The sequence below is a fragment of the Coptis chinensis genome, chromosome 7 (genome assembly GCF_015680905.1).
Source record: "Coptis chinensis isolate HL-2020 chromosome 7, ASM1568090v1, whole genome shotgun sequence".
In the NCBI taxonomy this organism is placed as follows: domain Eukaryota; kingdom Viridiplantae; phylum Streptophyta; class Magnoliopsida; order Ranunculales; family Ranunculaceae; genus Coptis; species Coptis chinensis.
This window is the reverse complement of record NC_141462.1, coordinates 69,367,468-69,439,556: the sequence shown is the minus strand read 5'-3', so window position 1 is coordinate 69,439,556 and position 72,089 is coordinate 69,367,468. Positions and strand designations below refer to the sequence as shown.

Below are 72,089 nucleotides of genomic sequence, written 5' to 3'. Positions count from 1 at the left end.
ACTACATGGACATAGATGAGGTTTTTGATCCTTCCAAGGTCAAGGTATCGATCGAGAATGGACTATGTGAGGTTTCTAATAGAATAAACTTACCTAGTGCTCCTGAAAAGGGGGAAATCGGATTTAATTTCTCAAAGGTTGAAGCTCTGTTCCCAGCTGGGACACTGGACCAGAAAGCGGAACCTATATGTGAAAAGTTGCCACAGTGGGAAGAGCCATCTGAGGCTGCGAAGATTAGATACGCAATGGTTATCCGCGCAATAGCAAATAAATATCCATTAGAGAACATTCTACTTGTTACGCATAAGATCGGAGTCAAGGCAGCTGTTTCTGCATTCATGGAAAACATATTTGTTTACGAAGTTAATTGTTGCGGATATTCACACTTAAAAAGGCAGATCTCTTTTAATCCTAGTGAGAAGTCTATTGTTGCCGGAAAGTACGAGGTGACAACAAAAAGTGGGGAATCTGGTATCAAATTCTGCCCGTTCATGGACACGCCCCTAGATGAATGAAATATTGTGCCTTCTTGTATTTGTACCACAGAAAAGGATATGTTGTTGTTGATTGTGTTTCCAAAGTTGGGTAGATAGTTTTAGTTACTTCTTAATCTTATTGAAAATAGGAAATGTTAACAGAGTTTTGTTTTTAAATTTCACTTGATATCCTGATTTTGTATATTTACAACGACTTGTGTGTACTGTTGTTGAGAGTGCAGAATGTATCAGCAGTGAGCATCCTCAATTAGCTGGTACTGTTATTCATCTGCCAGTGCACACATTAAAAAATTAATAGGATCCACCAGAAAAGATTTAGAAGCGCAAAATCAGTCAGGGGAATAACTTCATCAATGTTCAGTAAGTTGTACACGTCACATGACGATACGCATCCTAAACAGAAGTAGATTCACTGTAGTTTATTAAGAACATGTTGATCAAAACGTTTACTGGGAATTCTATAATGTAGTCAAAGAAGGTGTTTTATACTTGTCTAGCAAATTTAGCTTAAATAATCTAAGTGTGAGTTACAGTGAGTTTTAAACTTCTACAAGTCCTGTATCTAAATATTGGTCTGAGCGTATCCAACGACTGTCATACTTATTTTGTTTTTGTTTTCTTTTGGCAATGGGGACGGTTTTAAGGGAGACTGGTAGTGATATAACCTAAACTAACTACGTTCTGATCCTGTGCCCTGTTTCTTACCTAGAATAGGAGAAAAAACCCTTCGGTGAGTTTTCCTATCCTTTCCTTTTCATGTTTCTTTCCACTTCAGGCAAAATCCTCCATTGTATATAGTGTGAGTTCTGTAGTGGAATTATACAAGTATGGTTAGCCCTGTTGTTGAAGCTTCAGTGGGTTCTGGAGATGCCACTGTTGAAAACCCCTTGTCGAGTGGAGCTCCCTCTTTTGTAACTCCCTTGATGCCTGGCATTCCAGCTACCCAACCTTTCTCTTGGAGTTCACTGTTTTTTCCAATTCTCGGTTGGTTCTCTAGATACTAGCCCGAACAGTTGAAATAAATGAGATTGATGGTATTTCGATGTTCCTTTGGATCTCATTATGAGAGGTGAAACAAAGGTGGAGAGAGTATCTAGTCGGTTTCTTTCTAGAGCAAAAATTAGCCTTTCCTTATGTGAAATCAGCTGACATTATGAGATGTCAGCTGACCAAGAATTGTTTGACTCCAAATTTGCAAGTGATGAAGATCGGCAAGCAGTTTTGGATGAAGGCCCAGTGTTTATGGGAGGAAGATGCCTTGTTATAGGACCTTGGACTCAAAATGTTGAGATCCAAATGAAATCGCTGAATACCATTCCCATTTGGGTTAATATGCACGGTGTACCCAAAGTGATGTGCACTGATGAAGGCTTAGGCTTTATTGCTAGTAAGGTGGGGAAACCTCATTGTCAGGACCGTCCAACAAAGGAACGAAGGCAACTGGATTATGCGCGTGTTTGTGTTGAGTATAAGGTAAATGAGACATTGCCTGACTCATTCAATATCCGACTGAGTCCAAACAATGTAAGGAAGATTTCTTATGAGTACCCTTGGATCCCTAAATGATGTGATTATCTTGCCACATTTTGGGCATTCAATAGAGAAATGCTTTCGAGAACAACACAACAAAACCATGGCCAGAGAGCAGCCAACATGAATAGAGCTTATTTCCGATCTTAATACAGGTTAGGGTCAACCAAAACCCAAAAAACTTTATTCAAAAAAAAAAACAAACATGAATAGAGCTGATGGTAATGGAAGGAACAAAAATAGGAGAACAGTGACGGGATTGGAACGAGGAAATAATACGTTAATATACGATGGCAATGGTCCTGGGGAAGATGTGACTAGAAGGATCTGGATTCCGAGGAACCTCAATCATGGAAACATTCAATCATCGGCAGGTGCTGGGACTAGCTGTGTAAGGGATGATCAGGGAAACTCACAAGTGAGTGACAATGGCAATGAAATAGTAGTCGCAGAAAATCAAGTCGATGGTCCAGGGACAGCAGGAGAACATCAAGGCATAGCTACAGACATTAATGATGATTCTAGTATGGTAGTCTATAGGGAAGGTAATGAAGAACTTATGGGATCTCGGTTTGCGATTCTAAATGAATTAGATGGTCTTGACTCTGGGAATGAATTAGTGATTTTTCAGGAGGTGGCTGACTTAGAGGAACCTTTTCAGATGGCTCTTCAGGTACCCGAGTTGGAAGAATTTAATATACAAGAGCATGGCAATGAAAGTGTGGAATCAGATGGAGTGGTCTTAATCCATGAAACCCGAACACTTTAACGACCACATTCTTGATATAGAAACAGTAGAAACTCATGAATCCTTGCCTAGCGGAAGAACCAACTACCCCCCGTCGCGAGAAATGCAAAAATTCACGTGGCAAAGAACTTCGAGACACAAATTGGGGAAGAACAAACATCAAAGCATGATGGTAGTCGAAAGTAGGAAAAGAGACGAAGACCTAAAGGGTCAAAAACAAAACAAATATTAAAAATGATAGCTCCTATCGTGTTTGGAATGTTCGAGTACGAATGACATCCTAGAGCTAAGGAGAGCAATAAGTCGAGAATGGAAAATAAACTTTTCATCATGGGTCTTTTAGAAACAAAGGTGAGACAACACAAATTCCGGACATTAAGTAGTTTGTGTTGCCCTAATTGGGAGTGGTTTGATAACTATAACCGTGATCCTTCCTATTAGAATATGGGTTAGTTGGGACCCAAATTTCATCGATATCAGCTCCTTAAAGTTTCGATCAACCGATTCAATCTGTAAGGTCTCCTTTTTGCCTAGTAGTGAACACTTTCTTTTTGACTACGGTTTATGCTAGGAATGCCAAAAGGAGAGAATAAATTTATGGAGAGACATAGTATCCATTTCCTCATCCATACAGTTGCCATGGTGTGTAGAAGGAGGCTTCAATAATATTAGATTTGCTCATGAAAGGTTGGGAGGAAGTCCTATGCATCCTAACGGTGAATGAATTTGTTGATTGCTTGCAACAAGTGAACTAGATGATCTTAAATACTTGGGATTTCAGTTCCCATGGAGTAATAAAGCAGGGGGAAGGAACAGAGTGATGACTAAAATTGATAGATGTCTTGTCAATAATGCGTGGCTTGGAGAATTTTCAACTTCCCAATTGGAATTTCTGCCACAAGCTGTTAGACCACTCTCCTATGCTGCTGTTTTTGACTGGGTGCTATGTCAAGAAAGCCTCGCCTTTTAGATTCAAGAATATTTGGGTAGCCAAAACTGAGTTCGAGAACATGTTACAATAGTCTTGGAACACAAATATCTACTCGAATCCGATGTATGTATTGATGGAAAAACTGAAGCTGCTCAAGAAAAGAATAAAGCCGTGGGCTAAGATTTTTTTTTTTTTAATTTACATGATCAAGTGGTAGTTGCCAGAAATGTTCTTCGTGAAGTTCAAGTGCTTCTGCAAGATTTCCCTCATGATCCATTCTTGTGGGAAAAAGAGAGAGTGGCACTAGATAAGTATACAAAATTGGTTAAAGATGAGGAAGTGGAGATTCAGCAGAAATGCAACGAGGAATGGATGATGGGTGGAGACAAATGTATAACTTTCTTTTTCAATCTCATTAAAGAAAGAAAAGCTAGAGGTGGGATATGGAGTATAATTGATGATCATGGAAATACAGTATCTGGTCATAGCCATGTTACAGAGATGTTTCTACAGTACTACAGGAGTCTCATTGGCACTCCGTCTGAGCCCATTAGTGACGATGATTTTTTCAATTCCTTGCAAGTCAAAGGGGTGATACAGAGTATTCAGGTGTTTCTAGAGGCGGATATTTCTGAGAACGAGATCAAAGAGGCCCTTTTTTCCATGAAGGACAGTTCTGCTCCTGGACCCAATGGATTCAATCCATTCTTTTTCAAGAGTTGTTGCGGGATTGTAGGTATGGATTTTATGAATGCTATTACAAATGTTTTTCATACTTGCAAGATGCCTAGAGGAGTTAATTCCACCTTTCTTTGTCTTATCTCAAAGATTAAGAATCTGTCTAAAGTTGAAGACTTTAGACCCATTGCTCTATGTAACATTGTTTATAAGTGTATCTCTAAAGCCATTACTAATATACTCAAGATATTGATTGATGATCTTATTTTTTCTAACCAATCATCTTTCATCCCTGGTAGAATGATTCAAGATAATATTTTACTCTCACATGAATTACTCCAAGGCTATGACAGGAAACATGGGACTCCGAGATGCTCCATTAAGCTTGACATCAAAAAAGCTTATGATATGGTGAGTTGGGAAACAGTTAAAGCCATGCTTATTGTAGGGGATTTTTTGAGCTTTCCCTGATCTTTCTCTGTGTCGTGTGATCTTGGAACCTTTAAATGAATGGAGAAGGGATGAGATGATTGTGAGTTCAGGGTTGAACCGTCTAACGGCTGCCTATGTATCTCCTTGTTTATTATGGAGAATCAAACCCTATTTTGCGTAGTTCCTAAGAGCGAATCCCTTTTGTTTATATAGGAAGAGCTACAAGAGTCCTAGGGTTTAGGGCTGTTGATAAACGTAAAATGTATAGTCTACCTACGAAATGAACGATGGGTTCAAAACGTAAGTAAACTAAACTTAATGATACTCTTAGTTTATCAAAGATTTATTTCTACTCTCAACCAATTGAGATATAGTGGAGTAGACAAGTTCGTTCCACTCCTAGTGCTCTAGCATGGATGTTTTCTAATCTAACTAGTCGTTTTTAAGTCTATGAGAGTTTTACGAAGGGAATTATACTACGATGCAACTACCCACAAGATGCAACTAGTCGGTTATCGGAATACTAAGGGAATGCTACGTTGATTCTATGATAAGGAGTTAGAGGGAGATTGATTCCACCTTAACTCAACTTAATCCACTAACGACGAATAAATCGTAAAGAATCCGAATTGAACTGCCGAAACAATTTGGTTATTCCTAATCCCTAATTATACATGGCATTTCTACCAATTCATAACTAGCATGTGAACAATTAAACCCATTCTCATGGTGAACTAATCATTTCTAGAGTGGAATAGAAAATACGACGACTCTACGATAATCGGAATCAAGCTTTCATCAAGGCTTCACAACCCCCTCTAATGGAGGTTTTTAGCCTTGAATCATTCCGTAATCATTTCCATTTATATTAAAACTAAACATAATATAAAGCATTGAAATTTATTTAATTAAACAATAATGAAATCTAATTTAATGACTAAATTGAACTAAGGACATAAATTGAAATTAGATCTAGAATTGGAATTGACAAAATCGAAATGGATAAAGAATACTACTTTATTGATCTAATCAAATGAAGAACAAGATTCAAGGTTTAATCTAATGAAATGAATTAGATATTGAAACTATACTTAATCAAAAACAATTAAATAAAACTAGATCTAGAAGCTATTTTAATGGCTACTTTCTATTTTAACTATTATTTTCTAACTTTCTATCTAAGCTAACTATTATTTTCTAACTCAAACCATTAATGAAGAGCTAAGCTTTTGTTTTATACATCCAGATCCAAAATTCGTGCATGGGCTTGGATCCGGGGTTTGGGCCGAGAATCGGGCCCCAAAACCCAATTCTTTCGGATCCAAAAGGCCTCTTCAGCTGCAGTTGACTTCCACAGACTTTTCGTCCACTTCTGCTCCTCTGATTGGGTCAAGGCTTAGACCATTGCAAAGCTCTTTCCGAGCCGGTCGTTTTGACATAAGGTATGCCCAATTCGGTTCACTGAGTCCAAAGATCGGCTTTGGAAGTTCTGGCGACTTTTGCTCCTTTATCTATCTCGCTAAAGTGGTACATTTCGCACATAATGGACTTTGAAGCCCTAAATGCATAAAAGCGTGTCGGTGTTAACTCTTACTTATTATTCACATAATTGGTCTGACGATTATGATTATTAAGGGGTTAAAACTACAGTTTTGGGCTCTTATCAAACCACCCCAAAAAGATTTTTTGCTTGTCCTCAAAGCAAATATGAGAAATTAGAATAAGTGACCAAAAATGGAGTTCTAACTACTCTCGTTTACTGAGTCGCGATTGCATTGACCATATGCAACAAGGCCTTAAACCACTAGGAATTCCCTAGTGGGACGAGTTATAACCTCGTGAGAGTTTTCGATGAAGGTACTCACAAACTTCATCTATACTTCAACGACTAAGAAATAAAACTATTGTTTCCTTATTCATGCTCAACTATCTATACATCTCTCTAGCGATTACATAAGAATAACCAAATCAAAACCCTAAGTTAATATATGCATAATAATCGATCATCTACAATAAACATATATACAATGATAGGTAGTACTTATGAAATGTTTAGCGGGTTTGTTTAGAGAACTTGGAATAAGCGTCCTTAAGTAGGTTCTCACAATAATAGTCAAGAAACAACACTCGATTTTTGCACTCAAGTTTAAGCTACTCCGATTAATGCAGTGGGCACACTTTACCTTACAATCTCAATGACAACAAAGAAGGCGGGGTCAATCAAACACATCTGCCACTTACTATCACACTAACCTATTCCTAATTGAGCTAGAGGTCTTTATTAGGTGTTACTGGGGATTAGGAGATGGTTTAAGAAGGAAGGAAATGGATATTCAAAGGACAAGTCCGAGATAATAGAGTCTTAAGTATTATGTAACTTAGAAAAACCTTGTTATTTTCTTTTGCTTCTATACTTTGTTTCCATCCTTAGCCATATTTTTCTTTTTTTCTTTTCTTTGGCTTTTGACTCCTTTTTATTCTTCTATTTTTTTTTTTTTTGGAGTTTTTTTTTATTTATTTCTATTTTTCTTTTCTTTGGATGGAAACTTCTTTTCTTTATTTTCTGAAGCAAGTAACAATTTTTGTTTACATACACGTTTTTTCTCTTCTTCTTTCTTCACTCATTCTATTCTCGGACTTATTCTAAATTGGGTAGGTTGATTTATTCTCTTTTTTTTTTTTTTTTGTTTTTTTGTTTTGTAACAGGGGTAAAGGAATTGTGGTGTATGGAAGGCTAAAGAAAACAGCTCGAGTGGTGACTAGCGGAAAATAATTCATAGGTTTGAATTTACGGCTATATCGATCCAAAGAGCGGCCTAAATTCTCACTTAGGATATGGTTTAGTGATCAAGCAAGTGGGCGTGTGATTTCTCTATCCGGATTTTACTTCTCCCTTGTGTCATTTCTCAAATGTTTATCATATAAGGCTTTAGGCTATATTCTCCACGGGATTTGTAGAATAAGTACTCTAGCCTAGATTTGAAAACTTCTTGCTAACAATCATAGATACTCACATAATATATTTATAGATAGATGCAAAGATTATTACCTACGATTAACCTAAGTTTCTAACAATTATTACGATGCAACAACTATGTGAGACTTCTAGATTGTTAAGAGCATGGAGAAAGAAAACAATACCAATATTCCTAAGTGTATAGCATAAACTTATTTATTTATATTTTTAAATTTTTGAAATTTTAACTTCGAAAACAAATGCATATTATATATATCTATATCCTAACAGGATGTCTTAATTACCGTGATTCTATGCCCCCCAAACAAGAAGCATGCTTTGTCCTCAAAGCATTGTAAAATAAAGGGTAGGAAAAATACCATTGAAGCGTGAAATTCAAAACATCTACAAAACAATGTTAGAGCGTACTAATATAGGAAATAAAAGCGACCAACTCTATAAGAGTTCCACCCATTATGGGGTTAACATAATTAAATTGCTTGGGACATAAGCGGACACTAACAAAACTAAAACTTACCTCCACTCCGTTGTTATTAGGTCATCTTAGGTCATCCTCTACTTCTATAAAGAAGTGAGGTTCCTTCAGCGTCTGCCATGCTATGATAATTTGCCGGGCTTCACGCCATTTATCATCTATGGTTGCTAACCTATTAAGTGCCACTTGGTCGATGGGGTGTAGGGTGCAACTGGGTGAGGTTGTATCCGCCACCCATGCCAAGTCATTGCGGAAAGATCGGATAATACTATTGGTGGAGGTCGCGCCGTGTCTACCTTAATCCAATCCGTGAAAGCGTGTACAAAAAAACGGGAAAGAAACATTGCATAATAATCGTGAAATTAGAGCGGGCATAAGAAGGTACTTATGCCTCATAGTATAGGCTCGTGCTAAACTAGACATCAAAGTCCCAGGAAGGTCATAGAACCGGCGTCCATTGGCTAAAGCAAGGAAAAGCGCTGCAAGTGGCGTCATTCCACGAAAGAAAAGCGCCATTCCCTAAAATGTTTAGCATTATCCAAAACATAACAGTTCCTATGTTCATGGACCGGGCTACCAAGAACAGCGTTATAGTCCCCTTGGTCCTCAATCTGAGAAAATGCCTGCCCCATAAGCCTCGTGCAAAGACTCATAGGTGTAGACATGCATATTATCGACCCAATAGCACCATGGGTCTTGTATCTCGGCGGGCATAGCAAGTCCAAACAAATGCTAGCAAGAACACGGTAATCTCCATTGGTTCATCGTCAATGTTGATGGAGAACACTTGTTCTCCATCCGGTCTCTCAAAGAAAATGCAGTTATTATAAAAATAAGATGCAAGTCTTTGGAGAATAAAGTTCACCCGGTCTTACCATAAGAGGTTCCCACCAACATATGTGATCACCTCGCTGAAACCAAGCACCGTAAGTAGTGCTTTGGAACAAATCTTGAAAAGGCTGTTCGGTATCAATATTGGAGATGTCATCTCAAAATTACGCTTTGGAATAGCTGCTGAATGATTCGGATACTACACGCGAAAACCGGAAAAATTTCTAGTCGAGAAGTCGTCGTGGCGGCTTTCAACTTAGGGGCGGGTATCTTTGTATTTTGAATTTCGGTAACTTAAGCGAATTGGTCGACTCGACTTGTGGTATCTTTTGTATTTGGAATTCCAGTAACTTTCGGTAGCGAGTCGCTCGACTTGAAGCGTGGCCTTCGACCAAATTTTTCTCGACAAATTTTAGAGCGCGGCGCTTTCGACTAGAAGCGGCGGCCGATTCTCAGGAGAAATTCTTGAAAATGAAGTCGAAAACGTGGGAATCGCGGGTTTGAAGGGGTGAGTGATGGAGTTTAGGTGTAATGTGAGTTGTGAGGATAGATTGTATCAAGTTTAAATAGGCTTAAAGTTGCTAGAATGGATCGGAAAGTTGCCAAAACTAATTTCGGCAGTTTAGGAAATCCTAAAATCTCCAAACTTCAGCGGAAACAACTCATCTCACGGATTCTAATTCAAACCCGGTATCTCTTATTTGGATTTTATGACTGAATGTACCTATTTAATCTAGATTTCATCCTACAATGATTCTCAATCACATATATGCCTATCTGACCATATTTTCACCTTACTCCGCATAGAAATTCTAACACTAGGGTTTTATAAAAATAAAGCGTGAAATGATCAAACCACCCCCAAACAAGTTTGGAAGGTGGGATTAATATGAAACAAGCACACAAACTGAAAATAACCCCTTATATTAAAATTTTCATTCGAGTATTATCACTACAAAATCCACATTCTTGAAATAAAAATTACATTCCAATAAAGACAACAAAAGTAAATAAAACAACAACTACTAAACATAAATAACTACCACTATCACTCCTCATCCTCTCTAAACACCTCGCCATCGGTGTGGCGGAGGAGGGCAACTTCAGTGGTGGCTCACGGGCTCCAGAAGGTCCGGCGGCGATGGATCGCCCGTCGGCGGCGCGCTCATGCCTAGTAGGCTGTGTCCTCGAGGCCGAGTCAATGCGAGGTGGGAAGCGTGCTAGCATATCCACTCTAAATCGGCTGGGCTTCCATCTCAGCCCTCGCTGCTCCCATCTCTCATCCTCCCTCCCTCACGGGTCGCGGAGCTCGAAGTTGTGGTGAATGGTGGCTGTCGAGTCCGGAGGTCTGCGCGAGAGAGTGTTGAGTGAGCACGATGCCCCATGTAGCATAGTCATGCGCTCGGCATCGACAACACCTCCGGAAGGCATCCAGTATCAAAGCAGTGCCATCCTCCTCATCCTCCTCCGACTCATCCTCATCTACCCTCTGCTCCTCCTCCTCAGCCTGTTCCCTATCCTCGGGCAATTTCGGACTTGTTGGACACACTCCCTATAGATCACGCGGGTTCCCGTGCGGGGTAATGTAAATCCTCTCCGAAGCGGAGTTGCCTTCATCTTGACATGATCTTAGTGATAAGCACGGGAAGAGGTGCCAACGAACCGTCCGAACCTCCCCGATCACGTTCGAAGAAAACTCCGGGATACGAAATCGTACTTCCGCTCACGGAGTATCCATAGGACGTGGAGGCGGAGTCGGAACCGATGTCATCGCGACCTTGTCCTGCCTAGGACATTCCGACCAATCCACTGGGCTGTAGCCGGTTGGTTTAGTCCTCAAGAAACTTTGGCGCACACAATGGGAGTTTGGATTGTAGCTCCCATTGATGACATGCGCCATCAACGGCTCAACCCCGTCAAACTGGGGCTCTGTAAAAGCGGCATCAGATTGATTCTAGGCGGAATGCCTAGAATCTCGACCAACAACCCGTAGTCAACTCCCTCCTCTTCTTCTTCACCAAAACAAAATCCGACTCCCCTCCAACTCCCCGTGTTGTAGAACCGTCGACCAAGTCTTCATGGTAGAAGTCTTCGGTTAAGTACCGAAGACTATTCCGATCTCTACTAGCCATTCGTCACCGTAAAAGCGGTAGCGAAATGGTCGGCGATGAAAATCTGCTCGGTATAATACTGGCGTTGAGCCATTTAGAGTTTGATTACGGTTTGGGGTTTGTAGAGGGTGTGGTAGTGGTGGTTTTACTTGACCGACTTGAAGAACAGTGGAGGTGGTGGAGTGGTGGCGGCAGCACCAATTGGTTTGATTTTTTCGGTGGTTTTTCGAGTTTTTTAATTGGTGGAGTTTGTTTTGATTTGTGTTTGCAAACAAAATGGGTTGGGATATGATTTTTGGCGTGGGTTTATGGTATTATTTTTTAATTTTTATTTTTCTAGGTTTTGAGCTTGTTAATGGCGGTGGAAGATGGAAGAACGATGAACTGTTGCTAAAGAAGGTAAAGGCCTTGCGCCTTCTCCATGGGCGTGGTGGGTAGCGACTTGGGCCAAGCCCAAAAATCGAAATTTTCGATTTTTTAGATTTTTTGCGAATTTCAAATCAAAATTCCCGCCGTTACCGGTCCGATTTTTTGAAATGAGATATGGAAATGATCAGGAGAGAATTTCCTATCCAATGATCCATAAAACACTCTATTCCGACTTCGGATGACATATGAGATAGTGGAAAACGCCTCGAAGTGCGTGCATGGCGTAAGTTATCGCGAGCGAATGAACTCTAAATTAATAGATCATGTCAATCCGAATCGTAATACAATAAAACGGCCTAAGCAACTCTAGTGGGACATAAAACATTTAGTACGGAAACACGAACACCCCACCCCCAAACAAATTTTTTACAACGAAGCTTAGAAAATTTGTTTTTAGCAGTGGGTCTTTTAAAGTCAGATTCCCGAGACTTCATAGATTACTATGTTTATTTTATTATTTTATTTTATTTTTTTTATTTTAGTTTTAGAAGGAAAAACAATAAGCAATAAAGACATAATTCATACCATAGAGAAACATGACTCAAAAATCCGAGAAAAACATGCAAGAGTGGAAAACGTGAACTATGTGAACCGTGGACTTAGGATCCGGTACTTACAGCCACACACTCCATAGGGAGGGCCCGGTTACCTTAATGGTGCACTCACCAATATATTGGAATGAGAGGAAATGCACCAACCACGAAATTTGAGTCGTTTATAGTCGGATACTCAAGACTTTATTTAAGACATATGTATGAACATCACGGTTGATCATATATCAACAACCTAAATAGTTGTGGATCATTCCATAAATAAATATCACAACAAACATATCCAAATACAATGAAACACCAAGATTTCCCTACGACCGCGACCTAGTGGAATCCAAACGAAGTTGGGTAACCCTATTGTGTAACCTATCATGCACCTTCTTTTTCATTTTTTGAATGCGTGGGTGTTTTAGTAAATAAGTATGGAAAAGTGAATGGTTGTGGAGAATAAGGTGGATATGGAAAAGTTTTAGAAAGACGGCTGTGTACCTGCGAGGATGTGGTTTTAGCTTGAACTCATTCATTGTGTGTGTAGGACTGTCTCAATTTTGAAAATGAAGGTGTCACAAAAGTTTGTCCTTCACGATATCTGTTTGTTAGGAGGATTTAAAAAATTATAGAGCCTGAAAGAAACAACAGGATCGAGTGCAAACTCGGGTTCCTTTGAAAGGGGTGGAAGGAGGGGAATCGAGGTGGATGTTGTGCTAGTTAGTTCTTGATAGGGTGAATTGTCACCTACTTTCGAAGAAACTCATCAAATTCCTCATCTAGATTGGTCATATCCACATTACTATGGTAGTCCTCTACATCTTTGAAAAGTCATCTATCCCCGTCCTCATCAATAACATGTGTATCGACTAGTGTAGGAATGAAAATGTTGGAGTCGACTTTCCAAAGGAAAGAATTTTGGGCATATGACTATCGGGGGGACGTGTTGTTGAAATAATGTCGAGCAAAGCTCGATCATGCTAACCTCTCCATCCATAGACGAATCGGGTAATCTGCGTCCTTGTTTTAAAACATTGACTTCAACAGCAAGATGGCCAAAAGACATGGACATTGAACCATCACGGCAATTAATGAAGCATTGGCGGTTGCCAAGAAACGGGCGCCCTAAAATGATCGGGACCAGTGGATTAAGCGACTTCGTATCGAGAACTACAAAATCAATGGGATAGTAGAAATCCTGCACTTTTACAAGCACATTTTTCGACTACACCCTTAGGGTACTTAATAGACCGATCGACTAATTGCAACGTCATTTTAGTGGGTTGCATTTTGTCTAGACCGATTTGTCTATACAAATAAAATGGGAGTAAGTTAACACTAGCCCCCAGGTCTAATAAAGCGGTCATCGATATAGGAATCTCCTAAGGTGCATTATGCGATGGGGACGACTAGGGTCCTTGTACTTAACAATCCCATTATGTTGAGATAAGGTTGGGAATTGTTACATTTAAAAAGCGTCTTTTGGTATATTTGTCTTACGCCTAGTAGTACACAATTCCTTAAGAAACTTAGCATGATTGGGTAGCTTTTAATAGCTTCGAGGAAGGGAAGGTTTATAGTTAGATTCTTAAAACATCCCTAATCTCCTCATAATTTGTATCCTTAGTTAACATGGCTAATTTTTGTGGAAGCGGTGGTTTTACGTCTATATTTAGCAATTGTATCACTGGATGTTTTACCGTAGCTTTCTGTTTCTTTGGTTGTGTTGTGGCTTGGGACCTCTACGATTGGTAGGCTCTTGAGTTTCTATTTAGGTATCTAGTAATATAGCGGTGTGGGGGTCTCTGGTGGGGGTAACTATAGGCATAGTTACCTTGTTATCAACCACTCTGCCCGAGCGGAGTGGTGATTGCATTTATCTCACCTACATTTTCATATTCATTACTAGTATTATCCGTTACCTCAAAGGCTGTGTTTGTTGTTTTAGGATTAGGTATTATGCGTTACACGGAAACACACCTTTGGTTTGGGCTTTATCTTGAGCCAACCTGTTGGGTTAAATTAGTTCTGGGATTGTAGAAGCCGTTGGTTGGATTGAGCCATGGTTTGGAAAAGTTTTGGCTCACTTGTATAAAGGTGTCAAAGACGATCCGGTTATGTGGGTGTAGTGGTCCGCGGGTGGTTATTCTTTGGAACTATTTCCGTGAATTATTTATTGGTGGATTTTGATAGTTATTATTTACCGGAGCGATACCTCTATTAGCATTATAATTATTATAATTACCTTGACCTTGTGCTTGACCTTGTCGAGGTTGCACTTGGTTGTTATAATTATTAAAATTACCCGACCACATCCTTGTCTTGGTGGGGCTTGGTTAAAAGCTCTGCGTTGGCCTAACATATTGATGATTGTACCCTTGAGGTGTGGCGTTTTGGTTATTTCTCCAACCGAAGTTGGGATTTTGTCTCAAAGGGGGCGTTAGGTTCACTATTAATGGAACAAGCTGTTCATAGGCTATAGGGCCCGATGGGATTAGGGATGGTCGGGACTCAACCAGAAACTACATGGATTTGAATTTACATTCATAACGGGGGATTGGCTTTTGTTGTACGGATATGGCATCTACCTTTTTAGTGAGGGATTCAATTAGAGTTTTAAGCTTCGGGGATCGATTTAACCTCAAACATCTTGGTAGCCTTAAACGTGGAAGAAGAACTAGCGGGCCGGGAGTAATCGTCCACTACCCCCAATTATTATTAAACTTAGTTTGGTCCTCTAAAATTTATAAGCCTCAGAGGCTCCTGTTTAAGAAACTACCCCCATTCATTATGTCAAGGACTTCTTTATGGTGATGTTGAAGTCCTTTGAAAAAGGCACGAACTAACGTGTCTTTAAGCTAAGTTATGATGTGGACACTCTATAAAAGCGGTCGGTGAAAGCGGTTCCAAGCCTCTGAAAATGTTTCATGAGGATTTTGTCGAAAAAAATGAATCTTAGAAAGCATCTCATCCGTCTTTAGGGGTGGGTAAAATGTTCCATAAACAATTTGAACAAGTTTAGCCGAGTCCCATTAAGAATTAGGGCGGGTTAACCAAGGCAGCCTTATTATCGGCTAAGGTGAAGGGAATACCCTTAATTTAATTTGTTCCGAACCAACCGTAGGATGGTGGAATGTTGTTAGGACTTGTTCAATCCTAATGCGTATCTTTGGTAAGGTTTTCATGGTCTAAACCATGAAAAGCGGGTAACAAATTAAAATATTTGGAGGGATTCGAAAATCCCCGGGGTTTGCTAGAAACGATGCAAGATTTGGGGCTATCGCTCAAGGCTTTGTAGAAGTCGAGAGAGGAGTCTCTTTTCTTCCCCATTATATCGGTGGTGTGTGTGGAATAGTAGCTAGAGGTGTAGTGTGTGGTATACTAGATAGACTTGATTGTTGATGTTGTTGTGTATTTCGTTTGGTGTTTTGTGCGACCGGACCTTAATCTCATGCAAGACTAAGTCGAGCTTAACTACACATGCAACACTCCAAACAATTCTGATATACTAGTATAAACCTCTAACGAGGGAGATCGAGGTGTGGAAGAAAGGAATACCTGAATCGTCCTTGCTTAAACTTATGAATAAGCGTCTTGTTCTGGCGTGTTCAGTGTTTATAAGAGAATAGAACACTGAAAAACTTGACAACTTCGAAGTTCAAATCAAAGCTGGGAAATCCTGAATTTCGAGAGAAGCGCCCGGCTCTATCTTAAGCGTGGCGCTTCAAGGCAAAGTCGAAGCTCGATGTAAGATAAGCGGGTCGCGCTCTCTTTGAAGGCCTTCGATGTATAAGCGAAGTCGATAAGATAGCGCTGGTCTCTCTTTGAAGCGTTCGCCTTCGATCGTTTTTCTTTTTTCCAAAACTGAAACGGCAACCACCGGTATGAATCAAACAAAGGGTGGGTGGGTGAAATGGGACTTAAAAATTACTAATTCTATTATGAAAACAATGATAAAGTGCAACTAAGATGGCGCGTTTTGATAAGCGTAAAATGTATAGTCTACCTCTGAAATGAGCGATGGGTTCAAAACGTAAGTAAACTAAACTTAATGATACTCTTGGTTTATCAAAGATTTATTTCTACTCTCGACCAATTGAGATATAGTGGAGTAGACAAGTTAGTTCCACTCCTAGTGCTCTAGCATGGATGTTTTCTAATCTAACTAGTGGTTTTTAAGTCTATGAGAGTTTTACGAGAGGAATTATACTACGATGCAACTACCCACAAGATGCAACTAGTCGGTTATCGAATACTAAGGGAATGCTACGTTGATTCTATGATAAGGAGTTAGAGGGGATTGATTCCACCATAACTCAACTTAATCCACTAACGACGAATGGTCGTAATCGAATGAAGCTGCCCATGAAACAATTGGTTATTCCTAATCCCTAATTATACATGGCATTTCTACCAATTCATAACTAGCATGTGAACAATTAAACCCATTCTCATGGTGAACTAATCATTTCTAGAGTGGAATAGAAAATCGGCGACTTCTACGATGTCGAATCAAGCTTTCATCAAGGCTTCACAACCCCCTCTAATGGAGGTTTAGCCTTGAATCATTCATAATCATTTCCATTTATATTAAAACTAAACATAATATAAAGCATTGAAATTTATTTAATTAAACAATAATGAAATCTAATTTAATGACTAAATTGAACTAAGGACATAAATTGAAATTAGATCTAGAATTGGAATTGACAAAATCGAAATGGATAAAGAATACTACTTTATTGATCTAATCAAATGAAGAACAAGATTCAAGGTTTAATCTAATGAAATGAATTAGATATTGAAACTATACTTAATCAAAACAATTAAATAAAACTAGATCTAGAAGCTATTTTAATGGCTACTTTCTAAAGCTAACTATTATTTTCTAACTAACTACCATTTTCTAACTATTATTTTCTTTCTCTTGGAATTTCCATTAATGAAGAGCTAAGCTTTTGTTTTATACATCAGGATCCAAAATTCGTGCATGGGCTTGGATCGGGGGTTTGGGCGGAGAATCGGTGAAAACCAATTCTTTCGATCCAAAGGCCTCTTCAGCTGCAGTTGACTTCCACAGACTTTTCGTCCACTTCTGCTCCTCTGATTGGGTCAAGGCTTGGACCATTGCAAAGCTCTTTCGAGGCCGGTCGTTTTGACATAAGGTATGCCCAATTCGAGGTCTGAGTCGAATCACGGCTTTGGAAGTTACAATGACTTTATACTCTGTATCTCGCTAAAGTGGTACATTTACGCACATAATGGACTTTGAAGCACGAAATGCATAAAAGCAGCGTGTCAGGTGTTAACTCTTACTTATATACTCCGGAGGGAGGCGAAATCTGAGTTGTATCTTGGAGTTTTGCTAGCATGATTAGGAGTAGAAGTGTTGCACCTCTCCACATTGTTGATAACCAAGATCATCTTTGAGACCAGGAAAAGCTCGGGCCTCGATAGGTCTTATCACCCGAAATCCTCGCATTTATAAGGGGTGTGTCCAGCGAGTTTGGCGGTTGTTGCTGAAGATAGGATAGAGGAAGAGGAGGATGGTGGAAATGAGAATGCCGAGGGAGGATGGGGAAATGAGAATTTTCCGGAGGATGAGGATGACTTGACTTGTTTTGAGCCGGATGCCACTAGCAGCGGTGTTGGTGGATCGAGCGTATGGCCGTAATTCATCGTGGCATCGCGTTCACTCAACTTATCTGCGAAGACCTCACGGACTCGGAGGTACTATCCATCATATAACTTCAAATCCGTACCCAAAGAGGGCGGTGGTGGAGGATGAGGGGCGAGGCTAGAAGCTTCGGTGCCGGTTCGGGGCGACATGCTTGCGATTCCCACCCTCAGGGATTCTCCTTCCGAGGACACACCCGTGAACCACAAAGCGTCGTCGCCGAGAAAACGAATAGTGGCGGCCCATCGGGAGAGCTCAGAACCATCTCGGACCGTGTGCCCTCACTACCAAGATCTGCGGAGTGGTTAGGGATAGTATCGTTTGATGTTTCTATTTTATTTGTAGTTTCATTATTGCCATTTATTTTAATGTAAAGTTTTATTTCGTAATTTGAATTTTGTAGTGAAATGTACTTGAATGAAAATTTTAATAAAATGAGGTTATTTTCATTGGCGTGGTTGTTTAATATTGATCTCACCTTCCCAAATTGTTTGGGGGTGGTGTTATCTATTCCAAGATGATTTTTATATGACCACCGTCTTAGAATTTATTAAGTCAAGGTGAAAATATGGCCGTTTAGGCATATCTATGAATAAGTATCATGGTAGGATGAAATATCGATTAAATAGGTAGATTCTATCATAAATTCAACCTAAAAGATACTAGGTTTGTTTTAGAATCAAGAAAATGAGTTGTTTCCGTTTTCGGGTTTGGAAATCTTGGTATTTCCGAAAGCGCCGTAAAAAACCTTTGGGCGACTTCACGGTCCGTTTTAGCAACTTAAAACCTATATAAACTTCATACATTCTACACTCACAACTCACTACACCTAACCTCCATCACTGCTTTCCTCCCACGATTCAGCGTTTGATCTCAATTTCGAGGTTTCAAACCTCAGGGCGGCGCTGGCAGAAGAGGCGCACTTTCGGCTTCTGCAATTTTTCAGATTTTTGTCCGGGCGCTTTTCGCACCTAAGGTAAGCGCGCGACCAGCTCAAACGCAAATTAAAAACTTGAGGAAGCGCTCGGCTCTGACTTAGTGGACGAGAAAAATTCCGGTTTTTTCTGCGGGGTATTCCCGGATCATTCGTGACTCTTTGAGCATAATTTTGAGATGACATCTCCTACATTGATCTGGAACAGTCTTTGAAGATTTGTTCCAAAGCACTACTTATGGTGCTTGGTTTTGTGGCGATCACATCGTTAGTGGGAACGCTTATGGTAAGACTGATGCACTTTATTCTCTCCAACACTAGCATCTTATTTTTCGATAACGCATTTTCTTTGAAAGACCGGATGGAGAACAAGTGTTCTCCATCAACATTGATAATGAACTAATGGAAATTACGGGTTCTTGCTAGCATTTGTTCTTGGACTTGCTATGCCGCTGAAATACAAGACCCGTGGTGCTATTGGGTAGATAATATGTATGTCTACAGTTTATGAGTTTTGCATGAGTCTATGGGGCGGGCATTTTCCATTATCGAGGACCAAGGGGACTATAGCGCCGCCTTTGGTAGCTTGTCCATGAACATAGGAACTGTTATGTTTTGGATCATACTTAAACATTTTAGGGGAATGGCGTTTTTCTTACGTGAATGATGCCACTTTGCGGTGTCTTCCTTGCTTTAGCCAAAGGGGCGTATGTGTCATGACCTTCCCGAACCTTGATGTCTAGTTTAGCTTCGATCATAGCATGAGGCATAAGTACCTTCTTATGCCTGTTCTAATTTCGATATTATCTATGTTTCTTTCTATTTTTGTACCACGTTTTCCGGATTGGATTCACGGTCGAAACTTTGCGACCGCTTTGACCAATAGTATTATTCGATCTTTCAGGTGCAATGACTTGGCAAGGGTGGAGGATACAACCTCGTCGAGGTTGCACCCTACACCCGTCGGATAAAGTGGCTTTTAATAGGTTAGCAAAAATAGGCGATAAATGGCGGGGAAGCTTTGGCAAATTATCATGGCATGGCGGGGCGCAAAGGAACCTCACTTCTTTATGGAAGAAGAGGATGAGGAAGATATAATATTTGAGTGGAGGTAAGTTTTTAGTTTCAGTTGTGTATGCGCTTATGTCCCAAGCAATTTAATTATGTTAACCCCATAATGGGTGGAACTCTTATAGAGTTGAGTCAGTTTTATTTCCTATATTAGATACGTTCTAACCTTTGTTTTGCGAGATGTTCCTAAATTTCCTTGGCGATTCAATGGGTTTTTTCCTACCCTCTTTATTTAAAAGGCTTTGAGGACAAAGCATGTTTCTTGTTTGGGGGGCATAGAAACGCGTGTAATTAAGGCATCTGATAGGATATAGATAGAGATAATATGCATTTGTTTTCTAGTTAAAATTTCAAAAATTCAAAATATAAATAAATAAGTTATGCTATACACTTAGGAATATTGGTATTGTTTTCTTCCCTCTATGCTCTTAACAATCTAGAAGTCTCCGTAGCTTTTGTATTAGAATAATTTTTAGAAACTTAGGTTAATATATAGGTAATAATCTTTGCATCTATCTATAAATATATTACATGAGTATCGATGATTGTTAGCGATAAGTTTTGAAAATCTAGGCTAGAGTACTTATTCTACAAATCCTGTGAGAATATAGCCTAAAAGCCTTATATATGGTTAAAACATTTGAGAAATGACACAAAGGGAGAAGTAAAATCCGGATAGAGATATCACCGTCCACTTGCTTGATCACTAAACCATATCTGGCGAGAATTTAGGCCTCTTTGGATCGATATAGCTTTCGAAATTCAAACCTATGAATTATTTTCCGCTAGTAAGCCCCTCGAGCCTTTCTTTAGCCTTTCATAAACCACAAATCCTTTACCTGTTACAAAACAAAACAAAATAAAAAATTCAACCTACCCAATTTAGATAAGTCTGAAAATAGAATGAGGAAGAAAAAAGAGAAGAAAACTTGTGTAAACAAAAAGTTAGTTAATTGCTTGAGAAAATAAAAGAAAAAAGTTTCCATCAAAAGAAAAAAAAAATAAAATAAAAATAAAATAAAAACTCCAAAATAGAAGAAAAAAAAGTCAAAGAAGCCAAAGAAAAAAAAAAAAAATAATGGCTAAGGATGGAAACAAAGTATAGAAGCAAAAAGAAAATAACAAGGTTTTCTCAAGTTACATAATATGAAGACTCTATTATCTCGGACTTGTCCTTTTTTGAATATCCATTTCTTTCCTTCTTAAACCATCTCTAATTCCATGACACCTAATAAAGACCTCTAGCTCGATTAGGAATAGGTTAGTGTAATAGTAAGTGGCAAATGTGTTTGATCGACTCGGCTTCCTTGTTGTCATTGAGATTGTAAGGTAAAGTGTGCCCATTTCTTGGCATTAGATAAAATGAAACTTGAGTGGAAAAATCAGAGTGTTGTATCTTGACTATTATTGTGAGAACCTACTTAAGGACGCTATTCCGAGTTTCAGAAACGAACATACTAGGCATTTCATAGTATTACTCATAGTATTTATATTTGTATCATAGATGATTGATTATTATGCATATATTAGCTTAGGTTTCGACTTGATTACTCTATATGCATTGCTAGTGAGAGGTATAGTTAATTTAGAGCATGAATACGAAAACAATAGTTTTATTTCTTAGTCGTTGTAGTATAGGTGAAGTTTGTGAGTACCTTCACTGGAAAACCCTCACGAGGCTATAACTCGTCCACTAGGGAATTCCTAGTGGTTTAAGGCCTTGTTGCATATGGTCAATGCAATCCTTTTCAGTGAAAGCGAGAGTAGTTAGAACTCCATTTTGGTCACTTATTCTAATTTCTCATCTTTGCTTGAGGACAAGCAAAATGCTGTTTGGGGTGGTTTGATAAGAGCCCAGCTGTAGTTTTAACCATATGCATGTCATACTTTTAGACCGATTATGTGAGTAATAATTAAGAGTTAACACGACACGTGTTTTATGCATTTCAGGCTTCAAAGTCCATTATGTGCAGAAATGTGCCACTTTAGCTAGATAAAGGAGCAAAGTGGGTTACTAAGGAGTTCCGTGACTAAAGGCCAAGATTCAAGAAGACAAAGTCCGATCAAAATTTGAAAAGTCGACAAGGGCGAAAATTAACACACAAGTCGACAGAACTTCGAAGGCCGGTATCTTTGGACTCGGACCTCGGAATGGGGCCTATCTTATGTCAAAACGACCGGCTCGGAAAGATCTTTCCAATGGTCCAAGCCTTGACCCAATCAGAGGAGCAGAAGTGGACAAAAAGTCTATTGAAGCCAACTAACTGGTGAAGAGACCTTTTTGGATTTGAAAGAATGGGTTTTGGGCGATTCTCGGCCCAAAAACATGGCTCCAAGCCCATGCACGATTTTTGGATCTGAATGTATAAAAACTAAAGCTTCACTCTTTGTTAATGGTAGATAGTTAGGTTAGAAAATAAAGGTAGCTTAGAATGAAAGTAGCCATTAGAATAGCTTCTAGATCTAGATTTAATTGTTTTAATTAAGTTTAGTTTCAAATCCAACTCTGGTTTTAGATTAAACTCTTAGAATCATTATTCTTAATTAGTTTGATAAATAAAATAGCTATTTGTCAATTTCAATTCTGGTCATTTACAATTGTTTAGATCTAGTTCCATGTTAAATTAATTACTTTAGAACAAGTAGATTATTAATTTAGTATTTAAATCATGGTTTTATTATTCATTAGATTAATAAAATAGTGTTCTCCATAAGTTAGTTTCAATTCCATTAATTGTTTAATTTCAATTCGTAGATTCAATTAATTATCATTATTAGTTTAATTCAATTATTGCATTAGTAGTTTTGAATTGGGTTTAAACAAGCAAAGTTTCAATCTTTATATCATGTCTTGTTTGAATTCCATTGGGAATGATAGCGTGATGATTCTCGGCTAAACCTCCATTGAGGGGGTTGAGAAGCCTTGATGAAAGCTTGATTCCGATTATCGTAGAGTATTAAGTAATTTCCTTTCCACTCTAGAAACGATTAGTTCACCATGAGAATGGGTTTAATCGTTCACATACTAGTTATGAATTGGTAGGAATGCCATGTGTAATTAGGGATTAGGAGTAACCATATTGTTCTGCAAAGCAGTCCAATTCGGATTACGACGATTCATCATTAGTAGGATTAAGTCGAGTTAAGGTGGAATCAATCCCCCTCTAACTCCTTATCATAGAATCAATGTAGCATTCCATAGTTGTCCTAATAGTCGACTAGTTGCATCTTGTGGGAAGTTGCATCGTAGTCTAGTTGCCCGCGCGTACATCTCTCATTAGACTTTAGAGTTAAGAATACTTATCGTAGAGAACCTGACATCTTGGAAGGACTAGGAGTGGAGCGAATCCTCTACTCCACTATATCTCATAGGATTGAGAGTAGAAATCTTTGATAAAATATAGGCACATAATTTAGTTTTAGTTTACTTACGTTTGAGTTCATCGTTCATTTCAGTAGGTAAACTATTCAATTTTATAGTTTATCATTTGGCATTTTAGGATTAGGTGCGGCTTGACACGGAAAACACACCTTTTGGTGGGACTTTCTCTTGGGTTAAGCTGTTAGATGGAATGATTAATGGATTGTAAAACCTGTTGGTTAGATTGATTCATGGATTGTATAAGCTATTGGCTAACCTGTATGAAAGCGTCGAGGCGATCCGGTTGTGAAAGGTGTAGTGGGCACACGGTGGTGTGACTAGAACTATCTCACGTTGATTAGAAAGCGGGTGGGTTATGATAGTTATTAAGAACTAGAACGATACCTTTATTAGCATTATAATTATTATTATAATTATTATAATTACATTGTCCTTATCTCGGTGGAGCTTGATTGTAATTTGGCACTTGCCTAATATTTTGATTATTAAACCACGGAGGTATAACGTGATGATTATTTTTCCAACCGAAGTTAGGATGTTGTCTCAGCGGCGTTAGGTTCGCTATTAATGGAATAAACATTGTCCGATTGAGCGGATGGTTGTTCATAGACTAAGGACAATAGAGTCGGGATGCTCAAGGTTGTAATAGAAATTATATGGAAGAGTGTTGGCGTTCATGATGAGAGTAGGTTGTTGTTGGACAAAAAATGACTTCTACCTTTTCAATGAGAGATTGATTAAAGTTTTAAGCTGGGATCAGATTTAACCTCAAACATCTTGGTAGCCTTAAGCGTGGAAGAAGAATTACTAGGCGGGGATGTCATTACCCCCGATTATTTTGGCGTTTAGATTGATCTTCCACAAACCTATAAGCCACCAAAAGCACCTTTACTAAGGAAATTACCCCGGTCATTATGTCAAGAACCTCTTTATGGTGATGTAAAACCCTTTGAAAAAGAGCACGAACAAAGCGTGTCTTTTAAGGTTATGATGTGGACACTCAACGAAGATCGATTAACCGATTCCAGGCCTCTGAAAATGATTTATGAGGATTCTGGTGGAATAAATGAATCTTTTGAAGCATTTCATCTGTCTTTAGCGGTAGATAAAACTATTCCATGAATAATTGAACAAGTTTGGCCTATGAGTCCACAAAATTAGGCGCTTAGGCAGTTAACTAAGATGTTGCCTAATCGGTGAGGGTGAAAGGAAACACCCTCAATTTAATTTGCTCCGAACCAACAATAGGATGATGAAATGTGGTAAGAACTTGTTATATCCTATGCATATGCTGATAAAGCTTCTCATGGTCTAACTCATGAAAAACTGGTAACAAATTAAATATATTCTGGGGGATTTGAAAATCTCCCACTGGGTCTGCAAGAATGATGCAAGACTTAGGGCTATCGTTAAGGGCTTTATAAAAATCAGAGAGAGGAGTCTCTATTTCGTCAGCCATTTGTGCAGGTATAGTGTGTGGTATTCTAGATAGGTGTGTGCGTTGACGTTTACGATAAATAACCGAAGATGGTTTACTAGTATCGGACCTTAATCTCATACAAGGCTAATGCCAATATAAAACAAACCACTAACAACAGTCAAACAACCCTGATATGCTAGAATTAATCCTCTAACAGAAGAGGCGAGGAGTGGAAGCAGGAGTACCTGAATACCTCCGTGCTACATGTTTGAATAGTGTCTTGTATACGCGATCACAGTGTATTCACGAAGATAGAAACACTAAATAACTTAAATGAAATGAGTTGGAAACTAACCTATGAAAATCGGACAAATTCAGAAGTGGGCGCGGGCACGCTTGGAACTAGGCATATAAGGGCGCGTGCGCGCTCTTGCCTGAACCAATGTCTAGTGTTTTTAGGGCGTGCGCGGTCCCGAGATATCCTACTACGGGCGCCGGCGCGCTCTATATAGATTTCTGAAAAAAAAAATTCTGAACCAAACAAACACAGTCAGAACCAAACAAGGGTGGGTGGGTTTAATGGGATTTTGGTAGGGACGAAAATACTAAAGGAAACAAATTTAAACCGAACTAAGATGGCAGCGGCGCCATTTGATAAAAGTAGAAATTTTCCTTTACTCCTACTTAACTAATTAAACTTAAACATAAGTAAAGAATAATAATTTACTCTAAACTATCAAAGTTATCTACTCTCATGAATCATGTAATAAATGGAGTAGAGAATTCGTTCCACTCCTAGTCCTTTAAACGTAAGTTTCCGCTAGTTTAATCGATACTAACAAAACAGTTGAGAGTAATGAATTGAATTATACTAATATGGCAATTGAACTTAAATAGATGTTTAACTTATACTATGATAAATGAATATTGAAATGAAAATACAGAGAAGGGATTAAGGGGATTTGAATCCACTTGATGTATTCCTAATATGATAGTGTAGAGTATTGCAGTCCTAATCAAATAAGATTAAGTGTTGATCCCTAATTACTCATGACAATCTCTACCAACTAATAATTAGCATGTGAGGAAGTCCAACACATTCTCATGGCGAATCAACTATCCTTCTAGAGTGAAACTCTTAACAAGCGCATTTTAACTAATAAATCAAGTCTTCATCAAGCTTCATCAAACCTAGGGGTGTTCATGGGTCGGTTCTGGGTCGGTTCTTATCGGTTTCGATTCTGGGTCTATTTTTAGCGGTTCCTATCGGGTTCGGTTCTTTCGGGTTTTTTCTTATATTTTGAAAACCCGGACCCATACCCATTAATTAAGTTGGTTTCGATTCCGGTTTCGGTTCCTTATCGGGTTATATATTTTTATTGCTAAAATTATTGTTTTTAGTTATATAACCGATATAAAAGTTGGTTTACGGCGACTATAACACTTGTCATCGATATTTTTATCCTCTCATAAGAAGTGATAATGGTCCTAAATTCAATAATAATATTTGAAAGTTATCTAAAATTTTTAAATACATTCTCATACATTATATGCATGTATATATTTTAAATCGAACATATGTATATTATACTATACGTAATGCGTCATATATAGAATAAATACCACATGTACTACAATTGTTAGTTAGCATTGCACGTATTCGTTATCTAATATATATACATGTAATATATCAAGCACGTACACGTTCATGCATTAGTTAATATAGACAGTGCATTAGTTAATTCATAGTATATGACTATACATATAGACGTAGACACGTAAACATTATTATTGATATTTATAATACACATATTTAATGTAATATTATAAAATATACATTTAATAACACACATTCGCTATTATGCTAAATGTTATATATATTTAATATAATTTTACACCTAACAAATATAGACTATATATAATAATAATGTTTGGGTTTGTCTTTATTTAGTATAATATAATACTAAATTTTATATATCAAAATCAAACTAATCGGTTCCGGTTTCGGTTCGAGTACCCATCGGTTTTTTACTATTCGGTTCTAACAGTTTCGGTTCTTTATCGGGTCGGTTCTTGAAGACCCACTTTAAATGGGTCTAACATTTTAGGACCCAGACCCGCTATAAATGGTTCCGATTCCGGTTCGGGTTCGGATAAGTGGGTACCCATGCACACCCCTAATCAAACCACTCTAATGGAGGTTTAGCTAGATGTTATTAAACTATCATAAACAGATATATCAGAAGAAGATATAATGAAGAACAATAATAAACTTTTATTAATCTAATGAATACTGAAGAACACTAATTAACTAAGGTTTAAACTAATAACTAAGTCTAAATTCTAATTATCTATTTCTAATTAATTATATCTATCTAAGTCTAAGTATATCTAATTATATGCCTTAGTCCTCTTTATATAAGAGAGGCTAGGTCTACATTTTTATGCATGGGCTTTGGAGCCATGTTTTGGGCCCTTAAAGCAAGCCCAAAACCTAATTACATAAGTCTAAAAAGAGTTTCTCTGCTCAAACTTATTACAATAGCTTTTTCGTCTACTTTTGCTTTTCTGATTGGGTCAAGGCCTAAACCGTTAGAAACCTCTTTCCGAGTCGGTCGTTTTGACATATAATAGGCCCAATTCCAAGGTCTGAATCCAAAGATACAGCTTGCAGAAGTTCTATTGACTTTTCTACTCTATTTCTGCCCGCGTTGACTTTGACTTTTCAGCTTTGACCGGGCTTTAAAAAGGCTTTTCTCCTTGAATATTGGCCTTTAATCATAGAAATTCTTAGCAACCAACCTTTGCTCCTTTATCTCGCAAAAGTGATATGTTTCTTCACATATTTGACTCCAATACCTAAAATATATAAACGCACGTAAACAGTACTAACTCATATTTATTATACACATAATTGGTCTAAATATAATGATATTAAGGGATTAAAACTACAGTTTTGGGCTCTTATCACACACCATGGTTGTGAACAGCGGCGGTCACTCCGGGTCGACTCCACGTGGGCACTCGCGTTGCTCACAACCATGGCACGAGATCGCTTCACAGCGAAGTGCTCAATAATATCACCAACCTCAACATGGTACCCCCAATCTCTCATTTAACAAGTCGAACACTCTCAACAAACGCCAAGTATTGCCAACGAACTGGCAAGGCGCTTCCTTACAAAAGTTCAAAAATTACAAATAAGTGGCTAGAGCGGTATTCTCATGCCATTTCATGAATTGCCCTCACAAACTACCACCCCATATCCCCCGTGGGATGAACGCATTGCTTAAAACATCAACGTCATCCCCAATTTCATGTATCTCCAGATCGCTAACATCTATACTACAATCATCCCTCAAATCTCCAAAACTTACCAAAGCACACTTATCTACATTTCTAGGGGGCAACCCACTGGAAGAAGAACTATAACACCCTCATTTTATTAAATGTCTAGAATTAATTATTTTACAAAATAATAATAATAATAATAATAATAATAATAATAATAATATAATATTGACTAAGTCTTAAGTTAAGTGGAGTGAATATGTATGTTTGACTTTTTGAAAAAAAAAAAAAAAAAGGAAAATAGTTTGTTTGGTTTGAAAATGATTTAATAGAAAAGTTTTTAAGTTTTAAAATAAAGTGTAGAGATTTTTCTAATAAGGAAATATGAAGAGAATAATTTCGTAATTTATGGGAGCAAAATATGGAAAGTTTCTTAAAGTAAAATATGGTAGAGAATTCTTTAGAATGGGATGGTTTATAAAAAATGGAGGATTTTTAAGAAAACTAAATTTTTTGCTTAGAACTAGACAAGTTAAAACAAAGAAGAATGGAGCCCGGATTGTGCATCTTTTATCTAGCTGTGGATCGGATTTATGGCTTTCTATTTTATATATTTTTCTGCAGGAATACGAAGGTGAGTAGTTTAGTTTTCTATTTCACGTCTATACAGAGATAACTTTACTGTAGTACAATGTTTCCGCTCATTCTCTTCTGTTATTATTCTTCGCATTATTTTTAAAACTGGTTAAATTGTATGACTGTTGAAACTCTTAAGTGGTTGTTAATGGAGGCGCGAGCCCCAAACATCGTCATGTCCTGTATACTATTTCGAACTGCGATATTGTTGTTGTGTTGGTATATTTTTCTTTGAACCTGTATAATCTTGTTGTTTTGGTTTAGTTATGGTTGGTTGTAGTGGGGGTGTTGGAGTGATGTCGAATAGGGGCTGTGGAAGCTTTATGGGCTGGTAATAGCGGTTAAAGCCCAACAGAAAGAATCGTCTGTAAATTATTTGACTTATTTGAACTAGCATATGGATTGATTTGGTTGATTGAATGGGTTGTTCATGGATGTCGGGGATTGAAGGGTTTGATGTTTGGTTGATTGAGTGCTGGAGTGGGGTGCTGTTGAAGCTTTGAAAGGGCGTTAATGGCGGTCGAGATCTGTTGGGAAGTGATTTCGAAAGTTAATGAAATTGATTTTTGTGTTTATTAAAGTTATAAGGTTTTGCACCAGGACCAAAACTGCTGGATTGAAAGGGGAGGAAGAGGAGAGGTGGTGGTGGCTAGAACGTGGTGGAGGATAACTGCTGGTAAGGGAGGAAGGCGACCTATTAGTTTGGTTGGGCTTGGACTTGGGCCGAAGCCAATGGATTAGTATTCTTTGGGCCGGTTTCTAATTTTATGTAGGATGGTCTTATGTTTCCAAGTGGGTTGGGTTATAAACTTTTGGGCTTAGACCGGAACTAATTAGTGTTTTCTTTAGGGCCAATTTCTATTTTTGTTTGGACTGGGTCCATAAGACTTAAAATAGGTCAAGGTGAGTCTTTAGTTGTTTAGACTTTTGGGCCTTGGTTTCGGGCCTTGATTATGGGGCTTTGTCTTGTTTAATTGGATTAGGACAATGGGTTGAACTGTTTTAAACATGGGTTTGGGTTAGGACTTGTTTGGAGGAACACCGGTTTGAGACTAGTAATCATTGGGTTTGACACATTGACGATCAACTCTTTATTCGCCGACCGTTATTTATTTGTTGACTTTGTTTATTTTATATATATTAAATTTTATGGACTAATCCAATGGTAGAATGTTGTTGAAGCCTATATAAACTTGTTTGTCATTATCTAAGAAAGATTTGATGTTGATATTGTGTATTTTTGACACATGACGAGATTGAAATTTTAAGAGACATGATATTCCTAAAACGCTATAAAAATGTTATGCGGTACGTTTGGAGCAATTGTAATGTTATGTGGTATGTTGAAATTGTTGTTCTGTTAAATGATATCATATGTTAGGATATCTATTAAATACAATATCTTTGAGAAATAAATGTAAACGCTCCATCATTATGTCTATGAGATGCTACTATGAGGTAGTATAAAAATTGTGGATATTTTCCAAGGGATAGTGGCCTGATTATTCCGTTCGCAAAATTAGAACGAGATGCGTGATATTTTATGTCAAATAGTGGTAATACCCACATAATGGCGTTCGTGTGGGGGTTACCTGGTATGTGATATCCTGCTTAGGGTAACTACACACGTAGTGGTTCATTATGTGAGGGGAGGCATGTGGATGTACATGTTCGGCGTTGAAAAGCAATTATGGTAGCCAGGAAAACTAGGTAAAACATAGAGACAACGTGATTCTAGTGACACTTGAAGAAACTCTAAACAATAATGGTGATGATATATCAAAGTGTACATTAAATCTATAATAAATGATTTATTGTAATTTATGTTGCATTCACAATGGTTTTGCAGAAGGGTGGGTTAAATTGATTATTTATGCAGGTGTGACCCACTCTGTGATTAGGCTTACAATAGTGTAAGTATAGAGTAAGTTTTAGTTTTGTTATTTTATTATTAGATGCAATTGTTTTAGTACGGTTTGAAGCTAAGGCGCCTCAGTGGAGGAACTAAATGCCTTATTATTATTGAATTGGAAGCTAAGACGCCTCAGTGGAGGAACTACCTGCTTTAATTATTGTATTTAAACATGTTATATTATATTCGTTGGATGTTAAGGTGCCTCGGTGGAGGAACTAACTGCCGTATTGATTGTGTATATATATGTATAAGTATATTTTGTATTTTAGGGCTACTCATACCAGCATTGTTTATAATGCTGGCCCAATTTACATGTTTGTTTATCGGGATGTGTTCATAAAATGAACCCAGTTAATAAGTCTTGACAGGATTAGTGTTGAAAAACGTTGATTGCTGTTTGTGGTTCACGTTAGCGTCTCATTACATGATATGTTTTGTTTTCCCTTGAGGTGCAATAGATTTTTCAGTTGAGACAATGTCTTTGTATTTTCAGTTGTAATTATAATTAAAGAGTTGTTGAAAAGAAATTTGTAACTTAATCATATTTGTAAATTTTGTAATGAAGAGGACTTTTGTTTATTTAAAAAAATTTATTGGTTTCAAATGATTAGGATAGTTAAACGGATAATGGGTTTTTGGAATTTGAGAGTGCATCACACCTCGAAAATCGAAGAGTCGGGAACAAATATTGTTTTTCCGATTTTGTCGAAATTCGGGGTGTAACAAGAACCCTCACAACGACCAGAGCTACTCTCCAAAGCAACTACATATTCAGATCTTACATATTCTTCTTCACTATCAAACCCTAACAACCCTACTATCACCTCCTCCGATTGTGTATCATCAGAATCAGACATGTTTGAAGACAAAAAAGGAAAGCACCTAACAAGCAAGATTTAACTACCAAACAAGAAGAGGAAAAATGGAGGAGATTGAACTAACCTTAGCACTCAACGATCTCAACAATCTGAAGAAAATGAAGCAAAACAATAACTTTCCAGTTCCCCAAACCGTCTTATACACATTGCCCGTTCAGTTCCCAATGCAGGCCATCATTGCACTGAACCCTACCTAACACGTCTCCTTACGTCTTGTCTTTTCAACTTCCACAAAACGAGGCAGCTATTATTCTACACACATGCTACACATGTGCAAACGTTCTCTCTCATCAGATCGTTAAAACGTACTAAACGACCTACTAAGATGGGGTTGTGTGAGGGAGTAATATTCACATCCAATGAATACCACACAAGTGTCCAAAGATATCTGAGCAAGCAAACGACCGACCTCAGATCCTCGCCCCTCGAGCTCGCTTCATAGTGACTCAACTCAGGCAAGCAACCTCCACAACTCATGCCCAGAATGATATCACCACCAACCGATCTCCCGTACTCAACCTTTGAGTTCGCTTCATAGTGACTCGAGTCAAGTAAGCGATCTTATTAAGAAGTGACCTCCATAGTGCTCACTCCTCTCTCTCCACAACGGCTCGTAACGTAAACCTTTATTACACCCATCAAGATTGAAGCTTCAGGCACACATCTTATTGATTCTCCATAACTCGCCATTATGGCTCATAAGAGACCTGAAGACCTGGATCTGACCTGAAGCGGGAGAGCATGAGGCACGGGCATCTTACCTATATAAAGAGGATGAAGAACTACGTCTGACCTGATTCAAGTTCCCCACAGAGAGAGAACTTGATACGTAGGCAATTCGTCCATACGAACTCGATCAACTCAATCCAATCATCCCAATCCTTTGATCAAGTCTACATTTGTAAGGAGAACCAAAAACATCCTTTACAATCATCATTCTCTCCAATAGTTTCATAACCTAAACCTATGCCATGTAGCCAACATAACTGTCTCAAAAACAGATTGGGCACTAACAGATTGGACTCTCAAGTTTCAACCAGTTCTTTTTAATTGAAAAGTTGGTGGAATGAGGGGCATTCATAATGTATTACTTGGAAAGGTGGATATTCCTATTAAAAAAGTAGCCAATGACAGAACATAAATACGTAACCTGATTTTTTTTTTTGGAGGTAGCATTGATTATACAATGTTATGGTGGGTTTCAACTGTTTCAGTTTTTTGAGACTCAGATACTATCAATGGTGCATCCTGACGGTCTTCATGATCTTCAAATAAGAGAATGTTTTAAGTGTCAGCAGTCTGCTTTTCAATTTGTTATGATCTTTGAACTTTAATTTTGAAGTGGAAACATTGGTAGGGAACACTAATATAAGCTTTCAATCCTATTTAGCAGTAATAAGCTACTTAGACTGGTTCAAAATTCAACTGTAAAGACTCAAGACCCAAGATCATTAGAAAATGAAGTCGTGACCAAGTATAGCCCTGCGAAAAGGTACCATATTTGCGTCTCAGTTGAAATAACCTAACCAAATATGTGCAACCAAATAGTTTAAGTCTTCAACATTTCGCAGAAAATTTCAGTTTTACAAATAGTTTTTTTTTATAAAAGTTATGGAATTAAGGCAGACCCTACCGGTTTATATTGGAAAAGGGTAGTTACAAATAGTTGATTTGCGGTATATTAGATATTTGAACATCATTTAATTTACTTGGAATGTTAACCAATTAACCAAATTGCGAGGATGCAATCAGTCCTGCTGCACAGTGCCATAGTGACAAAATTGGTTGACACAATTCATACATCCTACATTCCTACTTTCCTATGGGACTCAGTTTACGACACACGTACTGGCTATATACCAAAACCATAACTTCTCTATTCCTACATTTGTAGATTCGAAAGAAATTATGCTTTTAACTATTCTTGGTCAATTTAGTAACCAAAACCAAGTGTCATGTCAAGCATTTCTATCACAACAAAACAATTTGTTTTAATTTTTGCATATAATAACAAAACAATTAATTAGTACTCGTGTTTAAACTCATGTAATAGGAGAATAGTATAGACGTATGGTTAAGGTGGCTTCACTTAGATTTATCCGATGGCTATGACATAATGAAAAAGTGTTTGATCCTACCAATTGGACATTAGCTATAAACCCACCAAATCTCCAACCAAGATTACATGGGTACTTTCTAACTATGGGGAAATAAAGTGGGAAAGCTTATCTCGAAGAGTTAATAAAGGGTGTGGATTGGAAAACTAGTGGCTTCCAGTGGGCTGCGTTGGATTGGATAAGAAATTTAATGATGGCGCAAAACGAATTGAAGATAAGGTGGTGAGCTACCCTCACAAAACCAACAAACATGCACCATATACAAACTGAAGCAAATCATCTCATTCCATTAGTAAAACGAAAAGAAATGGTGATTGTGCAATCAAGTTCATGTTCACTTCATCCAACAGCATTGTTTCTGAATAATGCTTCTACTCAGGTTAGTTCTCACGTACTCATCCAGGCCATTACATTTTCTTAAAATATGTTATACTTGTGTTTTTTTCTTTGTAATATGCTCATGCTTTGTCTGTTTGCGCATTTCAGCTAAGGTTACAGAAGGGAGGTTCCTTTCCTTGTTCTAGAAGGAGAGTGTCTTTTCTTGTCAAGGCTGAGCATTCCATTTCTTCCACTGCTCCTCCACAAGGTGAAATTTATTCATTCCATATTTAAGTTTACTGTAGCTTAGGCATATGCTGTTACATATCGTTCGGTTGGGATTCATGTTTAATGTGTTTGTCATAATACAAGGTCTGCTATGCAAGTGGAGTTGATACTTACGTATCTGTACTGTAGCAATTGGTCTCTTGTCAAATATATATTGGTTTCTTGAAATCAGGAATCCAAGAAAGAGAACTGTCAGGATCCAAATCGCATGGACTTTATATTAGTATAGGTTTTTGTAACTGCAGCCCTTACACCACAAGTCTTATAGTGATTAAAGGTTCGTAACTCTTAAATCCAGTAACCAATGTATAGTTGGTGGAGGTAAGCATGGATGCATATTTAATTTGGTAGGATTTGTACCCAGGAAAACCATTTATATGCATGTGTGACACCACATCAGACTCCTGTCTACAAGAGTTCGTTTTGCAAAGTATCACTAGAAAATGTTGAAGCATTACAACATTACTCTACGTTTAGATTACATAAGTCTTGTCAAATTTGTTCGTCTTACAGTAACTAATTAAAACAATGAAACTTATAGTTCTTTTTTCTATTACATCTCTTTCTCGTGGTGAAGAAATGTATAGAAGAAAGTTTAAGAGCAGACCCAAATCCCCAATTCACCTGTACTCCACTTTTAAGATTCAAAACATAATGAAAATGTTAATTATGTCTTGTAACACAGACAAGTGAATTAGACAACCCAATGTAGCTCCTAACTAGTGCCAGATCCTTCTTTGGGTCTTTTTCTTTTCCTCAAGTTGTAATGCTGAAGAAACAAAGTTCTGAGGTGGCCCCGGTAGCACCTATCATGCATCCAAAATCTAAAGCACGTATCCCCTTTCTCACTCTGCATCTTGATGTATGTCTGAAAATACCAATGAAAATGAAATAGGTAATCCTTGTGTTGCCATCCTCTTCTTTTTGGGTCATTCATTCCCCTTTTAATGGAAGTAAGTTGTGTTTCTAAATAGTAGGCCACCCGGCCCCAACCCTCCCCTTCTCTTCTTTTCATTCCTATTAAAAGTTTGACATATTTCATCCGGTTAAGGCGTGGTAGAGTAAATAGGATTTTAATTAGAGTATCTTTATGTATCACAGATAGACCTGGGAGACGACAAGCACTTGCAGTAGGAGCCCTTATGACTTGGGTTTCTTTTACAAATGCAACTTCGGCATCATGTAAGTCTCTTGACTTCATGTGTTTTCCTAAAACTTTTGAAAAATTCATATCTTTAAGTAAGAATTAAAAACACGCCTGCTGATTGTGTAGTGCGTTGGTTCCTTGAATAATGATGGATGATGTCCTAAGAGAACACCCTTGATGTGGCTCAGTTGCTGCAGAATCTAGAAAAGGATTCCAGGCAATCTCAGACAAGAAGGACGGATATGAGTTTATCTATCCATTTGGGTGGCAGGTATGCATGCTACAATTTCTCAGCTTTATTTACATAAATACTATATCCAAATATACTATCTTCTCTATGGTATTTGTCACTTAAGGTTGTTGTCGGCATTTCATGGTAAACACCCTTTCCTAATGACAATTATCAGGAAGTTGTCATTGAAGGACAAGATAAGGTATTCAAAGACGTGATTGAACCATTAGAGACTGTCAGTGTAAATCTGGTGCCAACAAGCAAAGAGGATATTCGAGATCTTGGATCTCCACAAGAGGTTTGCCATTTACAGTATAATGATGTAACAATTCTTGCAGGATAATACTTACATATCGTTCAGGAAAAAAGAAATGTTATCTTTGCAGAAGATAATCCAGCATAATAGTTCATCTTTGCAAAAATATATAAAAAAAAAAAGGCTCAATGTACTTCAGATTCTGATGATGAGGATATTATTATCTGCTCTCAGGTTGCTGAAGCTCTAATTAAGAAGGTTTTGGCTCCTCCTTCACAGAAAACCAAGCTACTTGAGGCAAAAGAGGTTAGTTCTCTGTACTTCCTGTATAAATCTATGGAAGGATGAAATGTGTACCTTTGTTTCTATCAATGCACTCTTTAAAGCAGTATTCTCTTTGGGCATTTCTGATTTTTCTCGTTCCCTATCATTTAGTCAGTAATATTGTCATTCAAATCTATAGTTCTTTTGCTGACATTTAGACCTATATATTTTCATGCGTTGTCCATTTTCTTGGAGAATCCGGAGAAGTTTTAAAACATTAAACTGGATACCATTTCACAGTTCAATAATAATAATAATAATAATAATAATAATAATAGTACTTTGCATTTTGATGAGATTAGTTCAAGGTGGCAAGAAATCTATATGCTCGATAGATACTTGTATGATTTTGTAAACATAATTAGTTTCTAGTTCCTTGAGAATGTTCTTTACGCAGTCTTGTGGTTGTTGTGGTTAAAGCTTCAATGAGTAGAAATGACCTTTTGATTGGATTGCCATTGAAAAAGCTTTATATAAGATTAACTGAAAAACAGCTATAATATTCTGAAGATTAGAGCTATAACACTGGCTAAGGGTAGTAGCCGTATTTAAATGTTGTTATCATTCAATCTTTTTATGAATAAGATGCGGACATATAAACACACACACACACCATGGTCATAATTCGCCTATGCTCTGAACTGGTAATCATATTGCTTGATCGATCTTAGTCTCTCCTTTATCATTGTTCATATCTTTTCTATACTCCTTGCCTGGGGAGACAAGTGTTGTCACTTGCTAGCTCTAGCCAAGTGGTCTGCTTTATCAATGGAGTTTCTAAATGTGTATCTAAAATGGTGCAGCATGATATTGACGGGAAGTCTTATTATACTTTTGAGTTCATTGCAAAGGCTCCAAATTTTACTCGACATGGTCTTGGTGCAATCTCCATTGGGAATGGTATGATATGAAATATCTTTACACCCTCTTAGTACATGTTCTTCATTATTGTAATCATGCATTTTTTGAGGTGAAGAAAAGGTAAAAATTCTATTAAAAGGTCTTTGATGGTTGAGTTTTGTACCCAAAGTTATACAAATTAGCTGCAGTATCTAAAAGAATTTGTTTGTGATACTAGAGTAATAAACATCCTACCAATAATCAAGCCAGATTATTGTTGATTATTTCAATTCTGCAGTAAGTAATTAACTCAAAGTGCAAGCTTTAAGCTAATCATGCTGGCTCATTTTATCCTGTCTTGCAAGTTAATTGATATTTTAATTATTTTGACATAGATCTAATCAAAAGCTAGTTAAGGTACATACACTGTCAATTTTACACTCCTCAGTATAATGGTACCCTAATGCGCCTGACTTAACTGGTGGAACAATGAGACCATGGGAAATACGAAAGAGTGATTCAATTTTTTATCAGACATACCAAGCGTGGGATTTTTATTCTTAGCTTGTTCCGCACTTTCCCCTCTCCAATTCTTATAGTTGCATTAGCTGATGGCTTAAAACAAAGATGAGTCGATTTCTAGCTTAAAACAAAACACGTATCCTCCGTTACTACTGCTATTGTTGCTTGGATAATGGATGCATATAACTTCTTATTTAATCAATGAAAGTTTCATTCAGATAGTAAAATCACCAGGATACATGCAAAATACCAGTGGACCAGAAGACTCTGTCCCCTCCGCTAGGTCATGTGCTTCAGTATTGTTGGGTCTTAGGCTTGAATCTAAATACACAGAAACTAAAGTTATTACAGACTTGAAAAACATTATCTATAAATGCCCTCGAATGCCCACTCAATATTTGTCTGCTTCCTGTTTACTATATCTTTTATTCCCTTCGAGTTTCCCTCCAAAATGAAGCTTTTGGGCTACCACAACTCCCAGTGCTTAAGTTGCATATTTACCCTGTGATGCCGCTGCATTCTTAACTCCCATATTACCCCTGACAATATATCACAGACATCATCGGCGAGTTCCTTGAATAGTCTGAGCTGCATCCACATTGATTTTATACCGCCCTGGGTAAAACTCATAGGCACAGCTTCTTCATTTCAGCGACCACCGTAGTTCTAGAAAATATACTCGTACCTATCTAGATGGGATGCTTCCTGCCATGTACCTAACCTGATAAACAAACATGACCACCAATGGTTTGGTATTATCACTCACAGTTTGCTAACTTACCTTCACCAAGCATGTTTGGAGGCTGTGCACCAGCTTGTTTGAAAAGAAGGAAAGGAATAATGCAGCAGTAGCTCCTGAATTTCTATTTTCCCATTAAGGTTTTCTTTCTCTTTTCTCTTCTAATATCTCATTCAAGGAAGTGGTTTTTATTGGCAGGAAAATTCTACACTCTGACAACCGGATCTAATGAAAGGAGATGGGAGAAAATGAAAGACAAATTGAACACTGTAATTGATTCGTTCAAAATTTTCCAGGCGACCTCCATTTGAAGTGGTTACTTAGGATCCAAGGGATGAGTGAAAGGACAGATCTTAGTCCAATAAAAGATAGAAAGAACGGTCTGCTTCCCTAGCCGAAGCACCATTTTATTTTCATTGAAATGTACTAAAATTGATCTGTCTCCTGGCATTGTTTCAAATCCTTCATAACAAGGCTAAATATCTCTTTGGGGTTTACACAATTTCAAAGCTACAAAATCCTAACAATTCTTCAATATCGTACACGTAGAAAGTGAAAGATTAGAAGTGATTTGTTGTGTGGATGGATGAGACACCACCAGTGCACAAAACAGGTAAAAATAACAAGATGAATTTGCTTATATTACGAAAGAGAATATATAGTTTCAAAAACATTGAAAACCTACTAGGCTTTGGCATTTAGCTAGAAAGAGAACAGTGTCATTTCATGAAGTGGAACAGTCATATTTTTGTAACCAACAAAAATGAATAACTATATATCTGGTCAAGAAGACATTGACATTTGACAAATAGCGAGAGAGTAAAGTCTTGGATATATTCAAATAGATCGTTCATTTCCTAACCATTATAACACAATGACTAAATTTCATTAAAAGATTTAAAAGTTTTTGGATTCACTTTCTTCTTAAGAAAAACGCCAATTAAAACACTCTTTGACTGCAAGGCCGCCTTCATTAGTTCAAGCCCTATATACAGATAAAATCAAAATCACAATACATACACAAACAATGATCATCCAAGTTAAAGTTCTTTAGACAATAGTTTCTCAGTAACCTCCTCTATTCCGTAATCACTCTTTTCCTCAAGGGAGTTGACCTCCTAGACGTTAAGCAAAGTGATAGTAGAGATAGTAAGCATGGGCATAACTACTAGCTCATATTTCACCATGTAGGTCACTTGCCCTTTCACAAAAGCATCCCCATCAGTTGATCCCATACTTTTAGTGGCATCAACAAACCAAACCTAGCCTTCCATTGTTTTACAACCACGAGAAATAGTGCCAGAGTATTAGTTATGTGCACCTAAAGTATTTCTCTCTGTTGCTGGAATGCTTGGAGATAACAGGAAAATATTCCCAGCAGATAAAATTGCTTTTGGTTTCAATAACATGTTCTTGTCAAAAATTGGCTGAACGTAGGTGGCACTACGGTTTTCTACTATCTCATCATATATGTTTCCCACGCTCCCCACCATACATTTCTTTGTCACATACTCACAGGTTCAATAACAGAGCCTAAAGAAAATCAATAAAAATTTTCTCTGTTTCTGCAAAGACTACTCTTTTTGCCTTACAAGCATCTTCTCTTTCTCCATGGTAGTGTTTTGGAGACACTGTAATTAATTGTTGGTGCATATAATTATACACGTAAGTGGAGAATGAACAGTCTAGAACATATGCACAAGAGCGCAATATACAATGTAAAGTTCCTGTTATCACTACTTGGAACTCAGGTCAATATAAAGTTCCAGAGTAATCATATTTCTGTCTGTGTCTATTGGTATACTTTGAATTCAAAATTAACCCGTACAACCTGACATAAAACTAAACCTTACAAAGTACAAAACCCTAACAGTTCTTTAGCATCATCTTTGTAGAAAAGTGAAAGAGGTGATTGTTGTGGTAATAAAAAAAGAGACACTGGCAATGCCGAAAACAAGTTAATAAGAGATACGAGTACGGGTACGGTGTAAGATGAGTTCACTCTCTTTTCAAATAGACAAGACCTAGGCTGTGAAGTCTAGCTTTGAAAGAGAAGCACATATTACCACTTACAGGGGTGGTGAAGTTAGTCCCCTGATCTCATTTAATCGCCTCTGTTTCTGACGTGCAACAGTTAATAATTATTCTAACCAACAAAAACAATAACTACAATATCTAGTCTACAAGAAATTGGCAACAAGGCAAAGAGTACAGTCAAAAGACATATTCAACTTTTAATAGTGGAAAACTCTACACAAAACCAGTAAGAAAATCTGATCTAAAGGATTACAAAGGTTCAGGCTTCACTTTTTTCTGAAGAAAAACATCAGTTAAAACACTCTTTGACTGCAAGGCAGACTTCAGCAGTTCCAAGGCCTATATACAGAAAACGAAATCACAAGGCATAAGCAAACAATGACCATTAATGTTAGAGCTCTTAAGACAAGAGTTTCTTACTTACCTCCTCCATTCCGAAATCAACACTCTTCTCCTCGAGGGAGTTGATATCCCCGACGTTAAACTTCTTAAGCAAAGTGATGCTAGAGATTGTAGACATGGGCATAATCACCAGCTCATCCGACACCATGTAAGTCATTATCCCTTTCACATAACCACCCCCATCAGTGGATGCAACAATTTTAGTTCCAGCGACAAAGTAAGCCTTGCTGTCCATTTTAAAATTACAAGAAGGACATGCAGTGCCAGGAGTATTAGTTATGTGGTGATTATAACAGTGATTACACGTAAAGTAATTTTCTGCTGTTGCCGGAACGCTTGGAGGTAACAGGGGAATATTCCCACAAGATAACATTGATTTTGGTTTCAATAACAAGTTCTTGTCAAGATTTGGCTGAATGTAGGCGGCACTAATGTTTTCTACGCTCTCATATAAGTTTCCCAAGCTTCCCACCATACTTTTCTTTGTCACGAGTTTGACAACTGAGCCTAAAGGCAGGGTCAAGAGACCAAAAAGAAAATCAATAAATTCTTTCCCAGCTTCAGCAAAGAGCACCCTTTTTGCCTTAGTGTCAATGAGAAGCTTTATGCTAAAAACCTTCTCTTTCACCATGGTTGTGTTATTTGTTTCCATAATTGTTTGTAGAGACTGTAAACTGTTGCTGCATACAACAACACATGTAAGTTGAGGAAGAAAGAATACATTAGAACATATGCAATAAGGTATGTATTGTATTGCCACAAAAAACACAAGGTCGGATATGAAATATAAAATGCTTTCAGAATATCTTTGTTAGTTGCATCATCTTTGATTCGTGAAGAAAGTAGTCGAACCACCTAGTGGGACAAATCCTAGATAAACTTATACAAGCACATGACCACATTACATTCTATCACTCTTGAAGTGCATAACTTACTTGAATCAAATCTAAATTCTTTCTGCAATATTTTGCATTTTACCAAGCACACAATTATTTCAGCATTATTAAGAACATAATTTCACCAGTCCATTTTTATTAAAAAACATTAACTTACTCATAGAACCAGAAACGTATACAGGCTAAGTCCGAATCAACTCACTTGATAAAGTATGATGTAAGTAATGGGGATGGCTTCCCTTGATAAAAGCTCAATAGTATTCAGCATAACAGAACCCACTTAAAGATTCCACAAATGTTTCGGACATCTAAAAAAGAAGATGATCACACACACACACAAACAGAGACTAAGTACGTACAATAGCAATCACAAATGAGACCATTAAACGTAATACAGTAACTGGCTCTGCTTGCTCACGAACATGTGTTTCAGAAAGTGAGAATAACCATTTAATAAATGAACGAACATCAAGTTTAATAAAAAGTGTTAAAACAAATAATAACTTTTTAAAGGGACTTTTACAGTAACAAAAAATTCTACGCAAAATAAATATGCAAATGTGCTTTTGGTAACTAAACATGCAAATGTATACCTTTTGTTTTAGGATTTGTAGAGAAGAGAGTGCGGTTATTGATGGTTTTTTACAGCAACCCAGCAGAGAACGCACAGAGAGCAAAAACCTCTTAAAACTTCTCTTCACTTTCCTGACTTGTCAGTTGTCACTCATAACTCAAAATGGACCCAGATTATATTTTCATGGGTCCTTCGTATTGTGGGCCTATGGCCCATGAATTCACACTTTTTGGACTCCCTTGATCTATTATTTGTTCATGTATTGTTTATCGTTACTTTATTATAAAGAAACTCCCCCAAGCAACAGTACTTTTTGGGTAGGCCGTATTTTTTGTTTTCCAAATCTGCTCTCACTCATATTTTATATTTACAATACTATAATCTGATTTTATTTGTAATTTATTATATTTGATAAGGGTAAATGTGTAAATTTAATATTCACTCTAATTGGATTGGTCAACAATTGCAGTTGGGTTTCTACTGGAATTTGATGGGCTTTTTGCTATTGGGCTTTAGTTGCAATTTAGTTGGGTTTATTTTGAGTGGGCTTCGATTCTAATTTTTTTAAAAATCAACCTCACCATATAGACTAGGCTTTTGTTGGGCTTGTTTTCATGGCTTAATTATTTGGACAACTCTCAATTTCACGTGCCCAAAATGCTAGTTTAGCTTAAAGGATTGAGACGAGTAGCGGGGATTGAATGAAGTAATTATGGAAAAACATCATTCACGTATAATTTAATAAATAAAAAATGTTCATTATACATTGGAAGCTACAAGCTTATGCTCCTGCTATGTAAAAAACTAGAAATTGTCCGTGACTTCGTCTCGATATTTAATTTGGTAATCTAATTTGGCACAATTTGATGTACAATTCGAATGATTGTGTACGAAACAGTGTGGTATATGCTTGCTTTAATTTGGAAGTATGATGTATATTTTAGAGTCCAATTTAGATGTATAGATGTTTAATTTGATAATCTAATTTGGAAACCATTAAGAAAAAGTTATATAGTTTCTATCCTATGGTTATGGTTGACCTTAATTATTTTCCAAATTAAATCTATTTAATTACTTACTGAAAAGACTCTCGTACGGCTTAAATTATAGATTTTATTTCCTTAACTAGAATTTAACCCGTGGTTACGCCACTCTGCTTTTACAAAAGTGCATTAAATATTATTTTTACAATATTCAATTTCATGTTAAACAACTATTTTAAGTATCTCAATATATATATATATATATATATATATATATATAGACATATAATCCTCAGCACCGATATTGATAAAACAAAAACATGACTACTTTGATAAACCTTCTCGATTCGTCTTCACCATATGACAAAAGATCATTCCTAAGGAGCATTATCAAACCGTTTTTTTAGTTAGACAATCGGCCTTGGTTCTTCTATTGATATGCATTTAGCCGTTTGACTGCATGTCATTTATCAAACCGAAGAGACACTGCTATATCCCACAAACAGGAGTAGTTGGACTTGGTACCCTTCTGAAGCCGAAGCGGTTTTAAAATGGATATGTCAGAACGTATCTTACGTAGCTGTTGGCTTTGCAAGTTATTGAAAAACTAAGCATCATATCTTAATTAAATGACTGACACACAGTCATCGTTGTGCTAACTTTATGTATTTTTCATACTTGCACAACATTATAGGAGGAGTTCTAATAATTGTTGGTCTTTATATGGTCACTTAGCTTGGGAACCTACAGAGAAAGAAGATTGGCAATTACCTACTTAAATCGGGACTCTGAACCCCTTCTTCACAGGGATCCCCCGATTGGCAAGGCTCCATACCAGAAAGGACACATGTTCTCAGGGACCTCCACCACATTACCCCAGAGTCTGGATTGATATATCATCCTTGGACTTGGTTATTCCACTCCAGATACTACAATGGAATCTTACTATTATTATTATGCCGTTAGACTTGGTGTGTGTTTGGAATTATCCTGAGATATATCATGTATATCTGGTAGATTTAGGATTTAAGATGTGATGCACATAGCGCTTAACTCTAAAGAGTTGCCTCTGTTATCATGTTATATATCCGCTTGATTTTTACATTACATGTCACCGAAAGTAACCTGGATTTGGTAGTTGGTTTAAAAGGGAATGAGGTTTTTATTACTATTATTTTTTTGATAATAAAGGGAATGAGGTCTACCCATGGTACAAAAACAGACTTTATTGAATTTGTGCTAGTGGTTTGATATATGTTAATTTGCATGTTGGTTTATTGGCTTGTAGTGAAAAACTAAACCGTTAAGGCTCGGTTTACCCAAGTTTTCCAATTGTTGCAAATCATGCACTCATGGGAAACTTATGCACTGAAGAAAACTGTGTAAATAGAAAGAACTCGATCAGCCAATTAAGTACTGAATCCGATTCAAAGGTGTGAACTGTGAAGTGTCAATTGTGCACATGTTTTTCCCTAATAGATGAACTTTGGAGTAACTTGATGTGAACTTTGGAGTAACTTGATATAAAGTTCTATTAACGCTTTGTGTACCCGTTGCATAGATGATTTCGCAATCTGGCGAGATGGATAACTTGAGCTTCGTTAAAACCCTTGAGAAATTTGCGTCGCGAACTTCTTTTCTAATTCCCTTATTAATTATATTAATGCCTCTAGCTATAATCTATACTTCATTGATTGGTGTGAGTGATGATTGACACTTCTATATGATTTTACTTACCCAGGACTTGTGCTTTGTGGTAATTGGATAGTGATTCCACTACTTCAATTTCTTGTTTGAGTCAGGCTTAATGCTTCTAAAGCGTGAGATTCACTTACTACCGGAGCTAAACTTTGAGCTTTGTATATACTAATTGGAATGAACTTAGATTAGATTTATATAGCCTTGGATCCTGTGGATATATATCCGAATGAAGATATAGATTAATATCAATCAGTATCTTTAAGTAGTTTCCTAATTGGTATGAATCAGTATCTTTGAGTAGTTTCCTAATTGGAATCAACTTATTACGTGGATATTTCGATGGGGCAGGCGCAGGTCTATATAGAAGATGAGTGCGGGACTCTCTATATCCTGGTATTTCAAGTATCGGCTTGTGCTTTGTGGTAATTGGATAGATTTTATGTCACCGATAGATTTATATAGCCTTCCGTGGATATATATGAGATATAATCCTGTGGATATATATCGGAATGAAGATATGAGATATAATTTAATATATATATTAACTATCTATGAGCCGTCAGATGTACTGACTGTATTAACTGTTAGCCGTCTGATGTAGGCTTCACATAAAGATCCTGGGACTCTCTATTATCCTAGGACTCTTCCGACTCTCTATTTCAAGTATCGGCTTGTACGTCAGTCTGGATAGATTTATATAGCCTTCCCGTGGATATATACCCGTGGATATATATGAGATATAATCCTGTGGATATATATCGGAATGAAGATATGAGATATAATTTAATATATATATTAACTATCTATGAGCCGTTAGATGTATTTATTGTATTAACTATTAGCCATCTGATGTAGGCTTCACACAAAGCGCTTAAAGACCAAGCTGTTATATAGCCTTCCCGTGGATATATATGAGATATAATCCTGTGGATATATATCGGAATGAAGATATGAGATATAATTTAATATATATACTTGTACGTCAGTCTGGATAGATTTATATAGCCTTCCCGTGGATATATACCCGTGGATATATATGAGATATAATCCTGTGGATATATATCGGAATGAAGATATGAGATATAATTTAATATATATATTAACTATCTATGAGCCGTTAGATGTATTTATTGTATTAACTATTAGCCATCTGATGTAGGCTTCACACAAAGCGCTTAAAGACCAAGCTGTTATATAGCCTTCCCGTGGATATATATGAGATATAATCCTCGTGGATATATATCGAATGAAGATATGAGATATAATTTAATATATATATTAACTATCTATGAGCCGTCCGATGTACCGACCGTATTAATCATAGTCATCCGATGTAGGCTTCACACAAAGATCCTGGGACTCTCTATTATCCTAGGACTCTTCCGACTCTCTATTTCAAGTATCGGCTTGTACGTCAGTCTGGATAGATTTATGTAGCCTTCCCGTGGATATATACCCGTGGATATATATGAGATATAATCCTGTGGATATATATCGGAATGAATATATGAGATATAATTTAATATATATATTAACTATCTATGAGCCGTCAGATGTATTTATTGTATTAACTATTAGCCATCTGATGTAGGCTTCACACAAAGCGCTTAAAGACCAAGCTGTTTTATTATACTAGATAATTTGCCCGGCATTCGCCGGGCTTACTACATTAATAGCTGTACTAAAGAATGTAGAGCATATGTTCCCTAAACCCCATCTAATTGACCTCAAAGATCGTCAGCCAAGATGTCTAACCGTATCAAAGAACGTAACCGTTTTTGGGTGCCAAAGCGATTTGTTGTGACTTGAAAGACCCAAAGATCTCAAAACAACTTGCTAATTTTCACTCCGTAGTAAGACTTCACCTATTACCCTTTGCCAACAATATAAAATACAACCGGCAAGAATATGCCGAAGGGATGCAATCTCGATAATTGATGCAGATAGTATCTCTATGGCGAAAAGAAATCGACACCCGCCGAAGTCCTTCCAGTTGAATACCTTGTATAGCCCCGATTACCGTGGACTGCGCCGCCTCCCATAAAAGGCCTATATTATCGCACGGTTCCAAGGATTGAAACCTTCATCCCTGTTGCGGTCAAGAGTCTTCTCCAAGGAGGAAATGCATGGCTACCGCCCGCTATTATGGGCTCCCTCTTCGTCAAGCCGATGTTGTTCCTCTTTCTTCTTCTTTTTTCTTTTCCAGCTCCGATCGAATAGCGGCGAAGTAGCAAGTGCTTCCTCCAAGCGCCTCTTCTTCTTCTCAGCTTGTTTGAGATGATCTACCTCATCCTTCGCTTTGCTTTTTCTTCCCTTTTCTAACAAAGTGGTGCTTGAATGCACGATATAGTATCCATGTCAACTATTGATTTCTCTAAAAATAAATTGCATAGCAACTTTAAAAAAAAACTCCTCTAAAACTTGTACATATTTTCTATAACTATTTTCTTTGGAAATAAAACTAAAATCTCCTTTATCTAAAACGGGAAGTGCTTTGGGGATCTAATTAATGTTAACCGGTCCACCCCTACACCCATTCAAGTCTGAAAGAATATCTCATATTCTAACGATGCAGTCCCGCATTTAAACAAACGGTGATAATGTAAGAGCAAAGTGGTAATAGCTAACGAGAAATATCCGGTGTCATTCTCCCCAATTTCCCACAGCCCTTGCATACCCATCTCAAGAAAAACGATACCAATATGAAGATTCGAATGAAAAGCAACTATAACAATAAGGAAGAAAATCAAGGTTCTACTTGAATAAACAACTATCATCGAGGAAACAGGCAAAGATGGTGCTAGTAGGAGTGGACCGCTATTGCATCTCCCAAATATATGATATATATGATACTACACATAGCACATGCAAACATAATCCTTATAATATAAGAGGGCATACCGTTTCTCCACCAGTCCATAAATCTTGACCATCCGAACTCAAAACGCGAGCCATCTCAAGAGCGCATCAAGGCTTTGTGCAAGGTCACCATGCAAATCTCCAACTAAAAGTTTGCATATGGGTCAAACATAAGAGTAGAATTAGTAACCATTTTACATAAATAGCACAAAGACATCTTGCAAAAGGTAGAAGAAGTCAAGAAACAATCAAAGTCAAGAAATAATCATGTCCTACTCTTTCATCTATTTTTTCAATTCTCTTATGTTTTTCTTGGTTGATGCAGAGAAAAAAAAGTTGTCCTTACTAAAAACAAGAATGAAAAGGACGGGACAACCTCCTCCAGAGACTTGTAAAGCCGGAAAACTAAAAAGCACATAACACAAAAAAGCAGAAAACTAAAAAGCACATAACACAAAAGGCAGCACTTAAATATAATCAAGTGCAACTATAAAAATAACAACATTCCCATCTGAAAGTAAGTATTGCGATTCACACGCTTTTCAACAGAGAGATTATTGCAGAACCACTTAGGTCATCTTGTCGTAGTAAAACTTGGTGTACTCCGGTGTTGGGATAAGTACTTGACTTTCTTTTAGGTGTTCTACGCAAGTTATAAGTCTAATTGTTTAATAAATTTGAAATAGATCAATCAGTTCACAAATTCAATTATCATTACCACAAATTGAACTACAAAAAATAAACTTACTCAAATATTTAAACATACATGATTGAATCAAATGTTAATAGAAAACGATTTGGCCATTTGGTCATTTTGGTAATTGGTGAAATCAATATAAAAACCACAGAACAAAGCAAAAAGCATGAAAAGTTACTTCATTGAAGAAATGGGGAAGTGATAAAAGCTAAAACACATAAAGAGAGATGAAGAAACGATACCAATATGAAGATTCAGAACGAAAAGGAAAGCCAGGCAGTAAAAGTTGTTCAGTTTCTTTGCCAAATTCATCAAGTTGACTAACAAAATCAAACAGTGAAAGCAGTCCTTGCCAATTTTCCAATATCAAGCAAATCCGAATTACTTTGATTCACTTCAGATAACTTAGATGCATGTCTATACAATTTTAAGCTTAAGAATAAATTGGAGAAGAAGAATATGAAATGATATGGGACTTATCGCACCATGGTTCGGGTAAACCATAGTAACATCATAATTGTTAATTTTCATAAGCGGCCGCAAGCTCAAGACCGATGTATCCTCCTCCAACAATCACATCCTTTCCAGCCTTCTTGGCTTTGATTGCCTCATTGAGCTTATCAGCATCGCCAATTTCTCTCAAATAGAAGATGTTCTTGGCATCAGCTCCTGGGATGCCAGACGCCAAAGTTTGTCAGCCTAAAGACCTGCAAAGCAGTAAACAAAGAATGCCTAAAAATCTAATCCAACCAAACCTATATATCCTCCCATCAGATTTCGTAGAATCTGACTTAAAACAGATATAGAATGATAAAGAATGTTAGATAAAATTGAATGTAGAGTAAGCCCATTGTCGTAAAATCCACTCTGTGAATAAGCAGTACTTGACAGAATTGAATGGAAATGCCAGCTTCTAACCTTAATTATTCAATACCAACGATATTTCAAAAATAGTACGGCACTCACCACACAACCCCTTAAAACACTCCCTAAAGTAAACTTATCAGGAAACAATCCCATCCCATGCATTTTCCCAAACAAAACACATCCCTCCTCATTAAACTCAAATTGTATCAACCCACCAACCATAACATTCCACGCCGCAAGGTTTCTTTCCGCATTTCATCAAACAAAATCCTAGAACGCTATCCAAAATGAAGTGGCTAGAAGAAACAAAATAGTTATATGGTTTAATCAATTGTAGGATTTGGGCCTTAGATTCAACGATGGATGACCCTATCGTTCATGGGACACAAAGAGGCAACTCCTTTGATCTTTTTAACTTTTTGTCAAAAGTGCGCCTATGTGGCTAGGCCCATGCCCTAGACTCTAGACTCACACTCGTAGTCTTCACGCCCAAAGTCCGCTTAGGCTCATCTCTAGCAAGTAGCACTTAGCGAAGCTAACGCATTGCTGCCGATATATATTGAGTCTAAAAGTCAGTAGAACTCGTTATTGGCCACTTGTCGGGTTAGCTTTATATTCTCAACCTGTTGAGAAAAGTGAGCCCGATACATCCGTGATGCTTCGTAATGTGCACCGCGGTGTTTCATCTACAAAACCTAATCATGACATGTTAGTTGATGGTCCCGACTCGGAAGACATGCCACATGGATGACATTGAGAGGACAGGTGTCTTATATTCTTATTGAGAGATGTCTAATGTTTACTTAGCAAGGTGGCTCGTGAAGGCGCAATCCGAGACCTTGGGCCACCTTCTAAAGGGTTGACCAAGTACACCATCGACACCGCCAATTGTTTAAACGTCAAGAAATTTAAAAATAAGAGATTGATTTCACATTATGAATATCTTTGCAAATGAGATTTGCTTCACCTTGAGTATCCAGTTAATTGCAACTGCCCCTGAAGTAGCTCTATCTCTAGAAAGTCCAACCGAACTGAGCAATGCCTGTGAGATAAGATTTAAGAAAGGTTTTTATCTACTTATCTATGGGCTACGAACAATTGAATTCGGAAAAAAAGGGCGTAAATATGGGCGTAGCCCGCCTGCGGCCGAACCTGCTACATTGATAATTCACGATGAACAATTTTTTTTTTTATCATACTATTAACAACTACAATACAACATTACCTACCCTTACTTGCCATTAGTTGCATTACCTACCATTGGCAGAGTATTGACTGACCTTCCTCCTCATAAGCCAATGTGAAACGGTCGGTATCGACATAAACCGCATGACTATTTGGGAGAATGCATGTGTTGATCGAAGTTGTCTTTCGACTTTTTTCAGATATGAAGTTATTTATCGGGTATCAATTACTTAAAAAGAGATAGTAATCCTTTTCAAGAAATGGAAGCTAAATTGGTGAACATAACATGCTTTGTATGTCTTGGGGTGCATGATGTGTTTAAATAAGACAAAAGCACCATAAAATTTTAGAAAGTGAGATATATTTCCAAAACAATGTATTAGCACCATTGAAGAAAATTTATGCTTCTACAAAACATATATGCATTACAATAACACGCAAAATTGTAATTCTTCTCTGCCTCTCTGCATGAGCTTTGTCGATCTCACCAAAGGCAAGAGCCTTGGCTTTTCCCTCTTTTGCTAGCACCTGAGACAAAGCGTGTAACAAATTCAGTCATTCAAAGTCTACTATGCTACCTACGCATCAGTCATTGTGTACTAAATCAATCCATTATGCACTACACCCAAAGCTAAACTTACTTCAAAATGCCCATTTTTTCTTCAAAGTTTATTACTAACCTTGAAGGCAATTCGTTTCTTTGATGGGGTCAAGAGGCAACCTTCAATTTCTAATAAATAGTATTTGTAAAATGAATTATGGCAATTTATTTCTTTGATGGGTGAAGAGTGTTTTTCTCTTTTTTTTAGGTGAAGGAAGAGGCGATCGAAGTTGAGCAGTTTTTTTTTAAGCTGGAGAGAAATAACATGAACATGTGTAGAAAAACTACGGCAGAAATTTCAGGAAACAAAAAATGACAAAATTGCGGACGAAGGGCATGAACGGCGGCTCATCAAGCCTCTTATATAAGTAGAATAGATAATGATATGATAACTTGCAATGAAGATCAAAAGAGAAGAACCAAAATCAGAAGAACAATTGCTCCAAAAAATCTGACCAAAATCAGACAAATTAAGTTAAGATAATTAAGAACTCGGCTTACGGATACCAGCTACATGGGGGTGATTGTCTAATCCTACCCTTTCTTCACCAAACAATTACCCATATAATTTTAAATGTTTGGTTCACCAATGATATGAACACCATATTTTAAAAGATATTATTAATTGCCTCAGGATCAGGAGACATGCATAGATTTGTATGGTGTTATATGATCTAAGTTGCATGCTACACCATTAACAAACACATTGTTCACTTTCAATTTGTCATTTTTTTTTCTTTCAATACAAAATTTTGGTTATTTAAAAGCAAAATGAAGGTTTGAACATGATATGAAAAACATTTCGTAAATAAGAAATAATTATCTAGCTAAGGATTGCGAGTCACAAATGCAGGAAAACCTGTGTGAGTTCATCGCCTGGAATGAATGCAATGAGGGGTGAGTGGGGCCTTGTGTATTATCCATTTCAATTGCAAAGCAGAAAAGGTGTGAGATAAAGAAACTTATATCTTTTATATTAGACCTAATAAGAAATTTATATACACTAAAATGAGTTTCTACAAGTTCAGTAACTTTGCAATCTCAGCTACTAAATGGCCTAAACACGTAAAAAGATATGTGGGCTAATGTTGGCTAGAGAAGTCCAGGATCATCATAACACAATTAACTGCAGTCCATCAAACTTCTCTTTCCCTACTTTGATATCTATATACGCTTTTGAAAAATGAGGAAAAGAAAGTAGAACAAAATGCTTTACCTGTGGGTTTGGAACATATATATTGCCATCTTTGTACTTCATTCTTGTTGAATCATCAAGACCAGTAGCACCTCCAACAGTTCCCTAGGCATTAAGAGTGTATCCAGCCGGATTAGAATAACTTCCAAACCTTGTTGGAGTGCCTGTAGGAATTGGCTTATATTGTGATGCTCCATACTTGAGGCCACCTGGGGCAAGATGTGAACTACCTCCTGGCATCAGCAAGTAGCCGTTACCATTCGAGGGATGAGGATAAGCAGGATTGTTAGAATACCCAGGCACACCCATAGAAGGCACATAAACTGGAGAGAGGAACCGACGGGCACGACATGAAATTTGGGAAATGAGAGACATGAACTTGTGGATACAATCGAGGAACTGGTTGCTGTTGAAGCATTGCAACTGAGGATGCAGATATGCTGTTTGCCACATGTGAATTGAAGGCCTGTTATTCAAAGAGCACGCAATAAGTATGTAGCCATAATTTATGATTTTACATTTTTACTTGTGAACATAAGGCTGATACTGGGAAGTTTTTTTATTTGATTGTTCCTTACTGTTCTTTTCAAATACTGTGTAATGAACAGTTAACTTGCTAACCCTGTCATCTAATATTCGACGTGGGAGTGATGTGCAATGGTGTGTCAAGAATGCGGGAAGCTAGTGAAGATGCACACACTCACGCACAGTATTTACTCACCTCTCCTGGAGATGGTACACCTTGGCCACGCATTGATTCGTCCATCGATGGCCTGAAAAATGGCATTTCATAACCAGTCTGATGATCATATGCCTGCTTGCAAGACATAAGAAGAATCATTAATAGAAGAGTCATAATAATATCATTAACTCACTATCCCTAATATTAAATACTATGAACTAATAGAAGCTGTCAAGTAAAAATCATAAACAACAGCATATGATAAAGACCATCTATGTTTTATTTCATAACCGGGCATGCTACATTGATAGTTCAATGCTCGCCTATAATATACATTCCAATAAGGTTTCCCTATTTTTTTCGGTAGTCAACATACTATAAATATTAGATATTAGAAAGTAGAGGATGTAAAGATGGTTTATCCCCCTCCAAGGCGTTCAACAACCAACTTGGTGGTAGGGTAATCCACTCAGAACGTTGGGGTGTTTGTAGATCTGTGGACCCACTTAATAGTTAATACAAAAGTAATCAAAAGCTTGAATATAATCTAAGGCATCCACCAGTCTTCTTGAAGACCATGAGATGCTAGCTTCCTTCCTTCCCTTCCAAAAAACTGTTTATTTGTTGAGCATCAATTTCGACTTCTATTGAGCAGAATTTCCGGCACCATTGTATTCCTTTGAGTGCTCCTTGGCATTTTCTGTATTGTGCCGCCTACGGAACATGTCTTCTCCATTAGGTGCTACCTTACCAATCATATGTTTCAGTAAGTGGTCAAGAAACCCAGTATCCCCAATGTCTTTCCTAGCCTCCACCCTCACTGTCTGCCGTGGGACTGGCTTCCCAAAAACAGCTCCCTTTTTCTTTAGGATTTGCATCATCAACAGCTCTCCACTCTTGTACCTTCCTCTTACAACAACACTAACCAAGACAAAAGCAAAACTGCCAAAGGCTTGGAGTATCTTTTAAATCTAACTACTTGAGGAAACCATAACTATTTGTCTTCTTTCACACAATTTGTTTGAAAGAACATGACATTGGAAAATTCAAGAATACACAAAAACCTAGACTGAGCAAAATCAATGCCAACCCTCACTCAATTATAAAGTTCGGTCCTGATGACATGTCTTTTAACTTACTGGTGTGATATGGGACTCAAAGGACATCCTTCCATTTGGCCGGTGAAAGAGTAAATGTGCTATGGAACGATCAATGGGGTTGGTATCAGTTTCCATATCCACGAACCTGCATAAGTTCAAAATTAGGAAGGAATAAAAAATGAAAAATAATAAATCAACTTAGTTGAAGTACAGATTGAGCAGTGGGGAAATCCATACGCTATTCCTTATGATGCAATGAAAAAGAAGAAAACAGTGAACCATATAATGCATGAGTAAGAGCACTATTTAGGCTACCAACGATGATCAATGAGAAAAAAGCATGCAAGCTAAAATTGGAGAACCCCCAAGAAAGGACCCACCACAAACTCATCACAGTGACTACAACTTAGTTTCCTCAGGATGATCAGTGATCTCAGTCCACCGAACAGCCCATTGACTTGTAACACCAGCTCATTCCTAATCATGGACAGACAATTGCAATCTTTTTGTGCATTGGATGAGCAGAGCATATGTGATGCTGCACCACATATACCACGATGGTGCATGAAGCTGTCAGATATTATCGCTGGTCCAAGACTGAGGTGGACACACAGACTTCAAGCAAACTAAACAGCTTTAGCTTTTTCCATTAGGCACAGACTCTATCCATGGCAGGCGGTTTTGGTGACGGACGGCTTCGAATGCAATAGATTGCCCAGACTTGCATACAAAACTGAACTTAATCAAATCAGGAAGAGCAAGTCGTTCCCTGATTAGATGAAAGATGTCTTCCGGAAAATGGCTCCAATTATCCTCTGTCAACTCCATTGTTGGGATGGGGTTGATTCATGAAAACTCGTTTGTCAAAACTAATATAATTCTATATTTCTTTCTCGGGTAGGAAACTCGAAAATTAGGAAGGAATAAAAAACGAAAAATAATAAATCTAATTAGTAACTTTTCACTTTATTTGAATTTAGTTGAGAAATTTGAGAAATTTCAAGTGAAATTAGAGAATTGAGAGAGCTTTTGTGAAATAAGATAGATAACAAATATCTAAGTAACGAAAGATTTTCACCAAGGGGGTTTGGAGTTGATAGAAAGTCAATAGAGATAAAATTTAAGAATGGAGATAAGATTTAAAAAAGGTTTTTATCTACTTATCTATGGGCTACGAACAATTGAAATAGCACAAAAATGGCGTAGAATTCCTTTTTTAAAAAAAAATCGATGTCGGTCTCCGAAAAAAAAAAAACGGGTTGGCTGGGTCCTTTGGAGCATTCTCAACTACCGAAATTATTAATGGTCTTTGATAGATAGTTGGAACTTAACATAATTATTAGCCATATGCGACCACCCTGCGGGTCGGCCTGTTATTCTTAAACCCATCATGTCTGGGCCTATATTTAAGGGAAGTACTTGGAAGTTTAACATATCCATATCCAATAAGCAATACATATCATGATCCATTAACTAATCCATATCCATATCTATTAACTAATACATATCCATATCTATATCCAATAACTAATACATATCAATTAACTAATCTATTGTTTTTTAGAATTTGTTTTTTTTTTATCCCATGCGTACATTTGAAATAATGAAATATAAATTAGAGAGCAGGCCAAATTCAGGGTTAGTTTGGTAAGAAGGCAAGTAATTATTTTTCAAATAGGGACTATTTTAAAAACTTTGCTGATGTGGCTCACTATGAGCATTTTGGGAGAAACGGATATTAATATAGGTAGGATAGGATCATTAATTATGAATGTGTTTCCTATTTAAACTCTGATTGCTTTAAACTCTCACAATTTATTAGATTTTGGTGTCCTACAATATCAATATATATCTCAAGACAATATATTAGATGTAAGCCATAAATTAAACTTCCTCTTTTAAAATCCAGACCGCCACTTAATGCTAAAATTTCTCCGGATCAGTCTTCTCTATTATGTTAAATTGATTGTGGTCAAGGATAATTTGACTGGCAGCTCCCTCATTTTACCTCTCACAACTTCAAATACAAGTCTAAGGAAAATACAAAATTAGAATGTGCTATTGAGAAGAATGTGTTTCCAGTAAATAATTCAACAACAAATTTTTTTGATCTTTGTAAAATATTGTGAACAAAACAACTCGGATGCCTTTTCACTGTACAACATACAGAATCATTAGAATCATTTGCTCTGCTTATCTTCTTCAGCGCGATCCTTAGAATTTACGATAGGATCAGGAAATCCTGCTGACGATATGTCGGAGCCATAGATGTGGCCCATTTTGGTACGTTTTGTTTCTAAGTACCTCTTATTTTCTTCTGTTATGGGGGAAATAACTGGAACTCGGCCAACAACAGCCAAACCATAGCCCTTCAGACCAGTGAATTTGGCTGGATTGTTTGTCATCAAGCGCATTGTGCGGACCCCTATGTCCCTTAGAATCTGGTAGCAGCAAAAGAATGATTAAAGTTAATAGTCATCTACTAGCGATGAAATTTACTGAAGCAAGGGAGTACTAGTAGCACACTGGGTTCACATTTCAACTGTCAAGTGCACCACCACACATAACTTAGTGAAACAAGAGTGACGTCATACCTGAGCTCCAATGCCATAGTCTCGAGCATCAGCTGAAAAACCGAGTTCCAAATTAGCTTCAACTGTATCGTGTCCTTGGTCCTGCAAATTATAGGCCATGAGTTTATGACCCAAGCCGATTCCTCTTCCCTCATGGCCACGAAGATACAGCACTACACCTCGACCGGCCTGCTCAACTACTTGCACTGCCAATGCTAACTGGCTACCACAATCACATCTAGCTGATCCAAATATATCGCCAGTCAAACACTCTGAGTGCACCCTTACAAGGATATCTTGCCCATCTCTGATGCTACCCTGATATTTGTATGGTATGGCAGCTTAATATATCAAACGCTATGGACGAAAGCTGGAAACCAAATGAAGGAAGTATACTGACTATGTGTTCCATCTCAAGATTTTTTATGCCTACTTTTGGAACATAATTAGAGATAATATGTAACTCTTAATAATCAAAAGATACGCCGTATTGCGTGGCTACCTTCACAATGGCTATATGTTCCGTTCCGTCTAACTTTGAACGATAACAGTAGGCTTGAAATAGACCCCATTTTGTAGGCAATCGGGAAACAGCTATTCTTTCGACCAGCTTCTCCCTTTTTCGTCTATACCTGCAAGCATTCAAATAATCTAATGGTGTTAGTAAATGAGAATTATTTAATACTGAGATTTGATATAGGTCGGAGTAAATAAGCATAGTGATGCAGGAGTAAAAACAAAACAAAATAGTAAGGGTATATGAGTGCCTAAAGCTTTTTTGTACTCTGTATAGTTCAGCCGAAACCATTTCTTTAACAAAAAGAAAATACTCATTTAACCAGGATCAAAGAAAGACAATCCTTCTAAAGTGCATATGTATATAACACATATGATTCATAGTGCAAAACGTACCTGATGAGATCAGTGATGGAGACAATTGGCAAACCATATTCCAAGGCCATTTTTCTTAGAAATGGCAAGCGGGCAATTGAACCATCTTCGGCATCAATGATAGCTGAAAGAGCAGATATTGGTGGTAATCCTGCTAGACTAACTAAATCAACTGAGGCCTCCGTATGACCAGCTCTACTTAGAACGCCACCATTTCTGTACATTAGAGGAAATACATGGCCAGGTCTTCTGAAATCTTCTGGCTTAGAACGAGATGACGACAGTGCAAGTACAGTCTTCGCTCTGTCGGAGGCAGACACTCCAGTAGATACACCAACTTTCGCATCCTAGCAAGGGGAACCAGATAGTTATATGTTGGGATTGTAATACTTAAAATTTGGAACTTCACATATTCTGTTGCACAAATTTGAATGCAAGGTTACGTACAACTGTAACGGTGTAGGCTGGTGCTGATGGGTCGTCGTCTTTAGAAGATGGTGACATCAGGGGAAGATCAAGCCTTTCTAGGTCTTCTTCTTTCATGCCAACAGATACAATTCCGGATCCATGCTTCACCATAAATGACATGGTTTGAGGCTTAATAAGAGATGCTGCCATGACAAGATTTCCTTCAACATCCTCCCTTTTCATCATCTACAGCAATCACAAACTAGAGTAATAAAATGGTAAATTGGTTATGATGGAATCGAGCAAAATGGTAGTTCACACTATTTTGAATAAGAATTAGTGGAGTTATAATACGTCTCCACAAACATGGGAAAATATTATTGCAATTGACAAATTGTACTAGTGGTGCACATGAGGATAACCAGACGTCCAGACCTTTCCCTGAGGTAATGTGTTTAGTGCTTGTTCGATTGAAGAAAACCCCTCCGTTGGGCAGTCAGGATCACCCTTTGCATCGCTGACGAAGAAATCAATGGTTTCCTGAGTAATTTCTGCATTTAAAGTCCTAAAAGTCGCTTTAGTAGACTCGTTGAGAGATTCCAATATAGAACCGTTCTGGTTACTCAATACAGAACCTTCATCCAACAAGTCCCCACCTCCAACTCGATTTACATCAATCGCCTGACAACCATATTTCAGAAAATTGTTTCTGTTCAACCTGATTATGAGACTTTGCGAAGAAGCTATAGAACAATGAAAGCTGAACAAAAAGCATGGAATTCTTTGTTAAAAATATTGAATACAATGAGGCCACAAAGAAGAAAGAAAGTTTGTAGATTATTTTTGAAAGTCCTTCAATTCACTTACCATGAGTTGATTGCATATCTGTGGTGCCAAGGGACGCTGGAGCAGTAAACAGATCATTGGAATATGGGATTGAAGCTCAGGAACTTTTACAATGACTTCTGAAATATGTTTTTGTCTACAGAGTGGTCTTGCTTTCGGATTTTGATAATGTGACACACAAGAAATGGACCACCTTAAGTTCTAGCTATCAGCGAACACCCAAGTTATATAGCTAATTTTAACTGTATTCTTGCACTACGTATGCTATCCAAACTGAAATTGACGTACAAAATGTTCAGACCACATATAAATTACATAAGAAGCCATTACTTAGAGAGATATATAAAGAAAAAGAACAAAACACATCAAGCACCTCTTTAGTTAAATATCCATCTTACCATCTAGCAATACCGACCAAAATTTCCACACATGCCAAGACAAAATGAACTTATCCAACATTCAGGAACACTGATATGCTGCCAAAAATATACATTTCATAAGACCAAAGTACCAGACAACTCATAACCCTTTATATACATTGCAAGGAATATATAGAGGAAATACCCATTCCAATAATTCAAATAATAACTCCACGCAACTTATTTTCTTCTCAAGCTAGTCCTCGCTTTCACTGTTCGGTACCAATTAAGACAATAGTGTGGTACAACAGCCTGCTAACGCGACCATTACTCGTGTAATTCAACCCCAGGGGACTGTGTCCTGATCTACATGGCAGTTATGGAATAGTTCAGCACACATTTAAATTTTGTTTAGTTCAATAATTACATACGCGTTCAATATGAGGGTAATCACTAATCAGTAGATCATGTATATGGTACACATAAGAAGACTCTGGCTCTCAAGATTAATAGCTGATGATATGTAAAATGATTGGTGAGTTGTGACATACATTAAATTAGGGAGTAAACAGAGATGAAAACTTTATTTTAATATTAATGGGCACATTTACTTTAATATTATTGAACTTGATTTTCCAGACAATCACTAGGATAATTTCCTGTACAATTATTTTGCAATTAAACAAATTTTCACTTCTACTGCTTGGGTACGAACTTACTGGAAAGGGGCTTGTTTATCGATTAAAAGAGGAAGAGAGGAAAAAACCAAAAACGAAAAGAGAAACAGGAATATATATAATATCATGCCAAAAGATTAACTAATAAAGTTTTGAATATTCAGAAATAGAAACTTAGGACCAAAACCTCACAAATTGATAAATTCGAGAGAGAGATTTAAGAGAATATTTACTTGATTAATTTCTACTGTTTATACAATTGTTTATATAGAGATTACAAGTTCTTAATTCGTACATATTGTTGCTATCTACGTTAATAGATATCCTAAAACAAATAGGAAACAAACTGTATAAGCTGCGAGAGTTGTTTACTGGAATGGAAGCCGGCGGCGCTTCAGGTTAATACTATGTCGAAGCGCCGCGACGCTGCCGTCTTCTAATACTCCCCCTCAATTTGGAGAGTGAATGTCAAGAACTCCCAACTTGTGAATTAATCTCAGAAAGGTGTCCTTGCCGAGAGGTTTAGTGAAGGTGTCAGCCACCTGATCTGAGGATGGAACGAACGTAGGAGATAATAACTTGGCATGTATCTTGTCGCGTAAGAAATGACAATCCAATTCGATGTGCTTCATTCGTTCATGGAAAACTGGATTTTGAGAGATATGGAGTACGGCTTGATTGTCGCAGAACATGGTTATTGGAGAGGGGTGAGATATGCCTAAGTCATGCAGAAGATACTTCAACCATTGAAGTTCACATGTAAGAGTAGCTGTAGATCGATATTCGGCCCGCTGAAAGAAGAGCGAATCTGACGCTTGCTCGTTTCTTTTTTTCAAGAGATAGGGCTAGAACCAAGAAAAGTGCAATAACTACTAGTAGAACAACGAGTGACGGGGCAACCAGCCCAATCAGAGTCACAGAAGCCAGAGATGTGTAAAGAACTAGTAGCGGATAGGAGAATCCCTTTGTTGATCGAATCTTTAAGGTAGCGGAGTATATGATGAGCAGGATCTAGATGTGGAGTCCGTGGGGACTGCATGAAACGGTTGAGATAATTAACAGAATAAGTAATATCTGGTCGTATAACTGTGAGATATAGGAGATGCCTAATCAAGCGATGATAGACAGTAGAATCCTGAAGTAACATGCCATCATTAGTATTGAGGTTGATGTTTTGTTCCATAGGAAACTCAGAAATACGACCACTAGTGGTACCACAATCAGACAGAATGTCCAAAAGACATTTGCGCTGTGTAAGAAATAGTCCTTCTTTGGATCGAGCTACCTCAATACCTAAGAAATATTTAAGACGTCCCAAGTCCTTGATATAGAACTTTGCTTCTAAAAGTTGCTTCAAGTTCTGAATGAGAGATGGATTGTTGCTTGTGATTAGAATGTCGTCCACATAAAAAAAACAAATGTAGAATTAGAATCACGAATATTAGTGAATAGAGAATAATCAGACTTAGACTGAGTGAAGCGGGCATTGACAAGAGTGGTAGATAGTTTGGCAAACCATTGTCGAGAAGCCTGCTTGAGTTCATATAAGGACTTATTGAGGCGACAAATCCTATGCTCCCCCTGTTTGGCGAAGCCAGGAGGTAAGGTCATGTAGACAGCTTCATCCAAATCGCCTTGGAGAAAGGCATTGTGGACATCCAGCTGATGAAGGGACCAATGTCTGATAGCAGCAATGGAGAGAAGTAATCGAACAACGACTAATTTAGCAACGGGTGCAAAAGTGTCATGATAGTCTTGTCTTTCAATCTGATTGTAACCCTTGGCAACAAGATGAGCTTTGTAACGCTCAATAGAGCCATCTGCATGATATTTAATATTGAAAACCCATTTACAACCAATAGGCTTAAGATGAGGGGATAACGGAACAAGGGTCCATGTGTTATTCTGTTCCAAAGCTGCAATTTCAGCAGCCATAGAAGCTCTCAATTATGAAATTTTGACAGCTTGAGAAAAAGATGTAGGAACAACTGAAGAAGACACTTTAGACAAAAAAACTTTATGACAAGTAGAAAAATTAGTGCCGGAAACGTAAAAAGCCATAGGATATGGAGTGGAAGACCATGTTACCTTAGAGTCCGATTGGATGAGGTTGGTCGAATGAGGGACTGTAGGTGCCTTGGTGAGAGTAGGGTAGTGATAAATCTTTGATAAGAAGTAGTGGGGGTCGACTTTAGTAGATTGAGGTAAGGTAGAAGGGTTGAGTTGTGGTGGCTGAGGGAGTTCCAAAATTGTAGGTGACGGAGCTGGCTGAGGTGGAAGATTGTCAGGAGGGAGGAGGCGTGCGTGTTCAATTTGCACTAGATCAGAGTGCGTGCGCGCTCTGACTACTGGAGCTACAGGAGAGGATTGAATGTTGAAAGTTTCATTGTCTGGGATGGGTAAGGGATAAACATGCATATGTGATGGTGGGGAAGATAAATGTTGATAAGGGAATACATTTTCATAGAAAATCACGTCACGGGAAGTAAAATTTTTTTTGGAAGAGAGATCATAAATGCGATAGCCTTTCTAAGCATAAGTATAACCAATAAAGATGCCAGATTTACCTCGGTGATCAAACTTATTTTTAATGGAAGTGTTGTGAGCAAAACATAAACAACCAAAAACACGAAGATGGGCAAGAGTGGGAGGTGTTGTAAACAAAAGCTCATGAGGTGATTTGCCATTTAACAAGAGGCTAGGAATTTTGTTAATGAGATAGCCTACAGTGAGAATGCATTCATCCCAGAAGGATAACGGGAGATGAGCTTGAAAACGTAATGCTCGTGCAATGTTGAGTAAGTGACGATGTTTTCTTTTAACAACATCATTTTGTTGGGGAGTAGCAACGCAACTACGTTGGTGGATAAGCCCATGTTTGGAAAAAAAATTGTTGTATGTTATGGGATATAAATTCGGATCCATTGTCGGATTGAAGGACTTGGATTTCATGAAAATGGTCATCAATGTTGTTATGGGCAGATATGAGCGAATGTATTGTAGAATGAAATTGAGTATGAACCATGACAAAAAAAGATTGTAAATGCATGGCAGTTTCAAATTTGACAGTCATAAGATAAATCCATATAGCACGACTAAAATCATCGGCAATAGTTAAGAAAAAACGAGCATTGGAATAGGATGGTAAATGAAAAGGAACCCAAATATCACAATGAATCATTTGAAAAGGTCTAATAGTTTTTATTGAACTATGAGAAAAAGATAAACGTGTTTACTTAGCTTGCGCTGCGGACATACATTGCAAGTAACATTATTAGAACTAGAAATGAAAGGAAACTGCTTAGCTAAAATCTGCAAAGGAGTGGAAGAGAGATGTCCTAAGCGATAATGCCATAAATTATTGGTGGTGGAGTTGTGGGATGAGCAAATAGAAGCTAGTTGAAGATGGTAGAGTCCCCCATTAAGCCGTCTCAATCCAATCTTCTTCTTCGATAATTGGTCCTGAAAAAGGCAAGAATCATTAGTGAACGTGACAGAGATAGGGTGAGACTTGACTAGTTCACTAATGGAAAACAAGTTAAAATGAAAAATGGGAACAAACAAAATGATGTCAAGACGTAATAGAGGAGAGAGAATAACACTACCAACACGAGTAATTAAATGGTCTGTTCCATCTGGAAGTTTAAGAGTAGAATGTGTTAAACAAGTATGATAATGATAAAAAGATGTAACGATGAATATATATGATTGGTAACACCAGAGTCGATGATCCATATGGATTTAGAAAAGCACGAGAGAAATACCGCCGATTTGCTTGTGAAGTGGTGCTACTGAATCAAGCAAACCGCAAAAGTTGGTTGTATTGTTCTCGTGGAGAAAATAGGAGAAGTGGAGTCCGTAGCAACCAAATTATCTTGAAAGCAGGCTTTGGAGGATAACCGTGCAGCTTTTAAAACATGTACTAATATGATGTACAACTCTGTTATAATGATTGCAAAATGGACGTGAGGAGGGGGCGCGTGAGCACTTTGTCAAGACTTGGTTTTGAGGGCGCTTGGCTAGGGTCATTGCAAACCATTATTGCTCTGCTGAGGTTGGAATTGGCCTGGTTTTGAAGAAGAAGCCCAATTGGGCTTTTTGAAGTGAGTACTCTGGGCAACAACGTCTGGAGCAGAAGGAAGAGATAGTGCATGAATCTCTTATTGCTTCTCTTCCTGTCGGATTAAAGAATAAATCTTGGACATACGAGGAAAATGATCCATTAAGAGAATTTGACCGCGAATGGATTGAAAATAAGTATCTAGGCCTTACATGAATTTCATAGAACGACTGTCTTCAATCTCTTTGCCAAAAATAGATGCATGACTACATGTATAAGCATACATAGTAGACAAAGAACTTAATTCATCCCATAAAATTTTAAGAAAAGTGAAGTAAATAGATACTGGACGGAATCCTTCAGTTGGAAGACCATGGGTGCATTAGTTTGTGAAAATTTGAGGAGAGTGACGGAATCCTTCAGTTGGAAGATTATAGGTGCATTAGTTTGTGAAAACGGTTATCTAGATCTTTCTAGATTTCAAATGTAGAGTCGGCAAAGAGGATGCTTCCATGGATATCTGGAGTAACAGAATTAAGAATCCATGAAGCAACGAGATCATCACATCGCGACCACTTGGCTTTTTCTTTCGGAGTAGTGGCAGGTGCGACAGAGCCATCGACAAAACCAAACTTATTCTTTGCTCGAAGGGCTCTAGAGATAGACCATAACCAAGTCAGATAATTGTCACCGGATAACAGAGGAGATACGAGAATAGCCGTGGGGCTATCTGAGTGGTGTACAAAGAAAGGATCATTGGAACCTGGAGGAGAGTCATTATTGGTGTTTGAGGTGTCGGCCATTGAGAATTGAGAGGAAGAGAAAGTTTAGAGCGGCTAGGGTTTGGATCAAAATTAGGCTGATACCATGATAAATTAGAGAGAGAGATTTGAGAGAATATTTACTTGATTAATTTCTATTGTTTACACAGTTGTTTATATAAAGATTACAAGTTCCTAATCCGTACACATTGTTGCTATCTACGTTAATAGAGATCCTAAAACAAATAGGAAACAAACTGTACAAGCTGCAAGAGTTGTTTACTGGAATGGAAGGCGCGTGCGCGCTCTGTCTTCTAATACAAATGGAGACATGGAAATGCTTAACATTTTGCTTCTCACTCATCGAAACCTTCAGTGTCAACGACATTTGTTGTAACTTAAGCAAGCATAGGTTAGTTAAATTTGGATACGTAATAGAGGCGGTGACTATCTAGTAGCACTATCATATCAAATGTAAATGAGTTCTCTATTTTGTTCCCCCCCGGGCCCCTAGACACCAAAATGACATATATTGTTGAGGAGGATGAGATCACAACATTGAGATTTGGAAAATCAAATACACAAATAACACAGAGATCTTTCTCCCTGTAATAAGTTTATGTCTTCCTGCATCCCTGTTATAATGTTTTTTAGGAAAACTTTTCTTCTTGCATATTCTTTTCAACTGTTAGAACCATCTGTGACTGCATACTAGCTTGTAGCACTTCCATACTGGCCATATATCAAGTATTCACAATGGCTATACAAGGTGAGTAAAAGAGTATTAATGTCATTTCATGTGTCTTTTTTTTTTTTTTTTTCATTCATGTGATTTGACTGCTCAAAGGACGGAAAAGTTAGTTGACCGTAAATTTGGGGGGAAATCCTAATTTAGTTACTTGGGGTGTAATCCTAATTGCAACTACTGGTGAGGGGTATGTCAATATAACCCTTAATTGTTTATACTGATTTTGCAATTTTGGACCACGATGTATTGATATTAGTAGCATGATGTGCTTTTGTCAATTATTTTTATCGGACAATACTATTTTTGTATTTTTTTGGATGACGATAAATTATTTTATGTATGCAGTGTTATGACTCCGTACTATGGTGAGGAAACTGTCTTCTCCTTGGCCTAGTATATATAGTAACGCGTTATAATCCGTGTGATTCTTAGGTATTTTCATTGACCCCGGTGTATGGGATTTTCTTTTGTGAAGAAAGAAGAAATTAAACAAAATTAGTATTTGTAGTGTATTTGAAAGTAGTGAACTATTGAAATAGTTTGATTATTAACTTTTAATTGAAATATGATCCATATCCATGTCTGCACTCTCTTTGAATGGATTAATGGCTACATTGTTTACTAAACCGTACACAATCAAACTGTTATGAGTGTTATGTATAAAAGACAATATGCAAGAATAGTTAGGCGTACATAATGATTTTTGTTTTGTTACCAGGTACAATTCTCAAGATCAAATTATTTTATGAGATGTGGATCACAATTTGACAGTTGAAGAGAAGAATTATTTTGTGCATCTGAGAAAAAAAACTTGACAAACAATTGGATATTATTAGGATAATCCAATGCGCATAACAGATTAAATTGTATTATATGGCCTATGAGCCTTCAAGTAGCTATTCATATCTATCATATTGGCAGGCATGTAATACATAATGTAGCACGTCTTATTTTTCTTGAGAGCCTACCTCTAGGTAAGCTCTATTTAACTATCGTACTCTTTTGAAATTGAAATTGAATTTTTATGTGTCTATCGCCTTACAATTATAATGACGGTTATTCTTCCAAAATCTTTCTGTATGGACTTGAGTAGCAGGGCAGTAACATCCCCTCAAGGTAATTGGCGAGACAGTATCAGGTTGAATTTCCAACCAGGGCCCGTGATTAGTCGAGGTGCGCGTAAGCTGCCTCGAACACCTGGTTAAAAAATAAAATAAAATACAACAGGGCAGTAACATCTTACCATATTTCATTCATGTTCAGATAGAAATAGCATAATAGTGTACCATTTGGAGTAACCTCAGTCAATGTAATTATGCATTTGATATGTATTTTAGTTTATGAAGGAAGCGTGTAATTTATTATGTAAACTCGAGATTTTTTTTATTTGAATTTTGTTATCATTAGAAGATAATGCCTAGGGATTCCTCTTTGAGAGATACACAAAAAAATTGATCAATTTCTTTATACTATTTGTCCATAGGTTGTGATTGCACATACATGAATTCCACCTACAACTCATTTACTCATTCCACTTCTCAGCCACGCACAATTAGTTTTTAATAATCTCTTTCAACAATATATCATCTGGAATATTATCTATATTTTAAATGTTTAATATAATATCCATTTCTACTCATCATAAAATAATAATAATAAACTAAAAAATGTAAAAGCCCATAGTCAATTTTAAAAAATTATAAATCCAGGAGTTACCTTGGTTAGCGTTCCCCCACTCACGTATGAGCTTAATGTAATAGTGGAGGAAGATGTTATTGGTAAGTTGTACCAAAAGTTTGATCAATACAGGTTGGGGTCCGCCTAACCCCAAATAATCGTTTAAAAAAAAACTTTAAAAATTAGAGTTTATAACCATTTAGTACCGCTAATTTTCGCTTTTTTTTTTACTAAATGGTAATTTCGAAACTTTGTTTCTCTTATTATTCGTACCATGAAGTTTCAATTTATTTCAATTTAGTACATCGGTTAATTTTCCATCCAATTCCGTCCAATTTCACTAACCTTGTACAAGACTATTCACGGAATGGTGTTTTTTTCAAAAATTCAAATTTTGAAAAAAAAAACATACTATTCACGTGAACAGTGTTTTCGCTATTCACTTGAACACTATTTTTTTAAAAAATCAATCTTAAAAATTAATTTTTTAATGAAAAATAATAAAAAAACACTATTCACATGAACATTGTCTTTACTATTCACGTGAACAGTGTGTGTGTGTGTGTTTTTTTTTTGTAATAATCTTTAATCAATCTTAAATAGATTCTCCATGCCTTAACGACATGGAATGAGCCTGGTGGGATGTTTCGTCCCTTAGAGTTTGTAATAGAGCCTCCTTCAATCCAGCCAACCAGGAAATCTACCTCCACTTTCGGAGAATGTCGCCGATGCTTTACGAAAGTTGTCGATGGACATTTTGCTGCAGCGGTTAAAGTGTTATCATCATCAGGAGTTGCCTCCAATACTGCAGAGACTATATGTGCATTAGAGGAGAAGCACCCGATGCGACAACCACCTGTGAGACCGACTGTTCCTTTTGCTGAGCCCCCTTTAGTGGTAGAGAGAGTCGCCCTATTGGCATGTATTCGGTCATTCCCGAAAGGAACTTCTTGTGGTCGTGATGGTCTTCGAGCTCAGCATTTGTTGGATGCCATGAGTGGTGCTGCAGCAGCTATGTTGTCTGATTTGCTAGATGCATTGACTCCTGTGGTGATCGAATCTTTGGTTATAGGGACGATGTCCACAGTCGTTAGCGGAATTCATTGCGAGTGCTCCGCTTACTCCACTTCTCAAGCCAAATAATGGTATTCGTCCTATAGCTGTGGGGATGGTTTGGCATCGTCTGGTCTCCAAGATTGCAATGAAAGGAGTTTTCTAAGATGTGGTAGGATACTTATAGGATTTTTAGTATGGGGCTGGTGTTTCTGGTGGTGCAGAAGCGCTTTTGCACGCTGTCAACCGCATAATGTATGCTAACAGTGACAATACTTCTCTTTCGATGCTGCTTGTAGATTTTCGGAATGCTTTTAACATGGTTGATCTGACTACCATATTGAAAGAGGTTCGTATCCGTTGCCCAGCTATTACCCCTTGGGTTGAGTACTTGTATTGTCAACCTGCGAGGTTATATATGGGGGATGGCTACATATGGTCTGCTACTGGGGTCCAGCAAGGTGACCCTTTGGGTCCCCTTCTATTTGCACTGGTGTTGCATCCCCTGATTCTGCGGATCCAGTCTAGTTGTCAGTTGTTGCTACATGCTTGGTATCTAGATGATGGGACTCTGATTGGAGATACGCACCGGTGGCGGCGGCTTTTAGGTATGATTCAGGAAGAAGGACCTTCTTACGGGCTGGTTCTTAATGTGGCTAAAACTGAGATATTTTGGCCATCATTGGATCCACGTCGTTCCACTCCTGGTCTCTTTCCTTCAGATTTGTCCCGTCCTCAGCAGGGAGTCAGGTTGCTTGGAGGTGCGGTCAGCACTGATCCATCCTTTGTTATGGCCCTTGCTCGCAAGTGTGTTGAAAAGGTTGCGACTTTGATGGACCGTTTAGCTATATTAGATGATCCATAGCGTGAGTTAGCTCTCTTACGTGCTTGTGTTGGGCTCTGTAAGTTGGTATTTGTGATTCGTACTTGTCCACCATCCCTTTTTAGAAATGACTAAGACTTTTGGGATCGGCATCTCGCGGTGTTCTCCGGTATTGTGGTTTCGATGGTCCTAACCCGGTGATTTTGCGATGGCGTTTATCGACACTCCCATTACATCTTGGTGGGTTAGGTATTTATTGTGCCACTGATGTCTCTACTTTTGCTTTTGTGGCTTCCCGTTGTCAGACTTCTGAGTTTCAGAACCACATTCTTAGGAGTTGTGGGCCAGTGCCTTTGGATGAGATTCTTGATGTTGCTAGCAGTGCACTGAGTCAGAACCACATTCTTAGCAGATTCTTGATGTTGCTACCTGATTTTGACCTCAGTTCTATGGCTGGGAATGCTACCGTCCCCTCAAAACCACAAAAAGTTTTGGCAGAAGCGGGGATAGTAAGATTGTTGTTGGTCTTGAGAGGGAGTTTGCGTTATTTGCTCGTCAGAAAGCAGTTCATTGGATGCTTACAGTCAGAACACGCTAAGGATTTTCTACTTGCTATTCGATGGAGGGACTTGGACAACGTATGTCGTCGGTGGAGTATCGTTCTATTCTTCGGTACCATCTCATGATTCCTTTGTACTCTGATGGTGGTCTATGCCCTGTTTGCAAAAAGAGTAGACTAGATACTTTCGGGGACCATGCAGCACATTGTAGGCATTTTCCAGGTTTCAAATACCGACATGATCATCATGAGAGATATTTTATGTGATGATGCATTTTGGAGGGTGGGGTACAAGTGAAGAAGGAGGCTCCCGTGAATTTTTCTCACCGATCCGAATGAGGGAAGATCTACACTTCTCCCTCGCGGATGTGTTGATATCTGATTCGTCGAGGGGAGACATGCATGTGTTGATGTAACTGGAGCCTCTCCGTTGGTAGGGTTTGAGAATGGAGTCTTTGAGGTGGGAGAAGCAGCTAAGAGAGCAGCGACAGGGAAGATGGAGAAGCATGAGGAAGCTTGCACGGCTAACCAACATTGTTTCATTCCGTTTAGTTTCAACACTTTCGGTTTCTTAGAACAACAGTCTGTTGAGCTTCTCAAGAGACTTCAAAAAGTCATAGATAGTAACGTTATGATAGCTGGTTCTAACGAGTTTGTTTTTAGAAGAATAGGATTTGCTATTCAGAAAGGACTTGCGGCGCAGCTTGTTGCACGCTTGTCCTAATTATTTGTAAAAATCCTTATCAGTATCAATAAAAATTCCATTTAAAAAAAAAATGAAGAAAAAAAAAGAAAGATTATCATAAAAACTTACATAGTATATATATATATACACAACATATTCTTTAAAAAAAAAAGAAAATGTTCACGTAAATAGTAAAAACACTATTAATGTGAATAGTGTTTTTTAAATTATTTTTCATTAAAGAATTAAATTTTCATATTGATAAAAAAAAGCATTGTTCACTTGGTACGAATAGGCGAGAAACAAAGTTCAGATACTATTTAGTAAAAAAAACGAAAGTTCGTGGTACTAAATGGTTATTTTCTCAAAAAATTACAAGTCCGGCGGGCCAAATAGATAGTAAAGTCATCTCTACACTATATGATAGCCGGGTTTTGAGGAACCCACTCTCCACTATCGAGTAGGCAAATTGAAATCTCCCTATTTGCTCAATTTATAAACACCTCCCTCACAAAAATTAGAAACCCCTCCTTTATTAATAATTTAGAAGAACCCCCCTAATATAACTTAAATTATATAATTATTCGCCATTTTTCTCCCTGAATTTAGAACAAGTCCTCTTTTATTAATAATTTAGAAAAAAACTCTCTAATGTTACTTAAATAACATAATTATCCCTTATATTAAATTAGATGTGCCTCCCCTATATAATTACAATTAGAATCCAAAAAAGCCATGCTAATTATCGATATCGAATGACAGATTTCAAGACTTCAGGAAAAAAAAAAAACCTCGATGCATTTGCATACTTGTATATACTGATGGTTCCTTAATTTTAGCCAATGCAGGTTATGGTATATTCATAAGGGACAAAGAGGCTCAAGTGTTAGTGGCTTATAGGAAAACCACAAGAAGAAGTCTTTAGTAAAAGATAGATGACTGCGAATTGGGATTTAGATTCGGCACTTTAGGAAACTACTCTGGCCACAATTAGGAATTAGATTTGGTACCTTAAGCTGCTAAACGTCTAATTTTATGTCTAATTAAGGCAGTTGAATGATCAAAACCAGTCTTCAAATACTCGAAGGTATATTTCCCCTTTCTAATTTCTTCCCCTTCCGACCTCTCTTTCTTTTCCATAGTCTCTAAATTAATCAAGAAATGCTACAATCTCGGAAATTCAGTTCGAATATCATCATGACCGTTAAGAACGTGTCATTGCAATGAGACACAGTGATGCATCGAGCCACATTGATATTCAGCAGCGGAAGAAAAAAAGAATTATCAATAGGGTGCGGATGCAGTAGACATGGTCATGGTGAAATGGTATAAGTATTATGGAAAAAACACTACCATGATGTAAATATTCTTTGTCCTGTTTGGCGAAAACAAATTTGGTCCTGAAGCTGTAAAATTGAAAGAGTCCATGAGCCTGTTAGTGAAAAAGAATTAGTTGGGGCTATCCAAATAATTCTTCTTGAACTCACCTGTAAGCCCAAAATGTTTGACAAAGGTTTTAATGCTCGGTAATGGAAGTGCGTAAATGTTTAAGTCAATGGACAATACTAATCCTAAACCAAGTAGGAGAGGTACTAGAATTGAAGTTGTAGTAATCTCCTAATAACTCCTAACACTATAAGAAATTCAAGCAGGTAAATCTATCAAACTACTCAAGTCCTAAACCTGATTACCTACTCTTTTTTGTACACTTTGAAGTCTCTCTGTCTTTGAATTCTTCTAAGCCAAGAAATTGCCTCTATATCAAAGCTACAATATGGAGGCAGTCGAAAAATACGGCTAGACAATGCAGACCCTTTTTGGAAGTTAACAGCAGAAAGACCATGGGATCCACCTTTGGCGGACTCGGGAAAAGCTAGAGCTTTCTCCGTAGGAAAAATATTGAAGAACAATCTTTCAGTACGAATTGACCGAGTAGTTGTATCACCTTTCATTCGTTGTGTAGAGACTGCTTTGGAGATTGTTTCAGCTCTATGTACCATCAACGACAGCCCAAACTACATGGAC

The 72,089-nt window shown here is 37.5% G+C and overlaps 4 protein-coding genes across 10 annotated transcripts; 1 reads left to right on the top strand and 3 right to left on the bottom strand.

Moving 5' to 3' along the window:
- The first annotated feature begins 33,452 nt into the window (after positions 1–33,452).
- Positions 33,453–38,667, top strand: LOC147488603 (psbP-like protein 1, chloroplastic). Its single transcript, XM_086572714.1, has 8 exons — positions 33,453–33,878; positions 33,986–34,085; positions 35,207–35,287; positions 35,441–35,523; positions 35,660–35,782; positions 35,975–36,046; positions 36,868–36,964; positions 38,364–38,667. The coding sequence occupies exons 1-8, from the start codon at positions 33,750–33,752 to the stop codon at positions 38,474–38,476; spliced, it is 798 nt and encodes a 265-aa protein (XP_086428840.1). The 5' UTR covers positions 33,453–33,749; the 3' UTR covers positions 38,477–38,667.
- Positions 38,668–40,374: 1,707 nt separating this feature from the next.
- On the bottom strand, positions 40,375–42,265 carry LOC147488602 (uncharacterized). Of its 4 annotated transcripts, none has more exons than XM_086572094.1 (4): positions 42,094–42,265; positions 41,703–41,808; positions 40,627–41,284; positions 40,375–40,541 (listed from the first exon to the last, which is right to left on the bottom strand). In XM_086572094.1, exons 3-4 carry the CDS (start codon positions 41,254–41,256, stop codon positions 40,452–40,454), a joined length of 720 nt encoding a protein of 239 aa, XP_086428220.1. In that variant the 5' UTR covers positions 41,257–41,284; positions 41,703–41,808; positions 42,094–42,265; the 3' UTR covers positions 40,375–40,451. The 4 variants fall into 4 exon arrangements, with proteins under 4 accessions (XP_086428220.1, XP_086428221.1, XP_086428222.1 ...); XM_086572095.1 differs by having other exon boundaries at positions 40,627–41,278; positions 42,094–42,218; XM_086572096.1 differs by lacking the exon at positions 41,703–41,808 and having other exon boundaries at positions 42,094–42,222.
- An 8,445-nt stretch (positions 42,266–50,710) lies between these two features.
- Positions 50,711–55,135, bottom strand: LOC147488601 (uncharacterized). 4 transcript variants are annotated; one of them, XM_086573493.1, is made up of 5 exons: positions 54,325–55,135; positions 53,984–54,089; positions 52,884–52,979; positions 52,184–52,628; positions 50,711–50,894 (listed from the first exon to the last, which is right to left on the bottom strand). In XM_086573493.1, exons 1-4 carry the CDS (start codon positions 54,333–54,335, stop codon positions 52,449–52,451), a joined length of 393 nt encoding a protein of 130 aa, XP_086429619.1. In that variant the 5' UTR covers positions 54,336–55,135; the 3' UTR covers positions 50,711–50,894; positions 52,184–52,448. The 4 variants fall into 4 exon arrangements, with proteins under 4 accessions (XP_086429619.1, XP_086429620.1, XP_086429617.1 ...); XM_086573494.1 differs by having other exon boundaries at positions 52,884–52,976; XM_086573491.1 differs by lacking the exon at positions 54,325–55,135 and having other exon boundaries at positions 53,984–54,318.
- Positions 55,136–55,983: 848 nt separating this feature from the next.
- Positions 55,984–58,858, bottom strand: LOC147488600 (monofunctional riboflavin biosynthesis protein RIBA 3, chloroplastic-like). The gene is made up of 7 exons (XM_086572428.1): positions 58,684–58,858; positions 58,252–58,576; positions 57,856–58,078; positions 57,430–57,755; positions 57,020–57,149; positions 56,539–56,835; positions 55,984–56,385 (listed from the first exon to the last, which is right to left on the bottom strand). The coding sequence occupies exons 3-7, from the start codon at positions 58,060–58,062 to the stop codon at positions 56,125–56,127; spliced, it is 1,221 nt and encodes a 406-aa protein (XP_086428554.1). The 5' UTR covers positions 58,063–58,078; positions 58,252–58,576; positions 58,684–58,858; the 3' UTR covers positions 55,984–56,124.
- Positions 58,859–72,089: the final 13,231 nt, after the last annotated feature.

Coding starts and splice junctions, on each gene's coding strand:
- LOC147488603 (XM_086572714.1), top strand. CDS start 33,750: ATGCACCATATACAAACTGAAGCAAATCATCTCATTCCATTAGTAAAA. Junction 35,288..35,440: donor AAATGCAACTTCGGCATCAT/GTAAGTCTCTTG, acceptor GATGTGGCTCAG/TTGCTGCAGAATCTAGAAAA. Junction 36,965..38,363: donor TGCAATCTCCATTGGGAATG/GTATGATATGAA, acceptor TTTTATTGGCAG/GAAAATTCTACACTCTGACA.
- LOC147488602 (XM_086572094.1), bottom strand. CDS start 41,256: ATGGAAACAAATAACACAACCATGGTGAAAGAGAAGGTTTTTAGCATA. Junction 40,542..40,626: donor TTGATTTCGGAATGGAGGAG/GTAAGTAAGAAA, acceptor TTCTGTATATAG/GCCTTGGAACTGCTGAAGTC.
- LOC147488601 (XM_086573491.1), bottom strand. CDS start 54,018: ATGGAAGGATGTCCTTTGAGTCCCATATCACACCA. Junction 52,980..53,983: donor TTGAGTCCCATATCACACCA/GTAAGTTAAAAG, acceptor ATGTCTTGCAAG/CAGGCATATGATCATCAGAC. Junction 52,629..52,883: donor GTGTACCATCTCCAGGAGAG/GTGAGTAAATAC, acceptor TTTGAATAACAG/GCCTTCAATTCACATGTGGC.
- LOC147488600 (XM_086572428.1), bottom strand. CDS start 58,062: ATGATGAAAAGGGAGGATGTTGAAGGAAATCTTGTCATGGCAGCATCT. Junction 57,756..57,855: donor CAGCCTACACCGTTACAGTT/GTACGTAACCTT, acceptor TCCCCTTGCTAG/GATGCGAAAGTTGGTGTATC. Junction 57,150..57,429: donor TCCATCACTGATCTCATCAG/GTACGTTTTGCA, acceptor GAATGCTTGCAG/GTATAGACGAAAAAGGGAGA.